This window comes from Ovis canadensis, chromosome Y, assembly GCF_042477335.2.
Source record: "Ovis canadensis isolate MfBH-ARS-UI-01 breed Bighorn chromosome Y, ARS-UI_OviCan_v2, whole genome shotgun sequence".
NCBI classification, from domain to species: domain Eukaryota; kingdom Metazoa; phylum Chordata; class Mammalia; order Artiodactyla; family Bovidae; genus Ovis; species Ovis canadensis.
In genome coordinates, this window is record NC_091271.1 from 10,057,152 (window position 1) to 10,125,000 (window position 67,849).

A 67,849-nucleotide genomic window follows, 5' to 3' on the forward strand; every position below is an offset into this window, starting at 1 on the left:
AGAGACAGGACTGTAGTGAAGAAGAGGTTCTAACTAGAGAAGCTTGAGGCAGAGGAAGTGGCCTGGCCAGGCCAAAGTCACTCCAGTTTAAGTCAGCTGCACATCTCTGAATTGTCATTCCGTGGCCAACAAGTCCACCCTCAGGCTCCTCTTAAATTGGGACCCACCTGCTATTCTTGATGAAGTCCCCTTTCCAAAAAGGTCTGTGAGTCTCCTTTGTGCAAGGCGGTTCCCCCGCTGACCCATCATTTGATTCCATTTTGATCATCACACTTGTTATGTGTTTTAAATTTCTTTCACACCTTTTTCATCTGCCACCCTCATTCTGAGAATACTGACCACTGTGCCGGATTATGGAGAAGAGTCTTTTATTTATTTTAACTGGAGGGTAATTATTTTACAATACCATGACAGGTTTTGCTCTACATTGGCCAACATGTGTCCCCCCAAATGCTGAACCCATCACCCACCGACCTGCCCTACCTGTCTTTCTGGGTTGTCCCACAGCGTGTCTTTGGTTGCCTTACTTCATGCATCAAACTCGCACTGGTCATCTGTTTTACATAAGCTAATGTAAATGTCTTAGGGCTATTTTCTCATATTAACCCACCATCACCGTCTCCCACTGAGTCGAAAGTCTGTTCTTTATATGTCTGTGTCTTACTTGCTGCCCTGCATGTTGGATGTTCGGTATCACTTACAAGGTCCTCAACTCCATGTATTTGTGTTAACGTACAGTGTTTGTTTTTCTCTTTCTGACTTAACTACACTCAGTGTAATAGGCACCACATTCATTCCATCTCATTAGAACTGACCTGGATTTGTTCCTTTTTAGAGCTGAGTAACATACCATTGTGTATCTGTACTCCAGCTTCCTTATCCCTTCATGTACCCATGGACATGTAGGTTGCTTCCATGTCCTAGCTGTTGTAAATACTTCTATGGTGAAGACTGGGATGCGTGTTTTTTACTGTGTGCTTAGAGGAAATCTAAAAGTTCACAAACACTCTCTCCTGGGAACTGACTTGAAAGATTCAAGCTGTCTTTAGTGTTTTTAGAGAAGGTAGGTTTACATATTTCTTTCTCTCTCTGTTTTGAAAGGAACCCCCGCCCCCTAGATGTTGAGAAACTTATGATGGCGTGTCCCCATTTACCTAAAATAGAAAACCAAAGAAGCTGCTTCATGTGAAGATCAATGGCCAGCATAATTCTCTTGGATGGGAAATTAATGAAGAGTGGTCTGGTGCTGAAATGGATTGAGCGGGAGACACAAATAAACCTGAAATAATTGTGAAAGATAAATAAAAAGCACCTACTGCTGTGTCTGCGCATTGTTTGTGCAGGATTTCAGGACAAACACTTCAGCTGCATGTAGGATTCTCAGTTTACTGCTTGTGAATTACCAGTCCATGGAGATTTGTAGAGGGGGTTAAGTCATATGTTTTGGTTGTGTCAGGGGATGCAGTTCTTCCTGTGGGGAGGGGGTTGGGGAGGATGGAGAAAGAAGATGAAGGGCCCATTAACTGTGTGTGTGGAAGTTTTACAAGAGAAATGTGGATGTTCATGGAGAGGGTCTGGTGAACAAGGACCAGAGATTGAAACAGTGGAACACAATTTTGTTGGAAGGTGGTGCCCCAGGTATCTTCTCTGTCGCATATCATCAGACATTTTAAGAGCACAGGACAAAGAAAAGGCCTTCACATTCAACTCACTGTGAACCTAGAAGGCCATATGTATATGAGCGTGTATATGAGTGCACAGTCAGCTTTGCTGAGAGTCCACTTCCCAGAGCTAGGGTTCCAGGTAACATCTTAGGGCATCAGGTATAAGGTATATGGAGGGGGGCTGTGGCCTAGGGAGAAAGTGAGGGGTGGGAAGGCAGTGAGGATATTAGTTTCTGGTAAAAGTGACCAGGGGAAAAGATAAATTGCAAGGAATCAGATAAAGGAAAACTAATCCCGTCATAGATGTTTGAGGTCATGTGAACTCTGTTGTTTTTTCCAGGAACTCAGTTTAGGTACACAGTGTGCAGGGGTAGAAGTGAGGGGAGTGAGGATGTTAGTGCCAACCTACCCAGCCATGTGCTCTGTGTCCCATGCTGCTGCTGCCATGGCTCGGGTAAATATTCCTTTTTCAAGGAAAGCTTAAGCTATTTGCCCAAGGGCCTCTATCAGGCCAAGGTGTAGAAATAACATTTTTCTCACGAGCCCTCTGGTGACAGTTTCCCTTCCTTGCTGAATGGCTCAGCACAGAATGTTTTCAACCACAATGGACCTGTCTTTCATCTAGGGCTTTGTCGCTACTCTTCAAGGGCCAATGGGAACACCTGAAGCATATGGTGCTCACTGAAGGACTGCTCAGCACTTAGGGTGGTCCTTCTGAAGTAGATGACTGCTTTCCAGAATTGTGTCCACGTCTGGATTGGGCAAAGGACAGACTGGCACAAGTAGGGTAGGGAGAGTTCAACATCTGTACTCCAAGTGTTGCCCTCTCATTCCCGATAGAATGGCTCCAACATGAGCATGCCTGAGGGTGATGTCCCACATGAAGTTCTGTCCCACATGAAGTTCTCACTCTAAAGCTTTTCTCCCTGAAGCAGCATCTCTTTGAGGGCAAAGGGTAAATGTTGAATGTCAAAGTTCATGGGTTTATGGAGGTCCCCTTCAACATGCCCTGAATGAGATTCCTGCTCAGGGCCAGCTTTTCCATGTGAATATCTACACCCCAGCTTTGCTCCTACAGAGATGCATCTACAGCTCTAGAAGGCAAGGCTTGACCTCTGGGTGATTTCTGAACAAGCAGCCTAGGAGACACTGGAAGTATGTCTTCTTACTTTCTTAATCTGTAAACTTCAAAGGATCCTTGGGGCTCTGGCAGGCTGGTACCTGTCTTTCTTAGTGCTAGTTCAAAACAAAACAAAGCAGAAACGGTGTAATAACTCTACAGCAGGTGTGAGACAGCATATTGTTGCATGGATTTCGGGACCTTAGACTGGGTCATGGCATTTATCCACTTTCAGAAGTTTTAAGCATTGCAAAGAAGATAGAGACAAGAAAAGTTTAGGACAGTGTCCCCCAACACCTAATGTTTCCTACCAGTGCTTCAGGACCAGGGGTGACTTTAGCTCTAACCTGTCCTGGAGTGAAGTGCAGAGATAGTCATGGATCGGTTAGTAAATCTGAACTGTGGATGGTTGACTGGATAGTCATTCTCTGGAAACTTGCCATGACTTGTGTCCCAGACTCTTTAAGGCTTTCACTTGGGCCCTAAAGTCTAGGTGCTATTAGATTTGACTGCACACTCAGATGTGTTGTGTAAGGTTTTCTTCCACTGCATATCAATGCATGTGAGACTTGGCGGATTAGTGATGAATTCATGAGCATTCTGGCTCAATCAGTCTGAGCTGCTTTTGCTTCCTGTGCCCTGGATGTGTTCATGTTTTCTAAGTTTAGAATGAAGACTGGGTGTGTCCATTGTGTTTGCCCATGATTGTGAGTTGATATTTCTTCCTGTGAGTCTGCCTGTGCCTCCTGTATTCTTTCATGTTGCACCCATGCTTGTGCCATTATGCCCAGCTCTGCTGCTATATCTGTCTTGCACGTTCCTGTTCAACATACATGCATTGTATTACTCGTATTTACTCCTTTTTTCAAGTTTGTGTATCTTTGTTAGACTGCATGTGAATTTGACCTATTCTTCATTCCTGGATCAAATGCTTCCAACATCTTGAATTGTGACTTTTTTAAAGACTGCCTTGATATTTGCACACATCAAGAAATGCTTTATCACAGGAACAGTTAACAATGATCCACATGTGGAAACAAGAATACCCATACACTTACAGTAATGCCTGATGGGCAAGAATATCACTCGTTGAAGTGGGAATATTAATTAGGATCACAGAGGGCAAAGATGTTGCAGGAATGCATCTGTCAGGAAATTTTTTATCTGTCAGGAAAGATTTGGGGTTGACTTGTTAAGTGTTCTAAAAACACTACTGCAGGACTGAAATACATTGACTTTTACCCCTACTCATGTATTCTTGCCTTGATCATTAAACTGACATTACCCACGCAGAATTTCTTCATGATTGTCAGTAAATCATCAGCCACGTGAGAGGAATTGGGGCTTGCCTTTCTGTAAAGAGAAAGTTGTTAAGGAATTCTTGTCCCAGGGAAAAGGCGTGCATGATCAATTTCAAGTTCAAAGTCCCTTGCTATTTCTGTTGTGTTTCTGGAAGGAAAGCACAGGGAATGGAACCACACCAACCTGATTGGCACTGTGAACCAGTCTAAGGCGACAGAATTAGAGAACACAGGCACAGGTCACTCAGCCGTCCACAGTGAGGACTTCCAACCCTGCCACATCCTTGCATGTCCATCCCCCTCATGAGCAGATCCCATTCACCTTCCAGAATATATCATAGAAGTAGAAGAGGACACTGACTTGCTCAACTAGCGAGTGAAAAATTAACCGGGGCCAAAAAGAGAATGGTGCTTACCAAAGTCCATTATACTGAATAAATAAACCAATAGTTCTGCAGGTCTGCAGGTTTCTTTTCAGAATTCTTTGTGTCTGTGTGTGTGTGTGTGCGTGCACACAGGCACATACACACATGTGCGCTTGCCAAAATGAGTGTGTGAACTCTCTGAACTGGTTTGGCTGAGGGATGGAAGAATGGACACTGAAAACATGAAAGAGCTTGTGTAAGGAACAGAGATCTTGGGGCAGCAGAAACATTGATGCCCTGGAGAAAAGCCCAGGGATGTCACTCACAGAGCAAGCCGTACATGTAAACAGGCATGTAAGTGTAAACATGTATCAGAAAGGAGAGGCAGAAAGGAGAGGCAGGCCAAAGGCACCTAGGGGCAGTCACAGAGGATGCGAAGAAGCAGAGGCAGAGAGGGCCAGATTCCCAGACACAGAAGAGGGGCTACACACGCCCCAAGACACCCAGCTACAAAGGGTTTTCTGTTCTCAAGTGAAGGAGCATTCTTTCCATGACAAGACCAGCGATATGAACACGGCTTGCTGTTTTCTGTAAGGTTTGGGGGACTGATGGTCTGTAGCATAAGCAGCTGCTACATTCAGAGTTTGCCAGTTTGAAATATCACTCCTTAAAAGGGTGTCTTCGGTTGATCCTCTCACCCCTCCCAGTCCTACAGGCCTGGGCTGATGGGATAGGCTGGGGTGTGTTCTCACCTGGAGGCTGGATGAGAACAGAACTACTTTGAAAGGGCCTCTGCACAATAAGTGGGCAGACTTCAATTCCTCTGGCACTGGTGAGCTATGGCTCTTAGTGGGACACTCTTCTTAGCATCTCTGTATTTAGAGATGTTTCATCTGAAAATCTCTCTCTACACAGAGTATTTGTGTCACATTTTGACATGTGCCCAAATGTGTTCTTTTGAAGCATGGAACTCTATTTCACGTAAGAATACACACATTAAGTTTTCTTGAATGAAATATGGAATTCTCTGTATTTCACCTGTGAAAATCTCAACACAAAGCTTCCAAAACTAAAATGAAATTCTTTATATTTATATAAAAATGTATACACATGTTATTTTCCTACATGAAGGTTGGAATTCTATGTATTTCACATATGAAAAACTGGGTGCTGACTCTTCCACATGAAATCTGGAATTTCGTTTATTTTGCTTATGAACACCAGGCCACTGATTTTAGTACAAAACATATGGCATTTTGGTGATTTTATGTATGTAATTTGAGGCAATGATTTTCCTCTGTTGAGTATGGATTTCCTTATATTTCACATAAGAAAATCTTGGCAGAGACTTAATCCATGAGATAATGCACTTTTTTAATATTTCATTTAGGAAAATCTGGGTCTTGATTTTCCTACATGAAGTCTGCAGTTGTCTGCATTTAATGAATGAAAATCTGGGCACTGATTTTCCTACCTGAAATTTGGATTTCTCTACTTTGGCATTTGAACATCTAGGCACAGAGCTTTTTCCTATGAAATATGACATTCTTCTATTTCACATTGCATTGGGGATAAACAAGGTAACATGAAATATGGAATTTTTCAGATTTCTCATTTGAAAATCTGTGTGCTGACTTCATGAAGTACAGAATACTGTATATTTAACAATGGAAAGAATTGGCATCGATTTTCCTACAATAAATATAGAATTATCTATTTCATACATAAAGTGATTTTCACGCTTAAGGTATGAATTCACTATAAATTAAAATATGAAGTCAATGCTAGTTCAAGGTGATGAACAGGCAAGTCAAAATCCTTGAGGATGTGACCACACCTAATAGTTGAACCCTTCCTGTTCTGAAACTCAGAGACTTGATAAAAATTCTTCTTTTATTCAAAATGGGGGATGGAAATACTAAATAAGAGACATACCCCTAAGACTTGGAACTTATCTCCTTAGCCACACTGACTCTTCAGAGGAGTTGCTCTAAAAAGCCACATGTAAGAACAATCAGTTTGTGGACACCTGAGAGCTGTGGTCAGCAGGCCTGGTGTGAATTCACAAGTGAGCTCAAAGCCAGGTCAAGAGGGTATTCTAGATCCTGGCTGCTACCATTCAAATGCCAATTAGACATTCAAGGATTATGTGACCTTGGAAAAGCTGTTTGACCTGGCCAGATCTCAGTGTGCTCGTCTATAACATGGGTGTGAGGACATCTGTGAAACTCCAGTGGTTGAGACCTTGCCTTCCAATGTGGGGGATACGGCTTTGATTTCCTAGTCAGGGAGATAAGATTCCACAAGCCTTATAGTCAAAAAACGAAAACGTTTCCAAAGAAGGAAAATAAAGCAATATTGCAACAAATTAAATAAAGACTTTAAAAATTGTACACATTAAACAAGAATGTTACTGGTAAGAAGCCCAATGAGATATTAGACTTTCATTCAAAAGACATTAGATTTTCATTCAAAAACCTGCTTTCATTCTACAACTATGTAGCAATTACTGTTCTAGGCCCCAGTAGGAGGCAGAAGGGATTTCCCAGAGACTTGCAATTCTGGTGGTGATTTTCACTCCTGGGGTTCTACAGACTTGAATCTGCAACTCACTGCAGAGCACTCTCATCCGACAGCAAGGAGATCTGCAAGCTTCACTTGCCCAGATTAAACAGTGAGCATAAAAGCACTTGGCAAATAAAAGAGAAGTAGAGAGGAGGGCTGGGGTGGCAGATGGGACACTTTGGGAATCTGGGAGTAGCAGATGCAAACTATGATGTATAAAACAAACAACAAGGTCCTTCTGTATAGCACAGGGAACTACAATCAATATCCTGTGATAAACCATAATGGAAAGGAATATGAAAAAGTATGTGTGTATATAACTGAATCATTTTCTTATATAGTCGAAGTTAATACAACATGGTACATCAGCTATACTTCAATAAAATAAATTTTAAAAGACAGAAGACAGAACCTAAATGGAGAGTGTGCTCACAAGTGAACATGGAGCAGGTAAGCCTGCCCACCACATCCCTAACAAGGACCATGCCAAGAGAACAGGCAAGTTGGAGATGGATTCTGCCACTCCCTGGTCCCCTTTAATTCCTGGAAAGATCCAAGGTTGGCCCTCCCCTATGCAACCGCTGGCACTCACATTGCTAGTGTACTTGGTGTTGTCTGCAGCGACATCAGCTGAACAAATAGTGATGGGCGTTCTGACCGAAGAAGCAAGGATGCTCATGGATACTGAGCTGGTGACCAGGGGTGATGAATAGGTGCTGGTCACCAGGGTGATTGTGGAGATGAATGGGTTCTGTGTGATCTCTTTGTGCTGGTCACCAGAAAAAGCAAAGTTTCTTGGTCACCCACCACCTGGGGAAGGCTGTCCCAGCTGGAAGTTATGGTGGGAGCAGGGCCCAATCCACACTCTTCAAGTTTCTCTGTTTTCAAGGGACAAAGGTTGTCACATTGGCCAAATTTGAGCAAGGCTCCACGGAGCCATTACTCAGTAAAGTCCTCCACCTGGGTCTTTAAGTTTCCAACAGCTCAAGACTGCCTGTTAGGATGACCTCCCTACCCCTTTAAAGTCCCCACCTAAGAAAACTCAATGCTGCCAATAGAATTGACTATTTGCTCCAGTCAACACTTAAGGATAGGGCCCATTGCCCAGTCTCTATGGTAGGGCAGAAGCCTACCTTTAAGAGGTACCAGAGTTAGCAAACCCAGATATTTCACATGGACCAACACCCCCTTCCCACTTTGTGTAAAAGTGTCACTTTCCGACTCTATAGAGTTCCCATGATTCCCCCTGCCTATTCCCAAATTCTCCCTTTAAAACCCCAGTCCCCTGTGTATACATTTGGGGTTGATGTCAGTTCATGCTGGACATCTTGCCCTACTGCGATAGTAAATAGCAGATTAAAATCTATCCTAACTACCTCAACTCATTTTGGACAGTTTTGTTTATGTTTAACAGCACAGTCTGAGAGTTAGGAACCGTACCATCAGTGAGCTCCTTCTTGACAGCTCCCGAGTTCCCCTGGAAGGCTCATTATACTTAAGTGTTATGAATTCAGGAGCCTGGAACTGCCCATCCCAACCTGAAAGATCCCAGACCCCGTTCGGTCATAGCAAAACTGCGGACAGCAGGATCAATCCGGCTGTATTCCCGTGCTCTGTGTTCAATCTTTGGGTCTTCCTCCACCCCAAGCTTTGAAGAGTTTCACTGGGGGCCAGTTCCATATCTGGCTACTCTTTCATTTCACAACGTGCTGCAACTCTTACCAGTTCTCCTCCTGATGGTGCACTCAGTATGTGAGAGTTTCAATCCGAGAGCCCAATAATGAAGGATCTCAATGCAAGGTTCCCCATGAAATAAGACCAGTATCAGTCCTCAAGAGAGCCAGACAAACTAGTCCCCATCAGATCAGCACTTTGTTCCGCTTTTGTACACCCACAAAGAGACTCCAGCTGGGAGATGTCATTCGGCACTTTGGCAATGGTTCTTGACACTGGCTCTTCTTGCACTGGGTGGTGGGTGCTAATCCCTTAGTATTAAGGTATCCTTTATCATCCACTTCGCACACTCTACTCTTCAAAAATAATGCCCAGGAGTTTGTCAACATGCACAAAGATACTTATACAAAGATATTTATTGTAGCAATGCTTACAACAGATAAAAACTGGAAGCAACCGAAATATCTATCTGTAGGCAAATATTTTATTAAGTAAACTATTGAATATTACACACCAGTCCAAAAGATAAAGAGAGTTATATGCACTCAAATGGATTGACCTCCAAAACATGCTGATGGTGGGGGGAAAAACGCAAGAATAGTAAAATTTTTACGTTTTCAAAGAGAAAAACAGTAATAACTTTATGAAGTCATTTATGTATGTATATATGCATACATGTATATATGTGTGTGTGTGTGTAGGTAAATAAATATATATGCATACATGAATTAGAAAAAGATCTCATGGTTAACAATACCTCTGAGAAAGGGTGCAGAAAGAAACAAAGAATCAATAAAGACAACAGATTTTTATGTGTCTAGGCATCCATTTCACCCCATTTTAAGAAGATGTGTATATACTGTATCAAATGAAATTGAAAAAGAAAAAATGCAAGCTGCAAAATAATTTTTAAACATAATGCCAAAAGGAATGTGTCAGGCCTCCAGGATACAGTGGACACGTAAACAAGGGGAACTAAGCAAATTAAACACGGACTATTTTTCTTCTGTCCATGTGGCAAAAAAGGGGAGGGTACCATGAAGAACAGAGCGGGGAGGCTTGGCACCTTTCACAGCCTGTCTCTTCTGATATCTTGTCCCCTGGGAAGACTGAGGCTGCTGCTGCCGCCCCTGTATCTTCTGCACATGCCACTTTTAGGAGGGCTTTGGAAACCTACTTGATGAGTTCCACATAACCTGCTGCTTGGCCAGGGCAGTCTCCTTCAGTAAAAGTGGCCTCAGCCTTTTCACCGGGCTTCCCATGGTGCTGGTGGCAGCACCAGCGGCTGGGCCATGACCATGCAGGTAGTGATGGTGGTGGCCGTGACCCCAGCCGCGGGATTTTGGGAGGATGAACGGGTGAGGACCAGCATTTCAGGGGGCGACTGGCTGCCCGCTGTTGTGGATGGTGGAGCGTTACTACGACTGAAGCCAATACATGAAAAAACAAAACAGAAAGTAGACGGGACTCAGACTGACCTGCAAGGTCACTGTGCCACTGAGTTCTGTGTAACCATCCCAGGCTGCCATGCCAAAGACTTCTCCGTGAATGAGCCATTCTCACTTTATATCCTTAGGCCACTTCTGCAGCATGTTCTGCCTTAAAACATCAGCTTCCTTGGGTCAGGTGCTTGCTCACATTTGAGATACTTGCCAAAACCTCTGAGGTTCTGAGGCCAACTGACCCAGCCCCTGGCCTGGAGTTGCCCACCTTCTAGCTGATGACCCAGTGGATGAACAGAATCATTGCAAGTACCTTGTTTTACAAGGTTAGAGTTCAGTAAGCACTGAGAAGGACTAACCAAAGTCCATCTGGACATTAACAGGAATGCTTTCCTTGGCCAGGAAACCTACAGAGCATGTACCCCAAGGAAATTGACAGCCTCCCAATACCCAAAGCACTGAATAACACTTCATCACTGAGAAAGGAGGGTATTGTTTTCATCTCTTCTAATTCCTTCCAGAATAGTCTCAGCATGGTCCTGGCACCTTGACACCTAACACTCAAGGCAACTCACACCAGGAACAGAACAATCCCCAGCAAAATGATATTTATGGAGAATTTAGAAGAGTTGCTTTTGTTTTGACTGCAGTTATCCACATTGCATCTTTTATTCTGAGCAAAAGTACTGTATTAACCTACTGTCTAGTAGTCAAGTTTATGTCCAAAATTGAAATCATTCTTTTTTTGTTTTTCAAAAGAGCTGCTGCTTCAGATAAAAAATATATTACGGCAGTAATTGCATGATCAGGTCTTGGGAATGCCAAAAATAATAAATACAAGTGACTAGAGTTTGAAAAACACTGCCCTTCAGAGTGTATATACTGTGAGGAAATGGGTTGTGAGTGTGGAGAGCAGGATTTCAACAGGCAACAGGGCAAATTTGGAGAACAGTTTTAGCCAAGACATGCCCGGGAATAGGCAGAATTTTGGTGAATGAGGACAGACAGTGAGCAGGGCTGGCCAGAATGCAAGTTAGAGCCAGAATCATTGAGCAGTGGAGAAGGGGTGACCACAAGAATATTCATCTGTGAGGGGAAGAAGGCCAGTTCTGACTGCAGGGGCTCCAGTAACTGGAGAGATGAACACGCATCCCTAGAGAGGATCCTCTTGTGTTCACACATTTTTAAAAAGGACTGAAAGTGAAGTCACTAAGTCATGCCCAGCTCTTTTCCAACCTCATGGACTGTAGCCTGCCAGGCTCCTCTGTCCATGGGATTTCCTAGGCAAGAATGCTGGAGTGGGTTGCTATTTCCTTCCCCAGGGGATCTTCCTGACCCAGGAAAGAAACATGGGCCTCCAGGACTGCACGCACATCCTTTACTATCTGAGCCACCAAGGAAGCCCTTAACACCTCTTTTAGGGCCCAGCATGTTTCTGCTGCATGACTCCATGCCTGTCATCTTTAGATTTCTATCACACAGAAAAGACAGGAGTTCTTGATTACTCTAGGGGAAAGTGTCAGTTAACTGTGGGACCGTGACAACCAAGGAGTGTGAAAGGGAAAATGTGCTGACAGGCTGATTTTTCTGCCTGGGGCTGGGGTTGTCTTGGTCGTTACACAACTGACTCGCCCTCTTGCTCCTCTGGGGAAGAATTCAGCCAACGTCCTGGGCAGGAACACAGATCTGGGGGCTGGGAGCAGATCTCTACCTAGAGTGAGGAGCCCCCATCCTTGCTTAGGACAAGCTTTTGGATATCAGTCACAGCCACTGCCCCTTCCACTTGCAGGGGCAGAAGTGGCTTTGAGCTTGGCCCTTCTGAAAGGCAGAGCTCCCACAGGCAAGGCTTCTAACCTGCAAAAGCAACTTTAGTGCCTCTCATTTCGGTCATGTGATTAAATAATATTCTGTCTTTGTTGTTATGCTAGCCCCATAGCTCCATAGGCAAAGGGCAACCATGAAAAGATCCTTTTCCTCCCTCATCTTGCAAAAGCAAATAGCTGGCTTTCTGGCATGTTTACCACTCTGATAGAGTCCCACTGGAACTCTTTTCCAATTAAAACAAATAAACAAACAACAACAGAAACAGAAGTATGCAATCTGAAAACATTCCAGGCTTGACACACCCTTGGGCAGTTTTAATTTAAACACTAAAATATTTTATTTTATTTTTTTTATTTTTTATTTTTTTTAGTTAAAAGGAAGTTTTTATTAACAGGACGTTTCTTAATTCATATAAGATCCACCTTTAATATTAAAAAATATGCTACACAGTCTGAGAGCCTTAATTCTAACCCACGAACACCAGTATTCCAGTCCTCTCAAATGCTTATTTTAACAGGTAAAAGCCATTAACTACCAGCTACTTTACTAAAAGTAACTACACTGGAAAATAAAAATTTATACAATTATTAGAATTAAAAATGTTAGGATAACATTTTGTTTAGAAATCTTTTTATCATTAGGCTATTCTGACACTTTCCAGAACAAGTATAATTTTCAGAAATTATACAAGGTAATTTATTAAATATCAATATTTAGCAATGTTTTGTTTAGTTGAAATGTTATTCGAATTGTAAAAAATATAAAAATGATAAAAAACCTTATTGGCTTTAATGTGCTTTTACAAATAGCCTCAAGCTAAACAGTATTTTAAGTAGAAAAACACTAGTTTTTAAATTGGTATACGATTTTTGTGGTTTATGTACCTATATTAACTGGTTTCTTTTGTAGGAAAACTGACTAAGTTTGTAGCATTAAGTACTGTGAAAAATATTTTAATTTCTGAAGGATACTTGCAAACTTCTTGTCCTAGAGTTTTATTGGGTTTCCCTGTAAACCAAGTTATTCAGCATCTTTTCTCCACTTAATTTTCCTACTATACTATTCCTTCTTAATCTCTTTTATATTTCTAATTAAATAAATAAGCTTTCCTTACCTACGCCGTTCACCCTTCAAATTTCCCTGGGTCCACCGGGGCTGGACCCCTGCAAGTGGCGCTCGCAACAGGCTATTCGAAGGCAGGTTCTTCGGAGCAAATGCTCCCCCCGGAGCACTCTCTGTTGCTCCCCGTGGAGTGATTAAGTCACTCCCCCCAGAGTACTTTCGGTTACTCCCCCAGTGTTGAGTTTTCGGGATGACTAGGACCCCACTCAGGGGGCTGAAGACCCCCCTGTAGTATAGACAGGGTGAGTAGTAGTGGGAAGTGTTGAAGGGTTTAAGAGAAACCTGGTTTTGTAGAGGTTGAGCGAAACCTGCTTTCTTTGGGTTGAAAAGAAAACCCACCTAGCCAAAGGTAAAACCCTTGACGAGGCAGATTTTTCTATAAGGCTTAATTTTGTGACATGGGTGACAGTGAATCAAAAGAAAGACAGCTTTTTATAGGAGTAATCTTGAAGTTGCTAACTAAATGAGGAATTAAAGTTAAGAAATCCAATATTCATTCTTTTTTTTTTTTTTGTACAAGAACAGTGTCCTTGGTTTCCAGAAGAGGGCACTGTTAACTTAGATACTTGGGAGAGCATAGGGAAACAATTAAAAACTTACCATGCTGAACATGGCTCAGAAAAGGTGCCTACTGAGGCCTTTTCCTTATGGAACATAATTAGGGACACTCTAGACCCTGCCCCTGAATCTGAAAAAGCACATCTTAAAGAGGAAAGTGCAGACGAAAAGGTATCTATCAAAGAGGAGGGTGAGGAAAAGGAGGCTATACCTAGCCATCGGCAGTTGAACAAAATGCTAGCTGCAATGACTGCTCAGGAAAAGGCAGAAGACAGAGATGAGAAAAAAAGATCAGGTTTTTGATGACGAAGATTTCGAAGAAAAAGTAACTCAATACCATTCTGATGAGGATTGGCCTTTGTTAAATAAAGATGCTCCAAGGAGTTTAAGGGAAACATCCCCTATCAGACTAACCGCTCCTAGAAATTCAACAGAAACTTCCCAATTAGGCCTTCTGCCCTCAGTAGCTCAAGAGAAACATCTCCTATTAAGCCATATGCCCCTAGGAGCTTAAGGGAGATATCTTCAGTTAACACATCCATAAGATCTAAACATCAGACAGTTTGTAGATCTTTGAAATACGAAGACAAAGTTATGGCATATTTTGGCCCTCTTCTGCCCACCCCCCTCCCTCTAGGGGCAAAGGGGCCCCCACTAGAAGTTCCCAGGAGAAGTGTCCTTTGTAGAGCTAATGATAATTTTGATCCTCACCTGGAAGCTTGCTTTCCTGTAATATTTGATAGCAAGCAAGGGGAAAGGGCAGGAGCCATCCAGTGGGAACCCATTCAAATGAAAATGATAAAAGAATCAAAACATGCTTGTGCTTTGTATGGGCCTATGGCCCCATACACTTTACAATTATTAGAAATTTTAGCAGCCAGCTGGATGACACCCTATGATTGGAAGGCAGTTGTTAAAGCTTGCTTATCTGGAGCACAATTCATACTTTGGAGAACTGAATATGAGGACCTAGCCCAAGAAAAGGCTGATAGCAACCTAATATAGGGTCCAAATATATGGTCCTAATATATGGTCCAAAACATATTGTAAAAAATATATTGATAGGGAATAATGAATATGCCTTACTTACAGAACAAACGAAACTAGATAAAATGACCCTGCAACAAGTAGCCGCCTGTGCTACTGCGACTTGGTGATCATTGCCTGAAGGAAATGAATCAACCTCCTCCTCCTTCTCTAATATCAAACAAAAACCTGAAGAGCCATATGAGGATTTTCTCTCATGGCTCACAGAGGCGGTAAACAGAGTAATTTCTAATTCTGAGGCAGCTAATATAGTGACAAAACAACTGGCATTTGAAAACGCTAACTCTACCTGCCAGGCTATTTTATGTCCTGTAAAGAAAACTGGAACTCTAAAAGATTATATCAGGCAATGTGCAGACATAGGACCCTCAATGATGTAGGGCGTTGCCATAGCCGCAGCAATGAAAGGAAATTCTTATCAGCAGACAGTACAATCCTTCTTTACAAATAAAAATGACCCAGCACAGAGCAATTTCAGTAACCAACGTAGAGATACCTTCCCCAAAGCCTGTTTTTCCTGTCGCCCAGAAGGACATGTCTTCCGTACCTGTCCTCAAAAAAATAAAATAAAATAAAATAAAAAAACAAACAAACAAAAAAACAAAAAAACAAAAACAAAAAACCAAACAAACAACAACAAAAAAAACCCAGCCAGCTCTTATCAGTCAAATACTGCCCCATCGGCTGTTTCCACTCTGCAAAATTTTCCCGTCCCCAAATCTCCTTGTCCTCATTGTCAAAAAGGATATCATTGGGCAAAAGAATGCAGGTCATAATTCCATAGAAAAGGAGCCTTTTGGGGCCTTAACCACAATTGGGGCAGCCTCACTGAACCCATTCATTCCCTTCATCCAGTCACAGAACTCATCAGAGCAACCCCAGGCAGCGCAGGACTAGACCTCAGTTCCATCACCTCAACAATATTAACACCAGCTAGCCCCCCTATAAAAGTCCCTACAGGAGTTAAAGGCCCATTACCAGCAGGTTTGATGGGAATTATATTAGGCAGAAGTTCCTTAGCTATGCAAGGTTTCACAATTATCCCTCGAGTAACTGACTCAGATTATACAGGAGAAATTCAGATAATGATTTCACCCCCAACTAAAACCTTCCAAATCCATCAGGGACAAAGAATAGCACAGCTTTTACTTTTGCCTTGCGGCACTGCCATAGGGCACACTACTACTCAGAGTGAAAGGCAGGAGAAAGGATTTGGGTCTAGTGATATGTTTTTTTGGATAACAGAAATTACTCAGAAACGTCCTATGAAAACTATTCTGATTAATGGCAAGTCTATTGTGAGGTTATTAGACACAGGAGTGGATGTTTCTTGCACTTCAGGAAAAGACTGGCCCAGCTCTTGACCCACACATACTACTGAAAATGACTTGGTGGGGATAGGAAGAGCCCCACAGTAGCTAAAAGTGCAAACATTTTAGATTGGCAATTTCAGGATACCTGTGGACCTTTGCAACCTTATGCCATTCCTTCACTCCCCTTTACCTTGTAGCGGAGGGACATGCTGCCTGAAATGGGAGTGTTACTTTTCAGCCCTGATGATAAAGTGTCTTCTCAAATGCTGCAAATGGGCTATGATCCATCGAAAGCATTAGGCAAACAACAGACAGGAATAATTGAGCCAATTTGCCCAACTCCTCAACAGTTACATACTGGATTGAATTATCCAAATTTATGATGGAGTCCATTGTTTTTTGCTGCTGACCCCATTACATGGAAATCTCAAGATCCAGTGTGGGTAGAACAATGGCCTCTGCCTAAAGAAAGATTACTGGCAGCTAAAGTGTTAATCTTTGAACAACTAGAATTGGGACATATTGAGCCCTCCAATAGCCCCTGGAACACTCCTATTTTTGTTATTAAGAAAAAATCTGGCAAATGGCGGCTTTTACAGGATTTAAGAGCAATTAGCGCCATCATGGAAGACATGGGAGCCTTACAACCTGGGCTCCCTTCCCCAGTAGCCATTCCAGAGGGATATAATATAATTGTGCTTGATTTACAAGATTGTTTTTTCAATATTGCCCTAAGCCCTGAGGATAAAAAGCTATTTGCCTTTAGTCTGCCATCAGAAAATCGTAAACAGCCTTACTTCCGGTTTCAGTGGAAGGTTTTGCCTCAGGGAATGAAAAATAGCCCCACCCTATGCCAGAAATTTGTTAATCCTGCTCTAGAAGATACTAGGATTAAATATGAACAGGTATATATGATTGAATATACGGATGATATTTTAATAGCTCATCCTGATAGAGCTCATTTGCAATCTGTCCTCCAAGATTTGACCCAGGCATTGACAGATGAAGGTCTTAAAATTGCCTCAGAAAAAATTCAAATCAATCTGCCTGTAACTTACTTAGGAAGAGTCATAAATTCAGAAGTAGTGACTCAGGCCCCACTACAATTGAGAAAAGACCATCTTATTATTTTAAATGATTATCAAAAACTCTTAGGTGAAAGAAATTGGATTAGGCCATATTCAAAATTAACCACTGCCAAATTGAAACATCTTTTTAACATTTTACGTGGGGATCCCGATCCAACCTCTAAAAGACAATTAACTGCTGAGGCTCAAGAGGCCCTAGGCAAAGTAGAAGCAGCCTTATCAAATAGTTATGTAAAAAGGATTGATTTGACGGTGACTTGGCAGTTCCTCTGTCTAGCTACTCCAACGGCACCTATGGGAGTTCTGTGGCAAAGCGGCCCTCTAGAATGGGTCCATCTTCCAGCCCAAGCTAAAAGAGTTGTGGCTTCTTATCCCAGTCTAATTGCCACATTAATACTAAAAGGAAGGAAGCAGAACATTGAATTGTTTGGTAAAGAGCCATCAGATATTGTAATTCCATATAATAAGGAGCAGCTTGATGCTCTTCCAGTGTTTGATGAAGACTGGCAGATTGCTATAGGGAATTACTGTTGTCAAATTTCACATCATTTACTCTCGCGTGTTTTGCTAAACTTCATGTCCAAACATCCAGTTATTTTTCCTGTTAGATGTAAACAGTTCCCTATTCCAGATGCTCAAATAGCCTTCACTGATGGGTCACCAAACAGCAAAGCCTCCATAGTTATAAGAAATCATCAGAAAGCTTTGGAAACACAAGAAACTTCAGCTCAAAGAGCTGAAATCACAGCTCTTATAGAGGCCTTTTTATGTTTGCAGAGGAGGAATTTAACCTTTACTCTGACTCTCAGTATGTGGTCAGGCTGTTTCCACACATTGAGACTGCAGTTCCAGCCAAAAGCAAAACTGCTATCTTTCTTTTGTTAACTAGATTACAGCAGCAAATTTGGGAAAGAAATCGACCACTTTTTATCGGCCACATTCGGGCTCATCCAGGTTAGCCTGGCCCTTTAAATCCTTTCAATGAATTGGCAGATTCACTAACCAGGATTTCAGTGGCTTCTGTTTTCCAAGAAGCCCGAGTTTCTCACTCACTTCATCATCAGAATGCCAATGCCTTACGATACCAGTTTCAAATTCCTCGAGAATCTGCCCAAGAGATTGTTTGTTCTTGTTCACATTGTCCTACTACCATGAATACTTTGCCTCTGGGAGTTAACCCTTGTGGTCTCAAACATAATGCACTCTGGCAAATGGATGTAACTCATTACTCTTCATTTGGAAAATTATCTTCTGTTCATGTTGACTGTGGATACCTTTTCTCATGTTATTATTGTAACTGCTCATACAGGGGAAGCATTTAAAGATGTAATACAACATCTTTTTACATGTTTTTCATATCTGGGCCTGCCAAAATCTTTAAAAACTGATAATGGCCCTGCTTACACTTCTAAATCTTTTCAGCAATTTTGTACAGAGTTTCAAATTAAACATAACTCCCTCATCCCATATAATCCGCAGGGACAAGCCATTGTGTTAAGAGCACATCAAACACTAAAGATCCATATTCAAAAACTAAAAGAAGGGGAAATTAAATATAGTTCCGCCCATCAGATTTTGCAACATGCTCTTTTCGTAATAACTTAAATGCTGACTCATCCAGAAACACTGCACTGCTTTGCCATGCTTTGGTGCATGGAGCAATTGAATGCAAAACCATTAGTAAAATGGAGGGACCTCCTCTCCGGACAATGGAAAGGTCCCGACCCTTTATTAACCAGTAGTCGAGGGTATGCTTGTACTTTTCCACAGGCTCTCCAATTTGGGTTCCAGAAAGACTGATTCGCCATGTCTCAGCTCCCCAGATACCAGATTCCCCCACCGTGATCCCCGTGATCTCTAAAAAGGAAGAAGCCTCCTTTACCCCCGCTCCCTCTGCCAACATGGGACATGCTGCTGACCCCGGGACAGCAGACATCAGAGATTCCAGATGAGCAAGGAACGGAGCCACCCACCAGACAGATGTCACAACTTCATATACGGGATATTGCTCCCCCTAATTCTTTGCCTCGAAGGAAACCACCAGGACCTCCAGACCCGTCAACTCAAATAGACTCCGTACCCACCTGGGGACAGATTAAGGCACTCTGTCACCAGGCACAGGGGATAGTTTCCCTACAGGGGTCTTCAGTCTCTCCTGAAAAGGTGTTTATCGCCATGCTTGCTTTGCTATCTTGCCAGGTAAGCACCTCTCCCATTCCAACCAAATATTGGGCGTTTCTCCTGGATCCTCCAACTTTCCAAGTTGTTACTTGGGACAGTGACCCCATACAGGGTAATACAGACCAACCTCTCCTTTTGGGAGGATCTTATACTTTCTATATAAAAGACCAATACCCTATTAATTTCAATTATACCTTTAAGGGACTAGCAGATGATTTTCCTGTTTGCCTTACTTTTCCTTCTGGCCATACAGAAAACTTTGTTACCAAGAAAGGATGTGTTGGAACCCCTAAAAGAGCAGTCATGACAGACTCCCCAACCTCTAAATTTGCATCTAAAGGGGATCGATCTGTTTGGATATCACAAGCTCCTATGCCTGGGGTCCTTGACCCCTATCAGTCCTTGTTTCTCAAAGCTCCACCAGAATATCCAAATTGTGACGATGTTGCTCCCTCAGATGTCATATGGAAAACTACAGATGCTCATATAGGATATGTGACTTGGAAATCTTGTGCTTATAATTCGAGAATTGATCACAGAATACCGGGAGGAAGAAATTATACAATTCAGGAGTGGAGCAACCCAAATCCAGGTTAGGACCCAGTGTCCGACGATGACTTTATCATAGTTGGACAATTGGAAAGAATATTCAGTTTCTTGGCCATTAGCCGCCACTAGATGGCATCATAATCAATTCGTTCTCCCTATGCTGTCTTATACGGGAAAAGGCAAAACCTTTTGGCAGCCAGAAATTTGGAGAGCCCTTGCCGCTACTGCCTCTATTACTTTAACCCTACCGGAAAATAACTCTATTTACTCTATTTTAGCTTGTCTACCCTCTCCTTTTGTTTTTCCCTTTTCTAATGACTCTGGAAGACTTAATATACGACTGAATTGTACAGGTGGACCCAAAGTAGTGTCTTATGAACAATTTATGCTTTCACCTTGTTTAACTCCTTGATATAATGTTTGTTCTTTTGTGATTTTAAAACGTCCACCCTATCTCATGGTGCCTGTAACCGTAACCATGTTTTGGTATGATAACCATGGCCTTGCTGTATTGCAACAGCTATAAGATTTAATGCGCACACGACAGTTTGTGGGCTTACTTATTTTGGGAATAGCAGCTTTGATAATTGCAATTACTTCTGGTACTGTGACAGCAATATCATTGACTCAACAAGTGCACACTGCCCAGTATGTTGATACTGTGTCCAAAAAATGTTGCTTTAACGCTGGCAACACAGGAAGTTATAGATAGGAAACTAGAAATGAGGGTTGATGGCCCAGAAGAAGCAATAATGCATATTGGGACTGAATTACAGAGTCTAAAAGTAAAAATGGCTCTTTCATGTCATCCTGACTACCGGTGGATATGTGTTACATCCCTGAAAGTAAATGAGGCAGATTTTGAATGGGAAAGAATCCAAAATCATATTTTGGGTGTTTGGAACAGCTCAGATATTAGTTTAGACTTAGGGAAACTTCATAATTCAGACACAGACCTTGGCACACTCCTGATTAGATTTTACTGCCACAGGAGAAGCCAATGACTTTTTCCACACCTTCTCTAACTTCATTTCTGGAAATTTCTGTCTACTGTTTTAAGCTATGTTGCTATGGGTGCTCTAATCTTGCTCCTCATAATCATTCTTCCTTGTATTGTCAGGATTCTTTGGCAGAACATTCGGAATCTTGTAACTGAACTGCACCTGACTGTTTTAAAAAAAATAAAAAAGAGGGTGATGCTGGGAGCCAGCATGGGAGAGCCCACCCACGACAAGGTCATGTGGAGAGGCCTGATGGGCAAGGCGAGTCAGGACTCAGTGGTTCCCCATGGATTTTCCTGAACATCTACCCCCAAAAAACCAGACTCTGCCTGCCTTATTGTACTGTGCTTTTCCACTCTTCTGACACTCTCTGGAAAAAGTTAACTTAGGGCTGCAGTCTTCTGTATTTGAAAGGAATGTTTCAGCTCAAACCCTCTCTGATGCCTCTCTAACTTGCCTAACAGGTTCCCCTGGACTTTTTTTTACAACTTGTGAATTGTTTACAGCCCCCCCACCCCCACCGTGAGAGGCATGAAGCTTAAAGCATCTTAAAGATACAGAACTTTTTCTAAAGAGCTAAAAATCATATCAGTGGTGGGTTTTCACTGTTGAGTCAATGACTGCTGTCAGGTCTCCATACTCTTTATCTTTTAGGCCCCTTAAGGATATTAATCAATGTAATTGGGATATAGAAATAGGAATATAGTAGTTTTGATGTTAGCAACACTAGAATTTTGAGTTAATTAATTTTATTTGTTATAAATCACTCTACTCCTTTTACTGGTTATAAATTATTGTACCTTTGCTATGTAAGAATGTAACTTTATTTAGTGCTTTCTGAGAGTGGCATCAGACTTTGGGAAGAACAACAAAAATAAGTCTTCTGGTTGACAAACCCTTGAGAAGAGGCTGCAAAATGCTAATTTGCTATCTGGTCAGATGATGGAAATCACCTAACACTTGTGTATACAAATAGGTATGCAGAGAGAAAAGCCTGGTTTTGACAAGAGTCAGGCCTGCTGATGCTGCATAACTTTGTATTACCCATTGATCTCTATGTACAATCAAAAGTATAAAAAGCCTTCTGAACAATAAAGGATGGACTGATTTGTCAGACTAGTCTCTCGAACTAGTTTCTTGAAAATCTGGCTTCCCCTGTGTCTCTCTCCCTCTCTCTTTCTCTCTCTCCCTTCCTCTCCTTTTCTGGCTGAATTACCATCTGGAGTGGGGAGGCTCACCACATATACTAACTTGCCCTGGCTTTTAAGTCCCGTGATAGAGGGAGCCCAAGGCGGGGCACTCTGTGCTATTCTAATGAGTGCCGGTGGCCTAACGTAGATGGTGCAGACTTGTTGTCCTGAAGTTTTATTGGCTTTCCTCATAAACCAAGTTATTCAGCATCTTTTCTCCACTAAACTTTCCTACTATACTATTTCTTCTTAATTTCTTTTATATTTCTAATTAAATAAATAAGTTTTCCTTGCCTATGCCGTTCATCCTTCGAATTTCCCTTGATCCACTGTGGCTGGACCCTGGCAGATACTGATGATTTACTGGGGACAGCGGTGGCGAGGGGAGGAAAGGCCATGTAAAGTTTCATTTCTCCTAAAACTTTGGGAGTATATATCACTCCAGACAGTGATTGCAGCCATGAAATTAAAAGATGCTAACTCCTCGGAAGGAAAGCTATGATCAACCTAGACAGCCTATTTAAAAGCAGAGACATTACTTTGCCAGCTAAGGGCCATCTAGTCAAAGCTATGGTTTTTCCAGTAGTCATGTATGGATGTGAGAGTTGGACTGCGAAGAAGGCTGAGAGCCGAAGAATTGATACTTTTGTTTTTTTTTTTTTTTAGTTTTTTATTTTTTAAATTTTAAAATCTTTAATTCTTACATGCATTCCCAAACATGAACCCCCCTCCCACCTCCCTCCCCATAACATCTTTCTGGGTCATCCCCATGCACCAGCCCCAAGCATGCTGCATCCTGCGTCAGACATAGACTGGCGATTCAAGAATTGATACTTTTGAACTGTGGTGTTGGAGAAGACTTTTGAGAGTGCCTTGGACTGCAAGAAGATCCAATCAGTCCATTTTGAAGGATATCAGCCCTGGATTTCTTTGGAAGGAATGATACTGAAGCTGAAACTCCAGTATTTTGGCCACCTCATTCGAATAGTTGACTTATTGGAAAAAACTCTGATGCTGGGAGGGATTGGGGGCAGGAGGAGAAGGGGACGACCAAGGATGAGATGGCTAGATGGCATCAGTGACTCGATGGATGTGAAATCTGAGTGAACTCTGGGAGTTGGTGATGGACAGGGAGGCCTGGCATGCTGCGATTCATGCATCTTTATCACAGATAAAGGAAGAAAATTCCAGTAAAACATGCAGTTCTCCTTCACTGAGTACAAAAGAGCCTTGGACTGTGTGGGTCACAACATACTGAAAAATGCTTAAGGAAACACCAACACCGAAACACCAACACCAAATCACCTTATCCGCAGCCTGAGAAATCTGTATGCAGGTGAAGAAGCAACAGTTAGAATTGGACTTGGAAAAATGGGCTGGATCCAAATTGGTGGAAAGGAGTATCTCAAGGCTATATATTGCCACCTTACTTATTTAATTTATATGCAGAGTACATCATACGAAAGACCAGCTTCAATGAAGTGCTACCCGGAATCAAGATAGCTGGGAGAAATATCAACCACAGATATGCCTATGAGATGTGCATATGACAATCTCAGATATAAGGATGATACCACCTTTTGTGAGAAAGTGAGGAGGAACTGAAAAGTCTGTATTGATGAAAGTGAAAATGGACAGTGAAAATGTTGGCTTAGAGCTCTGCCGGGGTCCAGCCCCTGTGGATCCAGGGTGATTCGAAGGTGGGGACAGAGTTGGCGTCTTTGGAAAAATACATATTTAATCACAGATATAGAGAGATTAGAAATGGATAGTGTAGTAGGAAGATTAGTGGAGAAAAAGAGGCTGAATAACTTGGATTACATGGAATAGCATCCATGCTCTAGATGAGAATTCAACCAGAAAAATGGGAGCAAGAAAGAAGCGACATGGGGGAATCAGTCTTTCCAGAAACTGATCCGATTTCTTTATTTTTGGGTTTGCTTATATACCTTTTGTTACACATAGGGATGAATACAGAGTCACATGGGGGTCAGCAGTCCTGATCTTTATCAAAATCAGGTGCTTCACATAAATGTATAAAAAAGGTACATCATCTTCTGGCCATGAGTGAGACCTGCTGACATTTTATGATCCTTTCTTTCTGATAACCAAAAAACTTATTTCTTCCAAGGGTGTGTTTTCTTAAACCAGGCACCTCCCTCCAAGTGAAGTTACATTCCTATAGGGTGAGGGTGTAGTGAGTTACAATCAAGAAGGCAATTTATTTAACCCAAGGTTAACATGATTAGTCTTAAAGGTTAATACTTATTTCTCCTATGTGCTTAAAGGTTAATACTTATTTCTCCTATATGTTAGTTATATTCATTATAAGGGTAGGGAACATGGAGATTTAGCAGCAAACATCAGCCCAACAAATGAAAATCCTTTCACCAATGTTCCTCTTAAGATCTATTTGGTCTTAAGATAGTGATAAAGTTACGTTTTTACATATCAAGGATACAGTGATTTATAACAAAGCACAGTGATCTAATATAAAAGAGAAAATCCATTAACTCAAAAAGTCGAGTATTGCTAACATCAAAAACTACTGTATTTCCTTTTCTATATTCCAAATACATTGATTAATATATTCCCAGGTACTTAGGGATATGGAGGCCTGGCAGCAATCATTGACTCAAGAAGAAGAAAAGCCCTATGCTTTTCTAATTAAGACTCTCAAAATACTCCAAAATTCTCTGTGCTGTTTATGGTTAAGAGGTAGTAAACAATCATGTGCATAGTGCAGGAATATGGATAATCCTGTCACACAGCTAGTCTGTCAGCAGAGAGCTTTGACCTGAAACATCCTTGTCCCACCCAGAGCAGGGAATTAGTAGCAATTACTGACACAACAAATGAAAAACCCTTCACCAATATAATTCCTAACCAACCCACTATACTAATAATTTTTAACTCTCCAAAATAATTTGCCTTTAGTAAGTCTAAAACATCTCGTGCTTCTCAGATTGGGAGGCTATAAACAATCGCACGTGGCCGGGCGAACCTATACAGGTGGGCTAGATAACCTTCAGAGGAGTCTGTAAGCTGAAACACTCTTGTCACGCCCATGAATTTTTATTGCCTTGGAGCTGCATGCTTACTCCTTCTCCAAGAGAAACGGTTATCGGGCAGAGCCCCCCGTAAAGTCAGAGGTGTAGGTGAGAGCATAAAACAGACTCTGGTTTTGGGGTAGATGCTCAGAAACAGGGGGTTTCCTGAGGCTTGATTACGCCTTTGCACATGCCAAGCCTCCCTCTTCATGACCTATGCCATGGGCAGAGTTCCTCACGCTGGCTCCCGGCAGAACTCAACATTCAAAAAACGAAGGTCATGGTATCCAGTCCCATCACTTCATGCTGAATAGAAAGGTACACAGTGGAAACACTGACAGACTTTACTTTCCTCAACTCCAAAATCACACCAGATGCTGAATGCAGCCATGGAATTCAAGGACACTTGCTCCTTGGAAGAAAAGCTATGACAAACCTGGAGAGCACATTAAAAAGCAGAGACATTAATCTACCGACAAAGGTCCATGCGGTCAAAGCTATGGCTTTTCCCATAGCCATGGATGGGTGTGAGAACTGAACCATAAAGAAATTGAAAGCCAAAGACTTGATGCTTTTGAATTGTGGTGTTGGCCAAGACTCTTGAAAGTCTCCTGGATCTCCGGAACATCAGCCAGTCAATCCTAAAGAAAATCAGTCCTGAATACTCATTGGGTGGACTGATGCTGAAGCTCCAACAGTGTGGCTGCGTGATGTGAAGAACTGATGCACTGGAAAAGATGCTAACCTTGGGAAAGACTGAAGGCAGGAGTAGAAAGGGATGACAGAGGATGAGATGGTTGCATGGTATCACTGATTCAATGCACACGAGTTTGTGCAAGCTGGTGGGGAGCTGTTGATGAATAGAGAAGCTTGTGGTGCTATAGTCCATGGGGCCGCAAAGAGTCGGACACGACTGTGCGACTCAACTGAACTGAACTGAATAATGCTTATGAGATCCAACCACTATAGCTGAGTCCTGGCTCCAGCGCTATGAAGTATCCAAAGTGTTGGAACAAATCTGATATAGCAAGTCTCTCACAAGTTCCACAGAACTCGCTAAATATCCTAAATTTCTAACTGGTGACACTGCACTTGGTCTAGTATAGTACACTGGGGCATTAACAGTAAAAGTTCAGAGGCCAGTGGCTACATTTCTTTATTAAATTAGGAAATATGTCCCCGAGGCCTGAAGACATGTCTGAAGCATCTGCCACCACCTCAGAAAGCCAGATCATAGCTCAGAAATCTCCCCTTCATTCTCCTTTCCAGTTCTGCCCAGCATATCACCCACCTGTAGCATTCTGTTCCTGGCCTGGGAAAGATTCTCTGTTTTGCAGGCTTCACTGAATACCACGAGTGCCCATCCATTGTCCATATTTTGAGCTGCCTGCTGACTGACTGGAAACATTTGAGGAATGGAAATGAGAGGATGAAGACAGGCCTGCACTGAAATGTATTAAGTTCCATAGAGGGAACCTGCACTTCCTCTTTGCTAAGCTGTGTGTTATTAGTGATTTGAATCCTACTGACCTGATCATCTGAGAGATGAGGATTTTCTTTCTGAAACTGGCACTAAAGGCTTCTATATGATTTCACTGTGGGTGCCCCTCTTCTCCATGGCATAAGCATTTCTATCTTGGAGCATGTATTAAACCATAATGTGATACGCATGATAAGCAAACTACTAAAAGACTGACAAGACAAAATATATATTCTACATATACCACCTAGCCAATCAGCTCATTACAAAATTTTCAAAATAGTAAGTGGTCCTCGAGTAAGACCTGATGACAACTTTGTCACACTTTGTCCTAAATTCACCTGGCAATTGGGAGAGCTATAAGTGCCTGCTAATTTTCTTTACACAGAAGGAAAAAACTGCTCATACATTTCTGAGTGTATGTGGTTTTGAACTGAGTCATTCTCTCAGAGAGTCTGTTACCTTCCATAGACTTGAGAGATAACTTGCTACTGTAACAAAATAACTATGCACCGAACTTCCTTAAGCCAAGCAATAATGAAACATTGGAGTTTAAAGCAGAGTTATGCTTTATTGCAGATCCATGCAAAGATATATGTGGCTTATGCCTTTAAAAATCGCAATCTGCCTACAGAAACAAAAGACCTATATATAGAAAACTATAAAACACTGATGATTGACAAAAATAGATGGAGATATAGGCCAGATTCATGGAATGGAAGTATCAATATAGTGAAAATGAATGTGCTACCCACAGCAATCTATAGCTTGAATGCAATCCCTATTAAGATAACAAGGGTAATTTTCAAAGAACTAGAACCTATAATTTCACCATTTGTATGGGAATCCAAAAAAAAAAAAACTTCAATAGCCAAAGCAATCTTGATAAGGAAGAATGGAACTACAGAAGTCAGCCTGCCTGACTTCACGCTGTATTACAAAGCAATAGTCATCAATACAGTATGGTACTGGTACAAAGACAGAAACATAGATATATGGAACAAAATAGAAAGCACACAGATAAATCCATGCCCTATGGACACCTTATCTTTGACAAAGGAGGCAAGAATATACAATGGAGAACAGACAATCTTCAACAAGCGGTGCTAGGAAAACTGGTCAACCACTCCTAAAAGAATGTAACTAGAACACTTTCTAACACCATACACAATAAACTCAAAATGGATTGAAAATCTAACCGTAAGACCACAAACTATAACACTCCTAGAGGAAAACAAAGGCAAAACACTCTCTGATGTCAATCACAGCAGGATCCTCTATGACCCACCTCCTAGAATAATGGGAATAAAGGAACACTAAAAAAAAAAGGGGGGGGGGGAATCTAATTAATCTTAAAAGCTTTTGGACAACAAAGGAAACTATAAGCAAAGTGAAAAGACAGCATTCAGGATAGGAGAAAAATAATGGCAAATGAAGCAACAGACAAAGAATTAGTCTCAAAAATATACAAGCAACACCTGCCGCTCAACTCCAGAAAAGTAAGCGACCCAAGCAAAAAAAATCGGGCAAAAACTAAACAGACATTTCTCCAAAAAGACATAGAGATGGCTAACAAACACATGAAAAGGTGATCAATATCACTCATTATCAGAGAAATGCAAATCAAAACCACAATGAGGAACCATCTATATTTATTGTCACAATCATCTATTTATTTTGTATTACCAAACATTATTTATTACTACAATGAGGTACCATATATTTATTGTCTACAAACAATAAATGCTGGAGAAGGTGTGGAGAAAAAGGAACCCACTCAGTGTGAATTCAAGCTAGTACAGCCACTGTGAAGAACTGCCGGGAGCCAGCTTGGGAGTTCCCACCCATGACAAGGTCATGCAGAGAGAGCTGACGGGGCAAGGCAAGTCAGGTTTCAAGGGGTTCTCTGCCTGAGCATCTACCCAAAAACAAAATCTGTCTGTTTACTGTCTGCTACACTGTATTCTTCTGACGTTACAGGGGGCTATCCCTGACCACCTTTCTCTGGAAAAAGTTAACTTAGAGCTCCTACTGGTCTCCTGCATATGAAAGGAGTGTCTCAGTTCAAATCCCTCTGATGGCTCTCTAACTTGCCTGACAGAGACTTTTACAACTTGTGATAGTTTACAGCCCCCCAGTTGTGACAGGTACGAAGCTTAAAACATCTTAAAGATATAGAGCCTTTTTAAGGAGCTAAAAATTATATTGGTGATGGGTTTCACTGTTGAGTCAATGACTGCTTCCAGGCCTCCATATTCTTTATCTTTTAGCTACCTGGAGGATATTAATCAATGTAATTGGGATATAGAAAAAGGAATATAGTAGTTTTGATGTTAGCAACATTAGACTTTTGAGTTAGTGAACTTTCTCTTTATTATAAATCACTGTACTCCTCTTTCCTTGTTATGAATTGTTGTGTCCTTGCTATGTAAGAATGTAACCTTAATTAGTGCTTTCTGAGAGTGGCATCAGACTTTGGGAAGAACAACACTTTTAAGGCAAATAAGTTTTCTGGTTGATGGACCCTTATCAGAAAAGGGCCATAAAATGCTAAAGGCCTCCTGGCCAGAAGATTATGTAAATTACCTAAGACTTCTGTATACAGATAGGTACGCAGAGAGAAAACGTGGTCTTGATAAGAGCTAGGGCTGCTGATGCTGCATAACTTTGTATTATCTATTGATCTCTTTGTACAACCAAAAGTATAAAAAGTTTTCTGGACAATAAATGATGGGCCAGTTCCTAGGAAGACTGGTTTCCCCATGTCTTCTTTTCTTTCATACTCTATTTTCTGGCTGATTCCCATCTGGGGCATAGAGGCTAGCCATGTCTACAAATTTGCCTGGGGTTGTAAGATCCACGTGAGAGGAAGCACAAGGCAGGGCACCCTCCGCTATTCAAGCATGCGCCTGTGGCCCTTTGTAGACGGTTCAAGTCCCTTGTCTTGGGGCTTTATCGGCTTTATATGCAAACCAAGGAATACAGCCTCTTTCCTTCTCTAAATTTCCCACTATATTATTCTCTCCTAATCTCTTTATATTTCTGATTAAATAGTCCTTTCCCAGACGCTGCCTCTCTCCCAGCTTCAAATTCACTGGATCCACTGGGGCTGGACCCCGGCACGGAACAACATAAAGATTCCTTAAAAATCTGGAAATAGAATTGCCATACGATCCAGAAATCCCTCTGCTGGGCATACACACCGAGGAAACCAGAATTACAAGACATGTGTCCCCCAGTGTTCATCACAGCACTGTTTACAATAGATAGGACACGGAAGCAACCTAGATGTCCATCAGCTGGTGAATGGACATGAAAGTTGCGGTACATATAGACAGTGGAATATTACTCACCTATTAAAAAGAATGCATTTGAATCACTTCAAATGAGGAGGATGAAACTGGAGCCTATTATGCCAAGCAAAGTAAGTTAGAAAGAAAAATTAATGCATATATATATATATATATATATATATATATATATATATATATATGGAATTTAGAAAGATGGTAACAATGACCCTATATGCGAGACAGCAAAACAGAAACAAGATGTAACGAACAGACTTTGGGTGGGACTCTGTAGGAGAAGGCAAGGGTGAGATGCTATAAGAGAATAGCATTGAAAGATGTATATTATCGTATATGAAATAGATTGCCAGTCCAGGTTCCATGCATGAGACACGGTGCTCAGGGCTGGTGCACGGGGATGACCGTGAGGGATGAAATGGGGAGGGAGGTGGGAGGGAGGGTCAGGATGGGAACGCATGTACACCCATGGCTAATTCATGTGATCCTATGGCAAAAATCACCACAATAATGTAAAGTAATTAACCTCCAATTAAAATAAAATTTTTAAGAAGTAAAAAATAGAAAGATTAGAAAATATTTTAACAGAGTGATAATAAAAACACAGCATGTCAGAATTCGTGAGATGCATGTCTATAAGTGCTTATAATTTTAAACGCTTGTATTAAAAAAGAATGCAAGCCTAAGTCTATGGCGGGGGAGGAATCGCAAACTCCCTCAAAGTTTTCAGCAAAGGCCATATATAGGAAATGTGAGGGAGGGATGTGATTAGCTGTTGCAAACTCGTTGCTGGCAGACGTTGTTTTCTGGAGGTAAGGTGGTGGTCAGCCAACTGTATTCCTGTAATCCTCTGGAAGAGGAAATGGCAACCCAGTAGAGTATTCTTACCTGGAGAATTCCTGGGAGCCTGGTGAGCTGCCATTTATGGGGTCTCACAGAGGCAGACACGACTGACATAACTTAGCAGCAGCAGCAATCCTCAAACGAAACAAATATTATTCCCTATTCCCTGAAAGGAGATTCCCAAGATTGATTTTCACCCTCCAAGGTCCTGGTTGCGAGGAGAGGGTTTCTGTGTAGCCTGATTATCCTGTCTGGGAGCATTCATCTAGCACCCAGTCTTGTTACTTCCAGAAGTGTCCAGTCCCAGCTGGAATAGGTAGATCTCAGTTCTCTGTACCCTCCTCTTGCCAGATCCCCCATACCCTGCCCAGCCACCTTCAATGAGGGAGCCAGGAACCCAGCATGAAGCTGGCCTTCAGCCTCCTCAGTCTACCCAAATGGAGAGCTGGGTCCTGTACACTGTGACCCATGGAGATTGCCACAACTCTTTGGACATGGAGTTGGGGATGGGACATGTTGGCCATTGCTTTGAAACCTGGGCCAGGTCTGTGAGTGGCTCCAGAAAGGGCTCTGGGACTCTGTAAGACACAACCTGTCCCCAAGGTTGCCTGAGCTCCACAGTTCATTACCCAACCCAACCCAAGGCCCAAGATTCTGCTGTATGTATGTCAAAGTGAATCAATTTTAAGTGTATGTACATCCCATCAGTTTTGGATTTCCTTCCGATTCAGGTCACCACAGAGCAAAGTCAAATCCCATTGTTCTTTTACTTTTCTCAGAACTTAGTTTTGTTTTGTTTTAATTTAACTGGGAGTTAATTCCTATACAATATTGTACTGGCTTCTGCCATGCATCAACATTAATAAGCCAAAAGTATATAGTGGTTCCACCCATCCTGGAACCAATCCCATATCCCTTCCTATGCTATTCTTCTGGGTTGTTCCAGAGCACTTGCTTTGCATGCACTGCTTTATGCATATGAAAACCTGAAAGGTGATTTTTCTCTATTTCCCATGTGAGAATATGGGTGCAGATGTTTCTACGTAAAACTGGAAACCTGTATTTCATGTTTGAAAAACTACTGGTATAATTTCCTTTATCATATATGGAATCTTGTCTATTTCACATAGGGATATCTGGGCACATGTCTTGCTACATGATGGGGAATTCTATATATTTCAGATATGAAAATTTGAGCATACACTTCCCTGCTTGAATTCTGAAATTGTATACATTTCCTATATGAAAATCTCAATGCTATTTTACTGACATGAAGTATGTAATTAAGATCTGGGGAACCAATATGGAATTAGAATTATCTCTTTTTCATAAATGAAATTCTGGACACCATTGTTTCTTTGTGAAATACTTAATTACCTATTTCTCACATATAAAACAAGGACTGTCCACTGTGATATATGGAGTTCTTTATATTGCCTGTATCAAAATCTAGGCATTATTCTCCTTCATGAAAGTTGGACTTCTCTATATTTCACATCAGAAATCAGAATGAACATTTTCCTGTGAGAAATAAAGACATCTATGTATTTCAGGCGAACCACTGGGTCTTCAGTCGCTGAAACGCCTGTTTCCATTTGTGTCTCTGTGCATCACATGCATATGTGCACATGTGTGTACTTGTGTCATCTGTTTGTGTGTGTGTGTGTGTGTGTGTCTGGGAGAAGCTCTGTTCCTGTGGGAAGTGAATCCCCATGTGCACAGCCTTAGCCACTCAGGAGTCTGCTCTAAGCCTCAGGCCAGGGCAGGTGGGTGGAGGGTGGGGTTGGAAAGGCCAAGAGCTCACACAATAGGGTGGTTTGGCATGGGGCTGCGGTGGGGGCCCCAGACAGCAAACCGAGGAAAGTGCTTTGCTTCTTGCTCAGAGCATGGCTGCATTACTGACACTGCTCAAGCCTAAGGCACAACTTTAGGGATGGACTCTGCAAAAGGTGCACATCTGTGAGGCTGGTGTAAGCACGCCCCTCCCCCACCCTCCCCCCAAATCCCACCCCTGCCAGTGGCTTGCACATTGGATCCAAGGTGAGCACCTCTGTAACTGAGGTAACCAGGAAGTCTGTGTCAGCTGTGTGGATCCCTGAGTACATGGAGTCACCGGCTGCCCCAGAGGCAATTCTAAAACACTTGAGGATGTGACCACACCTAATAGTTGAACCCTTCCTCTTCTGAAACTCAGAGACTTGATAAAAATTCTCCTTTTATTCAAAATGAGAGGATAGATATATTAAATAAGAGACATAAGCCCAAGACTTGGATTTTATCTCTTTAGCCACACTGACTCTTCAGCGGGGTTGCTTTAAAAAGCCACAGGTAAGAACAATCAGTCTGTGGACACCCAAGAGCTATAGTCAGCAGGCCTGGTGTGAATTCACAAGTGAGCTTAAAGTCAGGTCAAGAGGGTATTCTAGATCCAGGCTACTACCATTCAAATGCCGATTAGACATCCACTGATTATGTGACCCTGGAAAAGCTATTTGACCTGGCCAGATCTCAGCGTGCTCATCTATAAAATAGGTGTGAGGATGTCCCTGGAAGTCCAGTGGTTGAGACCTTGCCTTCCAATGTGGGGGGTACAGCTTTGATTCCCTACACAAGGAGATAAGATTCCACACGGTTTGTAGTAAAAAACCCAAAACATTTTCAAAGAAGGGAAATACAGCAATATTACAACACATTCAAAAAGACTTTAAAAATTGTACACATTAAAAAAAAAAGTTACTGATAAGAAGCCCAATGAGACATGAGGCAGCAACCTGCTTTCATTCTACAACTATGTAGCAATTACTGTTCTAGGTCCCAGCAGGGAGCAGAAGGGACTCCCCAGAGACCTGCAATTCTGGTGGGGCTTTTGAGTCCCTCAGCTCTATGATATGAACCTGCATATCACTCCAGAGCACTCTCATCTGACAGCAAGGAGATCTGCAATTTTACTTGCTCAGGCTCAACGGTGAGCAAAAAAGCACTTGGCAAATTAAGAGAGAAGTAGAGAGGTTGGCTGGGGTGTGGGCAGATGGGACACACTGGGAATCTGAGATTAGCAGATGTTAACTATTATACATAGAGTAAACAACAAGCTCCTCTTTATTTTATTTTTTTTTTAATTTTTAGTTTTTTATTTTTTAAATTTTAAAATCTTTAATTCTTACATGCATTCCCAAACATGAACCCCCCTCCCACCTCCCTCCCCAGAACATCCCTCTGGGTCATCCCCATGCACCCAAGCTCCTCTTTAATAGCACAGGGAACTACAATCAGTATCCTGTGATGAACATAATGGAAAGGAATATGAAAAAGTGTTTGTGTATACAACTGAATCATTTTCTTTTACAGTAGGAATTAATACATTGTATATCATCTATACTTCAATAAAATAAATTTTAAAAGACAGAAGACAGAACCTTAATGGAGAGTTTTCCCACAAGTGAACACAGAGCAGGCAAGGCTGCCTGCCACATCCCTAACAAGGACCATGCCATGAGGACAGGCGAGTCCAGGAGGGACTCCACCACATCCTGGTCCCCTTTAATTTCTGGAAAGATCCAAGGCTGGCCCTCCACTATCCTGCCACTGACCTCACTTGGCTAGTGTATTTGGTAGTGTCTGCAGCCACATCAGAGGAAGCAGTGGTGATGGGCAGGACTGAATGAAGATGCAAGGGTGCTCGAGGACCCTGAGCTGGTGACGAGGGGCGACGACTAGGTGCTGGTCACCAGGGTGATGGTGGAGGTGGATGGGTTCTGTGTGATCCCTTTCTGCTGGACAGCTGTGAAAGCAAATGTTTCTTGGTCACCCCACTGCCTGGGGAAGGCTGTCCCAGCTCAAAGCTCTGGTGGGGCCAATCCACACTCTCAAGTTTTTCTGCTTTCAAGAGACAGTGATTCTCCCATTGGCCAAACTTGAGCAAAGTTCCAAGGAGCCCTTTCTTAGCAAGGCCTCCACGTAGGTCTTTAAGGACTAATACAGTTTACAGCAGCTCAAGGCTGCATGCCTAGGATGACCCACAACCCTTAAAAGTCCCACCTAAGAAAACTCAAGGCTGCCAATAGAATTGACTATTTGCTCCAGTCAATACCTAAGAATAGGGCCCTTTGCCCTGTCTCTATGAGAGGGCAGAAGCCTACCTTTAAGAGGTAACTGAGTTAGCAACCTCAGATATTTCATATGAACCAACATCCCCTTCCCACTTTGTGTAAAATTGTCATTTTCTGACTCTATAGAATTCCCATGATTCCCCCTCCGTATTCCCTAAACTTCTTTTAAAACCCCAGTCCCCTGTGTACACACTGAAATTGACTTCAGGTCATGCAGGACGTTTTGCCCTACTTCAATAGTAAATAGCAGATTAAAATCTATCCTAACTACTTCAACTAGTTCTGGCCAGTTTTGTTTATATTTAACAGGACAATCTGGGAATCATGAACCATGCCATCAATGAGCTCCTTTTTGCCAGCTCTCAAGTTCCCCTGGAAGGCTCATTATACTTAAGGGCTGTGATTCGCAGTCTGGAACTCCCCATCCCAGCCTGAAAGATCCCAGACCCAGTTCTGGCCTAGCAACAGTTTGGATAGCAGAATCAATCTGGCTGTACTCCCGTACTCCGTGTCCAATCCTGTGGTCTTCCTCCACCCCAATCTTTGAAGAGTTTCACTGGGAGCCAGTTCAATATCTGGCTACTCTTGCATTTCACAACCTGCTGCAACTCTTACCAGTTCTCCTGCTGATAGTGCACAATCCAAGAGCCCAGTAATGAAGAATCTCAATGCAGGTTTCCCTATGAAACGAGACCAGTACCAGTCTTCATGAGAGCCAGACAAACTAGTCCCCATCAGATCAGCACTTTGTTTGGCTTACATCAGCCCAGAAAGAGACCCCTGCTGGGAGCTGTCATTCTGCACTTTGGCAATGGTTTGATGCTTGCTCTTCTTGCATTGCCTGGTGGGTGCTAATCCCTAGTTATTAAGGTATCCTTTACCATCCACTTCTCATACTGTACTCTTTCAAAAATTATGCCTAGTGGTTCACGGCCATGCACAAGGAAACTTACAGAAAGGTATTCATTGCAGGGCTAGTTACAACTGATAAAAACTGGAAGCAACCTAAATGTCTATCTGTAGGTGAATACTTTTTTAGCTAAACTGTGGGAAATTGTACACCAGTGCAAAAGAAAAAGGGAGAGCTATATGCACTGACATAGATTGACCTCCAAGACATGCTGAAAGGTAGGGGTAGAAAAAGGCAAGGAATTTACCATTTTGATGTTTTCAAATAGAAAAAATAAAACAACTAGCCTTTATGAAGTCATATATGTATATGTATATGTATATGTATATGTATATGTATATACATAGATAAATATATATGCATACATGAATTAGAAAAAAGACCTTATGGTTAATAAAACCTTTGAGAAAGTGTGGGGAATGAAATAGAAAGTCAATAAAGACAACAGATTTTTGTTGTCTAGAGATCCATTTCACCCCGTTCTAAGAAGACGTGTACATACTGTTTAAAAAATGAACAGGAAAAAAGAAAAGTTCAAAACAAAGCTGCAAAATAATTTTTAAAAATAATACCAAATGATATGTGTTCAGGCCTCCAGGATACAGTGGGCAGGCAACCACAGGAACTAAACCAAGGAAACAAGAACTATTTTTCTCCTGTCCATGTGGCAAAGAAGGACAGGGTGCCATGGAGAACAGAGTGGGTAGGCTCGGTACCTTTCACAGCCTGTCTGTTCTGATATCTCGTCCCCTGGGAAGACTGAGGCTGCTGCTGGCTCTGCTGCTGCTGCTGCAGACACTGCATCTTCTCCATGTGCCACTTTTGGGAGGGCATTTGAAACTTCCCTGATGAGTTCCACACAACCTGCTGCATGGCCGGGGCAGTCTCCTTTAGGCAAAAGTGGCCTCTGCTTTTTCACTGGGTTTCCTGTGGTGCTGGTGGTAGTGATGGCAGCCGTGCAGGTGGTGACAGTGGTGGCCGTTACCCCAGCCCTGGGAGTTTGGGAGGATGAGCGGCTGAGGACCAGCATTTCTGGGGGAGACTGGCTGCCCGCTGTTGTGGATGGTGGAGCTTTACCTGCAACTGAAGCCAACACATGAAAAAACAAAACAGAAATTAGACGAGACTCAGGCTGACCTTCAGGGTCTCCAGGCCAGTGAGTTCTAGGTCACCATCCCAGGATACCATGCCAAGGACCTCCCTGATAATTAGCACATTCTCACTGTATATGTGTAGGCCAATTCTGCAGCATGTTCTAGCTTAAAACATCAGCCTCCTTGGGTTACACGCTTCCTCACATTTGAGATACTTGCCAAGGCCTCTGACTGACTGAGGCCAACATGACCCAGACCCAGTCCCTGGCCTGGAGTTTCCCACCTGCTAGTTGACAACCCAGTAGATGAACAGATTCTTGCAAGTACCTTGTTTTACAAAGTTAGAATTCACTAAGCAATTTAAGAAAGACAGCCAAAGTCCATCGGGACATTAACAGGAACGCTTTCTTTGGCCAGGAAACCTACAGGAATCAGACAGCCTTCCAATGGCCAAAGCACTGAATAACAATGAATCACCTAGAATGGAGAGTATTGTCTTTCATCTCTTCTAATTCCTTCCAGAATAGTCTCAGCACGGCCTGGCGCCTTGACACGTAACACTCAAGGGAACTCCACACCAAGGATAGAACGATCCCCAGCACAATGGTATTTATGGAGAATCTAGAAGCATTGCTTTTGTTTTGACTGCAGTTATCTGTCGTGCATCTTTTATGCAGAGCACAAAATACTGTTTTACCTAAAGACTTGTAGTCAAGTTTAATTCCAAAATTGAAATCAATTTTTCTTTAAAGAGCTGCTGCTTCAGATAAAACATATATTAGGGAAGTAATTGTACCAGCAGGTTGGGAATGAGAAAAAAAAAATGAATACGAGTGACTAGAGTTTGCATAACACTGTCTTTCAGAATGTATCTACCTGAAGGAACTGGGCTATGAGTGTGGACGGCAGGCTCCCCCATCCCTGGGATTCTCCAGGTAAGAACACTGGAATGTGTTGCCATTTCCTTCTGCAATGCATGAAAGTGAAAAGTGAAAATGAAATCGCTCAGTCATATCCAACTCTTAGTGACCCCATGGACTGCAGGCTACCAGTCTCCTCTGTCCATGGGGTTTTCCAGACAAGAGCACTGGAGTGGGATGCCATTGCCTTCTCCCCCATGTGTAGTGACCTCCATATCATGACAACAGTCAAAAATCACACCCCTATAATTTTTCACACTCACTCATTCTTCTTCAAGGACTAGAGTCTCCTAGTCTAGGGTCACCCTCCCTTAGTGAGCCAGGAGGAGGCAGAGCTGTCAGAGATGTCTCTTTATAAACTAAAGTGAAGATAAGTTGGCCATAGGTGTGTAGATTTATCTCTGGGCTTTCTATTTTGTTCCACTGATCTATATTTCTGTCTTTGTGCCATTCACACCAGTCAGAATGGCTGCGATCCAAAAGGCTACAAACAATAAATGCTGGAGAAGGTGTGGAGAAAAGGGATCCCTCTTACACTGTTGGTGGGAATGCAAAGTATTACAGCCACTATGGAGAACCGTGTGGAGATTCCTTTAGAAACTGGAAATAGAACTGCCTTATGACCCAGAAATCCCGCTGCTGGGCATACACACCGAGGAAACCAGAATTGAAAGAGACATGCGTACCCCAGTGTTCATTGCAGCGCTGTTTATAATAGCCAGGACATGGAAGCAACCTAGATGTCCATCAGCAGATGAATGGATAAGAAAGCTGTGGTACATATGCAGTGGAGTATTACTCAGCCATTAAAAAGAATACATTTGAATCAGTTCTAACGAGGTGAATGAAACTGGAGCCGATTATACAGAGTGAAGTAAGCCAGAAAGAAAAACACCAATACAATATACTTGTTATGTAAAGATGACCAGGACATCGAAAAGAGTGTCTAACAGGCTTTTTGATGGTGAAGTGCTCCTGGGCAGGGTTCTCAGACCCGAACAAGGCAGGTTGAGAAAGTTTGTGCCCGGACCATGTTGGAGGCAGCTTATATACATTCGTTGGGAGGGATGGTCAGGTTAATGGATGGGAGTTGGGATAGGTCGCCACGCTGAGGCGTCTTGGGCTGATAGGTCCTTCTGTGTGGCTGGGGTGGGGCGGGTTTAGCTGGTGAAGTGTGCTGAAGTTGGTCCTCAGGATCTGGGAGGCTCCTTCCATTGGGGACTTCCCCTGTGGGCAGGAGGGAGAGGAGGGGCAGCCCATCATGGCCCCTGGGGTCGGGCCTTACATTTAGACCCTTTTGATAGGATAAGGGGTGCCATTATTGCTCCTGGCTACTTCCTGCTGAACTGGGGTGCTGCTGGGCTGAGTGTCATGGCCAGATCCTGGTGACCTTTAGGGGGCCTCAGGGTCTCTGGACGGGAGTTTGGAGTACGTGGCCACCATCAACATCTGTCCAATAGCCATATGGGTCATCTCTCTGACCCTCCAGAGGATGATCTGAAAAGCACAAGGTCCTGTTGACAGGATGAGGAATAAGGCTGTGAGAGGTCCAAGAAGCGGGAGAAGCCATTTTGCCCAAGACCACTTCCATCATCCCAAGAAATGGAAACGGCCTGACTCGGCCTGTCTAAGTCTGATGTTCTCTATCAGCTCTAGGACCTTGCTCTGAACTATCCCTGAGACATTAACAAAAAAACAAGAGTCTGCCCTTAGGAACTGACAGGTTCCCCTTTTTCAGCCGTTAGCAGGTCTAGGGCCCTTCGATTTTGGAGAGCCACTGCTGCCAGAGAGGTTATCTGGGTCTATAATGCCACTAGGGAAATTGCCACCTTGTCCAGGTCTCGATTGAGGTCTGCGGACAGCTTCTAGTCGGAGTGTGTGGCTGATCCCAATCCTCCTGCTCCCAGTCATAAGGCTGTGAATAGACCTCCCCTGAGGAGCAGGGGAGTTGCAGCCAATGTCCTCCGGTGGCAGCGGGTTTGGCTGGATCTGGTCTTCCATTGCCTGCGGTGTCAGAATGGTCAGGTAGGGAGTAAGGAAGACTGGGGTGTAAGGCTGAGTCCAGTTGGGCGGGAAACATTGTAATAAGGTGGTTTGATTACAGAGAAAGAATATCCCAGGTTTTCCGCATATCGGAGGGTTTGGGGATAGAGGGTCTCGTCTTAAGCCATCACAGACCACTGTGGTTAATGAGGTGTCGTTGGCCAGGATACAAGAGGCATTGGCTGGAAGGTACAGTATCTCAGTGGTCATGAGCCCCATTGGCAAGGTTACTTCAGTGGCATTTCAAGTGAGATTTGGGGCCTGTATCCATTTGCTGGGGATCAGTTGAGCAAGGAATGGTTGGGGTCTCAAGGGAAGATAGAGCCATCATGAGAGGTTTGGTGAGGTTTCAGTCAGGGTCTGATAGGTGTCATTGAGGCTGGTGAAAATTTGGGGTGAAAAATCTAGGGGTTTGAGTGCCTGATGAACCTGGTCTAGGAGATTGTTGCGATCATGGTGTGGATCAGAGGCTTCAGTTGCCAACATTATGAGGTCCTCTTGGGCCTTATGTTGGATTTGTTCCTGTCTCTGTCATTCTGTAGTGAGTTTGCATGGTTAGAGCTCTTTGTCCCTAGCTTTTTAGCAGTTAGAGGCTGAGCTTGATTTGGCCATTTCAAGGCTCTTGGCCGTCCAATAACACCCCCATGGGAGCATGGCTGGGCAGGTCAGACATGACGGTCTCGGTGGACATAAGTGTAGGCTGTGAACCCAGTGCCCCAGAAGTCTTGTTTGGTGCAGCCCTGGGGGCAGGGCATAGGTTGCCCCACCCATATTATCATGGCCAGGAGGAATAGTGGCAAGAGCATGTTAAGCTATAATATTAGGAGAGTGATAAAAGTGAAGAAGCCAATTTGAAATTCTGTAAAAGGAGGAAGGTCCCTGCAAGTGTAGATGTGAAATTGCCTGAAAGAAAGAGTCACAGTCGGTGACTGGGGTAGCCAGCCCAAGGTCCTGTTAGTAGGGCCAAGATAAAGTCTTCAAGGCAGGCCAGGGTGAGAGACACATGGCCAGGCCAGGCTGTCCCAATGGAGTAGCATCCCAGGAATAGTGGACAGATAATAAGGTAAGCAAGGGCCAGTAAAAGTCAACGTATGAGCGGCCAGTCCTGGGGGGCTGTGACAGGCAGTCTAAAGGCAAAGAGTATAGCCAGAGTTGAGATTGGCAATAGCCACAGCAGATGAAGCCAGACAAGCATTGGATGAGGCGTGTCAGTCACAGGCGGGAGGCAAGGGTGTCTTAGTAATGGTGATCTTGGTAGGTCCCAAGATTTTAGAGGTGTGTAAGTCTCTAGGGGTTTGGCAGAAGGTAGCTGTGTAGTGGAGCCCGCTTGAGCCATGTGATGTGATACCATGGCTCGTGTCCCCACAGTTTGGCTGCTGTAGGGGTGGTGAGGACCGCCGTGAAAGGTCCAGTCCACCGGGGTTGAAGGGATTGAGGCATCAGCGTTTTTAGGAGAACCTGATCTCCTGGTGCCAAAGCCGGGGATGGGATTGCCTGGGCATGGTCTCTGACAGGTTGAGGGAGGACATGGTCAGCGTGTTTTCTAAGTAGGGATCTCAGGAGAGTGAAATAGGACAAGTAAGTCTCTAGAAGGGGGTTGGGGGATCCAGAAGTTTAGTCAGCAGATATGGCCTACTGTACAGCAGTTCAAAAGGTGTCAGACCAGTCTTGACATGAGGAGTTGCCCGTATGTGGGTCAGGGCTGCTGGAAAGAGATCTACCCAGGAGAGACAAAGTTCTGCCATTAACCTGGTCAGATGAGCCTTCAGGATGCTGTTAGCCCATTTTACCTTGCCTGATGACTGAGGCCAGCATATACCAGAAGGTCTGATGTCTAGGCATGTGAGTAAAGTCTATCTGCCAATCCTGTCCCTGCAGGTGTCCCCTCAGCTGGTGAGTTTCTTGTGGGGGCCTGAGTCCTCCTTGAGGAAAGGTTTTGGCACACATTAGGCAGCGATGATGGACTGCCTGAATGGTAGGTCAGAGGTGTAATGGGGGAAAGAGAGGGCTAAGGAAAGTCAAAAGTGTGTGGGGCCCAATGTGTAAAGTCGTGGATCAGGGTGATATGGACATTGTCTGTCTTTCAGGAAAGACTAGTTTGTCATGGAGCGTGATCCATCCTGAGGGGTGTTTGAAAGTGCCCTCCTGTGAGAAGAGGGCCTCCATTTTGGCCTTTGAGTAGTTAGGTGTAAGGGAGGTCTTAAGAAATAGCATAGGCAGAGGCCCCTGTTGTAAGGCTATCTGTCTGGCCATCTGGTCAGCCTCATTGTTGTCTAGGGAAACCGTGTCATGAGTCATCTGATGTCCTTTGTAGTGCAGGATGGTTACCTGGGTGGGCTGTGAGATGGCCTCCAGGAGGTTGGCAATTAGGGGGGCATTAGAAATGGGTGATCCCTTGGTGGTGAGGAATTTCCTCTTTCTTTTTTGCATTTGCATATAGAGAAGCTGCTGCTGCCAGGGCACGTAGGCAGGGGGACCATCTCTGAGCGGTGGGGTCTAACTGTTTGGAGATAAACGTCACTGGCAGCATTTCAGGGCCCACAGGCTGTATGAGGGCTCTAAAAATTATGCTCCCTTTTTCATCAGTGTATAGGTGATAGGGGAGGTTGGGATTGGGCAGGAACAGTGGGGAAGATGACAACAAAGCTGAGCGGAGGTTGTAGAATGCGCTTTTGACCTCTGTTTTTGAAGAGAGTGGTCCAGTAGGGGTGTCTTTTGCGGCTTTGTAGAGGGGTTTAGCCAGTGAAGCATAGTTGGGGACCCAGTGCCAGAAGAATCCTGCTAACACCAAAAAGGATAAGATTTGTTCCCCAGTGGAAGGGGGCAGAGGTCTCAGAGAAGGCTGAGTCTGTCAGTAGTCAAAGCTTTAGTTGTTGGGATAATCTTTAGACCTAGGTAAGTTACAGAGGTCTGGGTGAGTTGGGCCTTTTGTTGAGATGCTCAGTATCCTTTAGAGCTCAGGAAGTTAAGAATAGTGGTACGTGTCTGAGAGAGAGCTTGTGAGGGGCTGCAGAGCAGAAGGTCATCCCCATACTGTAAGAGGACACTGGGGGCCAAAGGGCATGTAGCGCGATCCTGGGCCAGAGCCTGGCCAGAAAAATGGGGGTTGTCTCTAAACCCTTGGGGAAGGACTATCCATGTTAGCTGGGAGGACTGTCAGGTTTCTGGGTCGGTCCATGTGAAAGCAAAGAGGAATTGGCTGTCTGGGTGCAAGGGAATAGTGAAAAAGGCATCTTTGAGGTCTATGACAGTAAAGTGAGTCATACTGCTAGGGATGTCACAAAGTAAGGTATAGGGATTGGGGACAATCGGATGGGCAGGGATCATGGCCTCGTTTATCAGTCGAAGGTCCTAGACCAGTTGGTAGCCACCAGCAGCTTTCTGTACTGGGAGAATCGGGGTAATGTAGGGTGAGGTCGTGGGGGCTAGGAGGCCCTGGCCTAAGAGATGGGCTATGATTGGTTTAAGACCACATAGGTGAGTCTGAGAGATGGGGAATTGAGGGTTATTTGGTAAGTGGGAAGGATCAGATAGTTTAATCAGGATGGGGGTGTGATGGGTTGTGACCAGAGGGATTTCAGTATCCTAGATGTTACGGTCAACAACTGGAGCCTCAGGGGAGCAGAGGAGGAATAGCGACAAGGTGAGAGATTGGGAAAATGAGAGAGGTAGGTGAATGGTGGCCCTAAGCTTAGCTAAAATGTCCCGCCCCAGCAGGGGAGTGGGACATGAAGGGATTATCAGAAAAGAGTGTGTGAACAAGAAGTGGTCAAACTGACAGGGCTGTGGCCCAGTCTGCGAGGGTCGTGAAGATGTGTCATCTATACCCACCACTGAGACCTGCGAAGGATGCAAGGTGCCCCTGAAGGAGGGAAGGATCGAGTAAGTAGCCCCTGTATCTATCAAGAAATTGATAGACTTACCCACCACTTAAAGCATTACCCTGGGCTCGGCTTGGGTTATGGGGGTCCCAGAATCTGAGCGCCATCAATCTTCATCAAAGGAGAGAAGTTCCAAGGTGCCGTGCAGGGAGGAAATGTCCTTTTGGGAGCCCAGACCTCGGCCCAATAAGGCTGGGGCCTCAGTCACCTGGTGACAATCACTTGCCCAATGTCCCGGTTGTTTGCAATGAGGGCATGGCTTTGTCGGGAGCTGGGGGTTTGGGCATTGGCAGGCCCAGTGGCCCTCATGACTGCATTTGAAGCAGGTTCCTGGTGGTGGCTTCTGAGGAGCCAGCTTGTGTCCCGTGGCCAGCCACAGGCTGCTACTACTGCCTGGGTGTTTCTTCCAAGAAGGTTAGCCAGGAGGTTAGCCTGTAGTTCGGCTGTTTGTTTAAGCTTTGCCTTGCGGCTGGCTTCAGTGGCTTCCTCTTGGGTGTTATAAACCTTAAAGGCCATTTTACCAGGTCTCAGAGTGGGGTCTGAGGCCCATCCTCAACCTTGGAGAGTTTATTCTGATGTTTGCAGCTGGTTGGAATATAAAACGGTTGGCTAGGGTTGTAACCCCCTCCAGAGAATCTGGGGCAATCCAGGTATAGGTGGTGAGAGCCTCTGTCAGCCTGTTATGAAAGACTGCTGGGTACTCATCAGGGCCCTGGGTTATTTCATCTAGTTCAAGTAGGTTAATTACCTTGAGGGAGGTGGTTTCCATTCCCTCCAATAGGCATTTTGCCATGTATTGAATGTTGGCTCTTCCACTTTGTCCCTACTGATAGTCCCAGTCTGGGTCTACTTCTGGAATAGCAGCCGCTCCAGGTGGCTAGGCTGGGTCTGCTGGGTTAGGTAAATATTTTTGGCCAGCCACCACTTTTGTCACAGCCCAAATGGGCTTTCTCTCCTCTAGGGTAGTGGTGGACCCCAGAATGGCAAGTATGTCCTGCCAGATGAGGGCATAAGACTGAGACAGATGGTGAAGTTTTTGTTGTGGTTAGAGGGGTTGGCCAAATAGGAGCCTAGCCATTGTTTAATATGGGCAAGATATTGGAGTGAAAAAGGCATATGGACATGGGTGAGACCCTTCAGGCCAGCTGCCTGGTGGAGAGGAAACAGGGGAGCTGGTGGTAGATTGGGAGCGGTCTGGGAACTTGTGTGTGAGCTGATTGGTGAGTTAGAAAGGGGTGGGCATGGAGGAAGGGGTGGATGTAGAGGTGGAGCTGAGGGAGCAGCGGGAGGCATAGTCACAGGAGGGCTGGGCTGTGAGGATGATGGGGAAGGGCTGGATATAGAGGAAGTTGGTGAGGACGATAGAGGGGGAGTTGGTGTGGGGGAGTTTGGTGAGGCAGGGCACAAAGGAAGTGGTGGATATAGAGGCAGAGCCAAGGGAGCAGCGGGAGGCATAGTCACAGGAGGGCTGGGCTGTGAGGATGATGGGGGAGGAGTGGATATGGAGGAAGTTGGTGAGGACGATAGAGGGGGAGTTGGTGTAGGGCTAGGAAAGGCGGTGGTTAGGAAAATTTCAGAAGAGGAACAGTGGGTATATAGGGTGGGATGGGAGCGCAACAGCCAGAAAGCCTGTACATAGAATACCTCAGACCATTTTCCTGTCTTCTGGCAGTAAGTACCTAAATCACAGAGGATGTTAAAATCGAAAGTTCTGGTTGGCAGCCATTGTGAGCCATTATCTAAAGAATATTGGGGCCATGTCTCAGAACAAAGTAAGGTTAAGCATTTGGAGTGAATTTTTCCAGAGATATGTAGAGTCCTGAGGTTGGTGAGTAAACATTTTAGCAGTGTAAATCAGGGTTGGTCAGCCCTGGAGCAACCATCCCCATGGCGAATATGAAATGAATGTCCCAGACCAATCATTAGCAGGGCTTGGAGTGGTCCGGTCAGGCATCCCTGAACAGGCCATCAACGCAGCGAGGAGAGGGCCACTCAGCCAAGTCGGACATCTCCGAAATGACTGACTCCAAGGAATAGCAGGCCTGGCCTGCAGAGGAGGGATACAGACGCGTTCGCAATTTAAAACGACCGAGAAACCCTAGGCATAATCACCATGGGAGCAACAACCCCCAGAACCAGACCGATGGAACTTACTCCATATCCTGCCAGACGGTTGAATGGTCCCAAAGGGGTGACGGGGTGACCTAGTCCAGCGTGGGCCAGACCTGAGGAGGCCGCAAATCCTGTTCGTCAAGGGATGGCACCTTGCCTCAAGCTCCACATTGGGCACCAAATGTTAGGTAAAGACGACCAGGACACTGAAAAGAGTGTCTAACAGGCTTTTTAATGGTGAAGCGCTCCTGGGCGGGGTTCCCAAACTGGAACGGGGCAGGTTGAGGAAGTCTGTGTCCAGACCATGTTGGAGGTGGCTTATATACGTTCATTGCGAGGGATGGTCAGGTTAATGGATGGGGGTTCAGATAGGTCACCAGATAGGTCAGGCTGATAGGTCCTTCTACGTGGCTGGGGTGGGGCGACTTTAGCTGGCAAAGTGTGCTGTCATTGGTCCCTGGGATCTGGGAGGCTCCTTCCATTAGGGACTTCCCCTGCCAGCGGGAGGGAGTGGAGGGGCAGCCCCTCTGGCCCCCGGGGTCTGGCCTTACAATACTAACACATATATATGGAATTTAGAAAGATGGTAACAACAGCCCTGTATGCGAGACAGCAAAAGAGACACAGATGTATAGAACAGACTTTTGGACTCTGTGGGAGAGAGAGAGAGTGGGATGATTTGGGAGAAAGGCACTGAAACGTATAATATCATGTAAGAAATAAATCACTTATCTAGGTTTGATGCAGGATATAGGATGCTTGGGGCTGGTACGGGGAGGGCAAGAGAGATGGTATGGGAGGGAGGTGGGAGGGGGTTCAGGATTGGGAACTCATGTACACCTGTGGTGGATTCATGTTGATGTAAGGCAAAACCAATACAGTATTGTAAAGTAAAACAAAGTAAAAAACAAACAAACAAAAAACAGTGAGAGAGAGAGAAATCTAAGTAAATTTTAACATAAAAATGGAAATATTTGAAATTATTCTGGGATTCAGAAGCAGTTTCAAAACTCCACCATTCATATGTAAAGAGATAAACTTGGGCTGCAAAGAAACACCATTTCAAACTTCCAAGAAAAGCTGAAAGATGGGATAAGAAATGTGTATAAAATAACATGATAAGTTTTCTGACCTGAAATCTAAGACTTGTGAGCACTAAGAAATTGGAATGCCCTGAACATGTTATTTAAAGTGCATATAACTGTTCAGCTCAGTTCAGTTCGGTCCAGTCGCTCACTTGTGTCTGACTCTTTGCAACCCCATGACTCGCAGCATGCCAGGCCTCCCTGTCCATCATCAACTCCCTAGTTCACTCAGATTCACGTTCATAGAGTCAGTGATGTCATCCAGCCATCTCATCCTCTGTCATACCCTTCTCCTCCTGCCCCGAAACTCTCCCAGCATCAGGGTCTTTTCCAGTGAGTCAACTCTTCACATGAGGTGGTCAAAGTACTGGAGTTTCAGCTTTAGCATCATTCCTTCCAAAGATATCCCACAGCTGATCTCCTTCAGAATGGACTGGTGGGATCTGTTTGGAGTCAAAGGGACTCTCAAGAGTCTTCTCCAACACCACAGTTCAAAAGCATCAATTCTTTAGCGCTCAGCCTTCTTCACAGTCCAACTCTCACATCCATACATGACTACTGGAAAATCCATAGCCTTGACTAGACGGACCTTATTTGGCAAAGTAATGTCTCTACTTTTGAATATGCTATCTAGTTTGGTCATAACTTTTCTTCCAAGGAGCAAGCGTCTTTTAATTTCATCGCTACAGTCACCATCTGCAGTGATTTTGGAGCCCCCCAAAATAGAGTCTGACACTGTTTGTACTGTTTCCCCATTTATTTCCCATGAAGTGATGGGACAGGATGCCATGATCTTCCTTTTCTGAATGTTGAGCTTTAAGCCAACTTTTTCACTCTCCTCTTTCACTTTCATCAAGAGGCTTTTTAGGTCCTCTTCACTTTCTGCCATAAGGGTGGTGTCATCTGCATAGCTGAGGTTATTGATACTTCTCCCAGCAATCTTGATTCCAGCTTGTGTTTCTTCCATTCCAGCATTTCTCATGATGTACTCTGCATAGAAGTTAAATAAGCAGGGTGACAATAAACAGCTTTGATGTAGTCCTTTTCCTATTTGGAACCAGTCTGTTGTTCCATGTCGAGTTCCAACTTTTGCTTCCTGGCCTGCATACAGATTTCTCAAGAGGCAGGTCAGGTGGTCTGGTATTCCCATCTCTTTCAGAATTTTCCACAGTTTGTTGTGATCCACACAATCAAAGGCTTTGGCTTGGTCAATAAAGAAGAAATACATGTTTTTCTGGAATTCTCTTGCCTTTTTCATGACCTAGCTTATTTTGAAGCAAATATTTAATAATTCTCCTATGTCTTAATATTAAAAATACATTTCAAATATTTCAAATACAAGAAAAAAAAACCCCCAAAACAAACAAACAAAAAAACTAAAGTGAAGTGGAGTCACTCAGTCGTGTCCAACTCTTTGTGGCCCCATAGACTATACAATCCGTGGAATTCTCAAGGCCAGAATACTGGTGGGGGTGGACTTTTGAGGGGGTGGACTTTCCCTTCTCCAGGGGATTTTCTGAGGCCTGGGATCAAACCCAGGTCTCCCCCATTGAAGACAGATTCTATAGCAGCTGACTCACCAGACATAGATAATATTTTGTGCTCTGCGTAAAAGATGCAATATGCATAATTGAATTCAAAACAAAAGTCAGGTGTCTTAGGGGCTGTGCATAACCCCTCTTCTGTGCCTGGGAATCTGGCCCACTCTGTTTCTCTGATCCTTGGCATCCTTCTGGACTTCCCCCAGGTGCTTTTTGCCTGCCTCACCTTTCTGCTTAGGGATCCATGTTTACACTTACATGCCTGTTTACACGTACAGCTTGCTCCATTGGTGAGATCCCTGGGCCATTTGCCAGGATGTCAGTGCTTCTGCTGCCCCAAGATCTTTGTACCTTACACAAGCTCTTTCATGTGTTCAGTGTCCATTCTTCCATCTCCCAGCCAGGCCAGTTCAGAGAGCTCACATGCACATTTTTTCCAGTGCACACACACACACACACACATACACACACACAAACACACACACACACACAATTCTGAAACACATGGGGAAACATTGGTTTACTTGTCCAGTATTATGGATTTTGGAAGCACCCCTGTTTTTTGTCCCAGTTAATTTTTTTCACTCGCTACCTGATCAAGTCAGCCCTCTTCTACTTCTGTGATATATCCTGGATGGTGAATGGTACTTGCTCATAAGGGTGATTGACGTGCAAAGAGGTTAGCAGGGTTCAAAGTCCTCACTGTGGACCGTTGAGTGACATATGCCTGTGTTCTCTACTTCTGTCACCTTGGACTGGTTCACAGTGCCAATCAGGTTGGTGTGATTCCATCCCCTGTGCTTTCCTCCCAGAAACGACACAGAAATAGCAAGGGACTTTGAACTTGAAACTGATCACACACCCCTTTCCCCTGGAACCAGAATTCCTTAACAACTTTCTCTTTACAGAAAGGCAAGACCCAATTCCTATCACTTGGGTGATAATTTACTGACAATCATGAAAAAATTCTGCATGGGTAATATCAGTTTAATGATCAATGCAAGAATACATTTGTAGGGGTAAAAGTTAGTGTATTTCAATCCTGCAGCAGTGTTCATAGAACACTTAACCAGTCAATCCCAAATCTCTCCTAATAGATAAAAAATTTCCTGACCAATGCATTCCTGCAACATCTTTGCCCTCTGTGATACTAATTAATATTCTCACTTCAGCAAGTGATATTCTTGCCCAATGGGGATTACTGAGATGGCTGGATGGCATCATGGACTCGATGGACATGAGTCTGAGTGAACTCTGGGAGATGGTGATCGACAGGGAGGCCTGGCCAGCTGTGATTCATGTGGTCACAAAGAGTCGGACATGACTGAGCAACTGAACTGAACTGAACTGAACTGATGGGTATTCTTGTTTCCACATGTGGATCACTGTTACCTATTCCTGCTGTAAACATTCCTTGCTGTGCACAAATTTCATGGAACTCTTTTAAAAAGTCCAATTCAAGTTGTTGGAAGCACTTGATCCAGAAATTCACATGCAATCTAACAAAGATCAACAAACTTTAAAAAAAAATGAGTGTAATTAGGGTGAGGTGAGGAAATGGGATACCTTGTGAAAAAAAAAAAAAAAGAGTGAATATGAGCAACACAATGCATGTATGTTGAATAGGGACGGGCAGGATCTCAGACAGCTATGGCAGCAGGGCTGTGCCTAATGGAAAAGCATGTGTGCATCATGAAAGAAGACAGGAGGCATAGGCAGATCCACAGGAGGAAACATCAACTCACATTCATGGGCAAACACAATGGAGACATCCAGTCTTCATTCTATACAGAGAAAACATGAACACATCCAGGGAACAGGAAGCAAATGCAGCTCAGGGAGATTGAGCCAGAATGCTCAGAAATTCATCACTAATCTGCCAAGTTTCACATGCATTGATATTCAGTGGAAAAATACCTTACACAACACAGTCAAGTGTGCACTCAAATCTAATAGCACCTAGACATTAGGGCCCAAGTGAAAGCCATAAAGAGACTGGGACACAAGTCATGGCAAGTTTCCAGATAATGACCATTCAGTCAACCATCCACAGTTCAGTTTGCTAACCAATTCATGACTCTATCTTCAGTCTTCACTCAACGACAGGTTAGAGCTAAAGCCACCACCCCTGGTCCTGAAGCACTTGTAGGAAATATTAGCCATTCGGGGACATTGTCCTAAACTGTTTTTGTCTTTAACTTCTTTGCAATGCCTTGCTAAAACTTCTCAATGTGGATAAATGTCGTGCAATCCCTAGAATAAGCCCAGTCCTGAAAGTTATGCCCCAATATGCCATCTCGCACCTGCTACAGAGTTATTACACCATAGTTTCAGCTTTATTTTGTTTTGAACTAGCGCTGAGAATGACAGGTACCAGCCTGACAGGGCCTCAAGGTTTCTTTTAAGTTTATAGATTAGAAACGTAAGAAAACATGTTTCCAGTGTCTCCTGGGCTGGTTGTTCAGAAATCACCCAGAGAAGGCCAAGCCTTGCCTTCTAGAGCTGCAGATGCTTCTCTGTAGAAGGGACAATCTGGGGTGTAGATATTAAAATGAAAAGCTGGCCCAGAGCAGATCTCATTCAGGGCATGTAGAAGGGAAATCCATAAATCCATGAACTTTCACATTCAATATTTACCCTTTGCCCTCAAAAGAGATGCTGCTTCAAGGAGAAAAGTTGTAGAGTGAGAACTTCATATGGGACAGAACTTCATGTGAGACATCACATTCAGGCACATCCATGTTGGAACCATGGTATCTGGGATGAGAAGCCAACACTGGAGGGACAGATGTTGAACTCTCCCTACCCTACTTGTGCCAGTCTGTCCTTTGCCCAATCCAGAGGTGGATGCAATACTGGAAAGCAGTCATCTACTTCAGAAGGACCACCCTAAGTGCTGACCAGACCTTCAGTGAGCTCCATATGCTCCAGGTGTTCCCATTGGCCCTTGAACAGAGTAGTGATATAGCCCTAGATAAAGGACAGGCCCGTTGTGGTTGAAAACATTCTGTGCTGAGCCATTCAGCAAGGAAGAGACACTGTCACCAGAGGGCTCGTGAGAAAAATGTTATTTCTACACCTTGGCCAGATAGACAGCCTTGGGCAAAGAGCTTAAGCCTTCCTTGAAAAAGAGATGTTAACCACTGCGCCATAGCAGCAGCAACAGCAGCAGCATGGGACACAGAGCACAAGGCTGGGTAGGTTGGCCGTAACATCCTCATTCCTCTCACTTTCGCCCCGGCACACTTTGTACCTAAACTGAGTTCCTGGAAAAAATATAACAAAGTTCACATGAGCTCAAACAGCTATGATGGGATGTGTTTTCCTTCGTTTATCTGTTTCCTGGCAATTTATCTTTTCCCTGGTCATTTTTGTCAGAAACTAATATCTCACGGCCTTCCCACCCCTCACTTTCTCCCTAGGCCACAGCTGCCTTCCATATACCTTATTCCCCTACCCCCTAAAATGTTACCTGGAAATCTAGCTCTAGAAAGCGGATCTCAGCAAAGCTGACCATGTACTCATATACACACTCTTATACATATGGCCTAGGTTCATAGTGAGTTGAATGTTAAGGCTTTCTCCTTGTTATGTACTCTTAAAGTCTGATGATACACAACAGAGAAGATATCTGGGGCACCACCTTTCAAAAAAATTGCATTCCACTCTGTCAATCTCTGGCCATTGTTCACCAGACCCTTTCCATGAATATCCACATTTACCTTGTAAAACTGCCGGAAACACAATTGATGAGCCCCTCATCATCTTTCTCCATCCTCCCCAACTCCCACCCCACAGGAAGAACTGCATCCCCTGACACAAACCTCAACATATGACTTAACCCCTGTATAAATCTCCATGGACTGGTAATTCCCACGTGGTAAACTGAGAATCCTACGTGCAGCTAGAGTGTTTGTTCTGAGGACCTGCCCAAAAAATATGCAGACACATGCTAGATGCTTTTTATTTAGCTTTTGAAATTATTTCTGGTTTATTTGTGTCTCCCTGTTGATCCATTTCACCACCAGAACACTCTTCATTACTTTCCTGTCCTATGCTGGTGATTGATCTTCACATTAAGCAGCTTCTTTGGTTTACTATTTTAGGTAAGGAGGAAACTCCATCATATGTTTCTCAAAATCAGGGTCAGGGGGTTCCTTTCCAAACAGAGACAGACACAGATATGTAAACCTACCCTCTGTGAAAACATTAAAGATAGCTTTAATCTTTCAAGTTAGTTTCCAGAGGAGAGAGTCTGTGAACTTTTACATTTTCTCTAAGCACATACTAAAAAACACACGTCCCAGTCTTCGCTGTAAAACTACTTATAATAGCTAGGATATGGAAGCTACCTATATGTCCATTGGCAGATGAAGGGATAAGGAAGTTGGATTACAGATACATAAGGGTATGTTACTCAGCTCTGAAAATGAACACATCGTGGCCATTTCTAATGAAATGGAATGAACGTGGAGCCTATTATACTGAGTGTAGTAAGTCAGAAAGAGAAGAACAAACACTGTATGTTAACACAAATATATGGAGTTGAGGACCTTGTAGGCGGTACTGAACATCCAACATGTAGGGCAGCAAATAAGACACGGACATATAAAGAACAGACTTTGGTCTCAGTGGGATATGGTGATGGTGGGTTAATTTGAGAAAATAGCCCTAAAACATTTATATTACCTCATGTAAAACAGATGACCAGTGCAAGTTTGATGCATGAAGCAAGGCAACCAAAGTCATGTTGTGGCACAACCCAGAAAGACAAGAAAGGGAGGGCAGTGGGTGGTGGGTTTAGCATTTGTGGGGATATGTGTATAATATGGGTGATTAATGTTGGCCCATGTAGAGCAAAACCTGTCATGGTATTGTAAAGTAATAATCTTACAGTTAAAATAAATAAAAGACTATTCTCCATAATCCTGAACCGTGGTCAGTATTCTCAGAATGAGGGTACCAGGTGAAAAGATGCAAAAGATATTTAAAAAAAAGTGTGATGATCAAAATGGAATCAAATGATGGGTCAGTGGGGGAACCCATCTTGCACAAAGGAGACTCACAGACCTTTTTGGAAAGGGGACTTCATGAGGAATAGTAGGTGGGCCACAATTTAAAAGGAGCCTGAGGGAGGACTTGTTGGCCATGGAATGACAGTTCAGAGATGTGCAACTGACTTAGATGTAAATTGGAGTGACTTTGACTTGGACAGGCCACTTCATCTAACTCAAGCTTCTCTAGTTATAACCTGATTTTCACTACAGTTCTCTACCCTTGCTGTCTCTTTCTGATTCTCTCATGCCCTGGTGTAACTCTATTCCACAGAGTCTCACTTTATCCACAAGTGAAATAAATGACCCAAGTTCCTGGACAACATTTATGCCAATGCTTAGCCCCTGGGCGCCTCACCTATTGTCCTCCCGGTACCTCTCATGGTAGATCCTTCCTTGTCACATAGTACTGCAAAGGATTGGGCCACAGGTCCTTTTATAAGGATCTGCCAGGGAAATGAGCAAGGTCAGCACAAGGCTGGCCAGACCATGAGACCTTCCGTGCACCGCCAAACTCCAACATAAATCACCAGTTCTGGCTCAGTGGCCACACTGGACCGCAATTCAGCAATCCAGTCAGATCCAGTGAAGTTGTGGTCAAAGAACAAGTTGAAGAAGTTAACGCTGCTGTTGTGGTGCCTGAAGCTGTATGCCTTACATTCAATCCCGGGTACCACTGAACTGGAGTGGAATGAGATGCTCAGTACCCTGCAGGAAAAGGCATATGGGAGAAAGACCTAAATTGCTTTTCAATTCAACCTATACTTTTCCGCCCCCACCCCCCAAATCCAGGGAGCTGCCTCTTACCAGTGACATTAATCAGATATTCCTTAGTAATCATTTCATTCTGGAAATACCTATTCCTCTGAAAGGACAATGTGATCTTGCAATGATGAGTGGGATGCCTGAATTCCTCCACCTGCCAGGACAAAGTGTCAGGGGGTGGGTGGTTGCCTGAGTGTGAACCCTGTTTACAAATGAGCTGTCCTTTCCTGTTTTCACAGATAGACCATGTTCTCTTCCCTCCCCAGTCACCTCCCTTCCACAATCATCAGTGTCCCCTGCCTGACCGTCAAGTTGGTCATGAAGTGAATCATGTCTGCATATTGGTTGCTCACCATAACTGACATTTGTGGTGGTTCATAAATGGCTGTAGGTCAAGGAGCCTCTAGATGCTAGAGGGAAAAGTGCTGGAAGAACAAAGCTAGCCTAAAAAGTAAGGACATCACATCTAATATAAGTATGCAACAGCAAGGACATCACACCTAATATCAGGGACGATATGCAGGACAGTAACCATTACTCATCATCTCAAACGGTAAATTTTGTACCAGAACTGACAGATCTGTAAACTGCTCCTGCAATAGACCATGTTAAAAAAAATTCACAAGAACCACACCACAACTTCGACCCAGAAGCCATGGATTCCCTGGATGACAGTGCTTCCCTGTTGTAGATGCTGCTTCAGCCTTCTGACAGTTTTTATGTTTCAGGCGAGCACGCACCCTTTGGGCTTTCTTACTCATGGGATCCAGCTCCAGCTTCAGGGCCACCAGTGCCTCCAGTGCAGGCTGGTCACTCGCGGCTCTTGGCCTTGGATGCTCCTGGCCTTGTTCCTCCAAGGACACCTGCTCCTGCTCCTCGTACACCACCACCTCCACCTCCTCCATGACTGCTAACACCAGCAGCTGGAATTTCTGCCCGATTCCACCACCTCTCCCTCCTGCAGGGCCGCACCTTCCTCCACTACCTCCACATGGCGGACTCCTCGCCTGGTGCTCCACCTAGGGCCTTCATCACCTCTGCTGCCCCCTCCGGGCTGGTAGGCCCCAAGGCCCCTCCCTCGTGAATACTCAGGCTCACAACTAAGATCCAGAATCCTGGGGTACTGCCGCTGTCCTCTGGCCCCATCTCATTCTCCATGCTGTTCTCGCCGTAGCCCCGAGCTGCAAACAAGCTGGACACGTGAGCACAGCAGGCAGCCCTTTCAGTCCACCCCCCGCCTTCAGTTTACATGGTACTAAGAGGTTACTTGCCCACAGCCAATGAGCAGGGAAAGGGAGACCCGCATGCACAGAACCCAGCGCCACCATGCACACCTAGTATGGCAGTGGGATGGGGCTGAACTCTCCACCCTGACCTCCAGACCTCATCAAGGAACCAATCAAATGGAGTCTAAAGACGTTGGCTCCTGGGACACGCCCCTTAGAATTCTGGGCCTTCTGGCAGCTGGTGACCCAGCGGCCAAACACATCCTAGCGCCAAGTGGGCAGGTCCACGCAAGCCCTTTGCTTGACAAACAGTGCAGCAGTGCCTGACCAGCGATTGGGAGAGCCAGGCCACTTGGCTTGAAATTGCCTCTGGGGCAGCCTGCAATTCCATGTGCTCAGGGATCTACACAGGTGAGATAGGGTTCCTGGGTACCTCAGGGACAGAGGTACTTACCTCGGATACAAAGTGAATGCCACGGGCAGGGGGTGGGGATGAGGAGGGAGGGGGCAGGGTGCTGGTGGGCTTAGAACGATGTCACCGCCGTGCACCTGCTGCAGAATCATCCCCAAACTTGTGCCTTATGCTTGAATAGTGGTAGGAAAGCAGGCATGCTCAGGGGAAGAAGCAGAGCACTTTCTTCTTCTTGCTTTCTGGGCCGCACAACGCAGCCCCATGCCAAACCACCCTGGAGCCCCTGGCCTATGGTCTGGAGCTCCTGGCTTTTACCCCCGGCCTTCCGCTTAGAACAGGCACCCGGGTGGCTAAGGTTGTGCGCATGTGGATGCATTTCACAGAGGAACAGAGCTCCTCCTAGACACACACACACACACACAAATACACACACACACACACAGGTGACACAAGTACACGTGTATACACACGTGTGCAATGAACAGAGATACAAATGCAAACAGGTGATTCAGAGACTGAAGATCTAGTGGTTTGCATGAAATGCATAGATTTCATTTCTCACAGGAAAATGTTCATTCTGATTTCAGATGTGAAATATAAAGAAGTCCAACTTTCATGAAGGAGAATGATGCCTAGAATTTGATAAAGGCAATATAGAGAACTCCATATTTCATGGTGGACAGTCCTTGTTTTATACATCAGAAATACAAAGAATTAAGTATTTTGACAAGAAACAGTGGTGCCCAAAATTTCACTTATGAAGTAGAGATAATTCCAATTCCACATTTGTTCCCCAGGTATTAATTACATACTTCATGTCTGTAAACTATCATTGAGATTTTCATATAGGAAATGTATACACTTTCAGAATTCAAGCAGGGAAGTGTATGCTCAAATTTTCATATCTGAAATATATAGAATTCCCCATTCATATAGGAAAATGTGTCCACAGATATCCATATGTGAAACAGACAAGATTCCATACATGACGAAGCAAAGTATACAAGTAGATTTTCAAACGTGAAATACAGGTTTCCTATTTAAGACAGAAATATCTGCACCCATGTTTTCACATGGGAAATAGAGAAAATTACATATTTCATGCAAAAAAAATCATCTCTCAGGTTTTCATCTGCATGAAGAAGGGCATGCAAAGGAAGTGCTCTAGAACAACCCAGAAGAATAGCATAAAAAGGGATTTGAGAGAAGCTCCAGGATGGATGGAACCCTTATATACTTATGGCTTATTAATGTTGATGCATGGCAGAAACCGTCACAATATTGTATAAGAATTAACCCCCAGTTATAAAAAAACAAAACAAAACTTTCTTTTGAGAAAAATAAAAGAACAAGGGGACTTGACTCTGCTCTGTGGTGACCTAAATGGGGTGGAAATCCAAAATTGATGGGATGTACGTACACCTAAAATTGATTCATTTTGACATTAGTAGAGCAAAAACTAAAGCAACACTGTAATACAACTTTAGCCCAGAAATAATTGTTGGAAATTCATTACATGTCAACTGTAATTCCAGCAGTGAATAAATAAATGGTAGCCCCATTTGCAATATATGTCCTTGGGGGCATTCAGTCAGTTTAGTTGCTCAGTCATGTCTGGCTCTTTGTGACCCCATTAATTGCAGCACGCCAGGCCTCCCTGTTCATCACCATCTCCTGGAGTTCACCCAAACTCACATCCATTGAGTCAGTGATGCCATCAAGCCATCTCATCCAGTGTCATCCCCTTCTTCTCCTGCCCCCAATCCCTCCCAGCATCAGAGTCTTTACCAGTGAGTCAGTTCTTCACATAAGGTGGCCAAAGTAATGGAGTTTCAGCTTCAGCATCATTCCTTCCAAAGAACACCTGGGACTGATTTCCTTTAGAATGGAGTGGTTGGATCTCCAAGCAGTCCAAGGGACTCTCAAGAGTCTTCTCCAACTGCACAGTTCAAAGGCATCAATTGTTCAGTGCTCAGCTTTCTTCACAGTCCAACTTTCACATCCATACATGACCACTGGAAAAACCATATCCTTGACTAGATGGACCTTTGTTGGCAAAGTAGTATCTCTGCTTTTCAGTATGCTATCCAGCTTGGTCATAACTTTATGCTGAATTAAATATTTCAGTTAGAGGAAGACAAACATGTTTACATCACATGACATTGTTAAGTTGAAATCCCTATGTTATAGACAGTGTAGAATGTGGTCATCAGGCTAGTGGAAATGGCCCATGATGGCCCAAGTTACCAACTTTTACTCACAAGTTCAATGAGCTCACCAAGGAAGATAGTGTAATAGAGGCAGGATGGAAAACAGCTGCAGGTCTCAGCCCAAGACCATTAGGGAAGTTACAAAACCCAACACCACCAACAGAAAGCCTCTCAGCAGAATGCACTGAAAGATATAGTACAGCCTTCCCACAGAGCCCTCCAGGCCCTTGGGCCTTGGGCTGGTTAATGAACTGTGGAGCTTGGACAAGCTTCGGGACAGTCTGTGTCTTACAGAGCCCTGGAGCCCTTGGTGGATCCACTCACTGGCCTGGCCCAGGTTTCAAAGCAATGGCCAACTTGTCCCATCCCCACCTCCGTGTCTGAATGGTTGTGGCAGTCTCCATGGGTCACAGTGTACAGGACCCAGCTCCCCATTTGGATAGACTGAGAAGGCTGAGAGCCAACTTCATGCTGGGTACCTGGTTCCCTCATTGAAGGTGGCTGGGCAGTTTGTGGGGGCCTTGGTAAAAGGAGAGCACAGACAACTTAGAACTGCCTCTGCCAGCTGTGATGGGGCACTTCTGGAAGTAACAAGGTTGGGTGCTAGATGAATGCTCCCAGACAGGATAATCGGCCTACACAGGGACCCCCTCCTTGTAACCAGGACCTTAGAGGCTGAAAGTCAATCTTGGGAATCTCCTTTCAGGGCATAGGGAACAATATTTGTTTTCCCTTGAGGATTACAGGAACTCAGCTGACCACCACCTTATCTCAAGAACACAATATCTGACAGCAAGAGGTGTGCAACAGCTTATCATACCCCTCCCTCACATTTTCTATATGTGGCCTTTGTGGAAAGCTTTGAGGGAGTTTGTGGTTCTTTTTTCCCCCATTGGCTTAAGCTTTTATTATTTTTTAATACAAGCATTTAAAATTATAAGCATTTCTAGATATTCATCTTATGCATTCTGATATACTATTTTTATTATCACTCAATTAAAATATTTTCTAATCCTTATTTTTTACCTCTTTAAAAAATTTATTTAATTGGAGGTTAATTATTTTACATTATTGGGGTGGTTTTTGCTGTATGTTCACATGAATCAGCCATGGGTGTACATGTGTTCCCCATCCTGACCCTCCCTCCCACCTCCCTCCCCATCCCATCCCTCAGTTATCCCCGTGCACCAGCCCTGAGCACCCTGTCTCATGCATCAAACCTGGACTGGCCATCTATTTCATATATGATAATATACATGTTTCAGTGCTGTTCTCTCAAAGCATCACACCTTTGCCTTCTCCCACAGAGTCCCAAAGTCTGTTCTTTACATCTGTGTTTCTTTTTCTGTCTCTCATATAGGGTCATTGTTACCATCTTTCTTAATTCCATATATATGCATTAATTTTTCTTTCTGATCCACTTTGCTCTGCATGATAGGCCCCAGTTTCATCCACCTCATTAGAACTGATGCAAATGCATTCTTTTTAATAGCTGAGTAATATTCTATTGTGTATATATACCACAACTTTCAGCTCTATTCTTCTGCCTATGGACATCTAAGTTGCTTCCATGTCCTATCTATTGTAAACAGTGCTGCAATGAACATTGAGGCACACGTGTCTTTTAATTCTGGTTTCTTCGGTGTGTATCCCCAGAGAGGGATTGCTGGGTCATATGGCACTTCTATTTTCCGGTTTTCAAGGAATCTTTATGTTGTTCTCCATAGTGGCTGCACTAGTTTGCATTCACACCAACAGTGTGAGAGGATTCCTTTTTTTCCCTCCCTCTTCAGCATTTATTGTTTGTAGACAATAAATAGATGGTACCTCATTGTGGTAGTAAATAGAGATTTGGTAATAAACATTAAATAAATAGAAATTTGTGGTAAAAATAGATGTTTGTGACAATAAGTAGGTGGTACTTCATTGTGGTTTTGATTTGCAATTCTCTGATACTGAATGGTGTTGATCATCTTTTCATGTATTTATTAGCCATCTGTACGTCTTCTTTGGAAAAATGTCTGTTTAGTCCTTTCACCCTTTTTTTTTTTATTGCATCACTTACTTTTCTGGAATTGAGCTGCAGGAGTTGCTTTATATTTTACAGATTAACTTGTCAGTTGCTTCATTTGCTATTATTTTCTCTCATTCTGAATGCTGTCTTTTCACCTTGCTTATAGTTTCCTTCATTGTGCAAAAGTTTTTAAGTTTAATTAGGTCCCATTTGTTTTATTTTCACTTTTATTCTCATTCTTCTGGGAGATAGGTCATAGAAGATCCTGCTGTGATTTACATCAGAGTCTTTTGCCTATGTTTTCCTGTAGGAGTGTTATAATTTGCGATCTAATATTCAATTCATTTTGAATTTATTTTTTGTGTATGGTGTTAGAAAGTGTTCTAGTGTTATTCTTTTATGAGTGGTTGACCAGTTTTTCCAGCACCACTTGTTGAAGAGATGTCTTTTCTCCATTGTATATTCTTGCCTCATTTGACAAAGTTGAGATGTCCATAGGTGCATGGATTTATCTCTGGGCTTTCTATTTTGTTCCATTGATATATGTTTCTGTCTTTGTGCCAGTACCATACTGTATTGATGACTATTGCTTTGTAGTAGAGCATGAAGTCAGGCAGGCTGATTCCTCCAGTTCCATTCTTCTTTCTCAAGATTGCTTTGGCTATTCGAGGTATTTTGGATTTCCATACTTTATATGTAGTCAAACTCCATAAATATAACTTCATTCTGGGTTTTTTTGGAAATAGGGCCTCTACATAGGTAGTTGGATTAATATGACTGGCACTCTATAAGAAAAGATCAGTTGCAAACAACACAGAGACATTACTATGTGAAGATAAAGGCAAACAAGGGCCAGTCACAATCCAAAAGAGACGTCAGAAGAAGACAAATATGCTGACCCTTTGATTACTGACTTGATCCCCAGGAGTTGGAGAAAACATTTATTGAAGCTACGTGGTATGGGGCACTTTGTTATGGCAACCCTAGAAAACCAGTACACACACTTTCTCTTGAAAAGAAGCTGTCCATTCCAAAAGAGGCGTCCTTTTCTTACACATATTTTCAGGGGATGGAAAATGGCAAAGAGCTCACTTTCCCATCAACTGGTAATCCTCACAGATTCCTCATGCTCCCTAAGAGCTTTCACTGTCTCTTTAGAGATTCAGCTGGGCTAGAATGTAATCCTATTTCATGGGTGAAGTTGACCTAGGAAAATTAGAATAAGCATAATTCACAGGCAGTGGTAGAAGAAAATAAACACATCAGGAAGGCAGTCTGACCTCGTTAAAAAGATACAGTCCTGTCCTTTTATCCTTCCCATACATCTCTTTTTAAATCCTAGGAGGCAGATGGTAGTGACCAAGGCATTGATGCCCATTGCTGTAGTGAAATCACAAAGTTGTGATGTCATGGTCACCATGACATCATGATAAGGAGGGAGGTCTAGGCCTCCCTAAACCTCCCTTCACCAAGACTCTAGGCTGCAGTAGCCATGAGGCAGCCTAGAGGATCTCAAGCCCTCTCAAACCATTGGAGCTGCCTGGGCCTGCTCCACACAGTTGGCCAGGTGGGCATGTTGGTGTCACCTTGTCCACAGCAGAGTTTGTTGTCTATGGCCACCACGCCTCTCTCCAGTCCTCTGGATTCCTGAGACCCCAAAGAGGCCACCATTCTAGCTTCCTAACTACATATCTGAAAGAAAAAAATAAACCAGGAATACAATCCAGTCCAGACTGAAGGGTCCCAACCCATGGAGAGGTACAGGGTCCTCAACCCCAACAAGGGCCATTGTAAGCACCAAAACCACTGCTGTGGGCAAGCTCACCATTAACACCTTCAGCCATGCCAGGGACATGTCCCCAGGACTGATAAAGACTATAGACTTCAAGTCATCTACTAACTAGAGAAACTGTGCCAGGAAGACCTCTCCACCATCCACCTTAGTCACACCTGGAAGACTCTGTACTGCAGCATATCAGGCCCAAGGCATACTCAACTGAGAATATTTGGAGGTAACAGTACATATACAGTAGGCCTTGGAGAATAGGGACACCAAAAGTGAAGCCATTTAGAAGCCTTTAGTGCCAATTTCGGAGAGAAAATGATCATCTCGATGATGAGGTCAATAGGATTCACATCACTAACAGCACAGCATAGCTGAAAAGAAGTACAGGTTCCCGCTATGGAACTTAATACATTTCACTGTAGGCCTGTTTCCAGCCTCTCATTTCCATTCCTCAAATGTTTCCAGTCATTCAGCAGGCACCTCAAAATATGAACAATGCATGGGCACTTGTGGAATTCAGTGAAGGCTGCAAGAACAGAGTATCTTTCCCAGGCCAGGGATAGAGAATGCTACTGGTGGATGATATGATGTAGTAAGTTGGAAAGGAGAATGAAGGGGAGATTTCTGAGCTACGATCTCTGACTCCCTGAGGTGGTGGGAGCTGCTTCAGACATGCCTGCAGGCCTTGGGGACATATGGCATCCGAACTTTTACAATATAAATGCCTCAGCATACTAGAGTAGACCAAGTGCAGAGTCACCACTTAGTAATTCAAGACCTGTTTGGGGGGTGCTGTGGAACTTGTTGGAGAAGGCAATGGCACCCCAATCTAGTACTCTTGCCTGGAAAATCCCATGGACAGAGGAGCCTGGTAGGCTGCAGTCCATAAGGTCGCACAGAGTAGGACACAACTTAGCGACTTCACTTTCACGTTTCACTTTCATGCATTGGAGAAGGAAATGGGAATCCACTCCAATGTTCTTGCCTGGAGAATCCCAGGGACGGGGGAGCCTGGTGGGCTGCTGTCTATGGGATCGCACAGAGTCAGACATGACATAGCGACTTCAGTTTCACTTTTCACTTTCATGCATTGGAGATGGAAATGGCAACCCCTCCAATGTTCTTGCCTGGAGAATCCCAGGGACGGGGGAGCCTGGTGGGCTGCCATCTCTGGGGTAGCACAGAGTCAGAAAACAACTGAAGCGACTTAGCAGCAGCAGAGCAGCAGCAGCAGCAGTGGAACTTGTGGAGACTTTATATCAGACTTGTTCCCACACTTGATCTACTTCATAGCCATATAGTGGACGGTTCTCATGAGCATCATTCCATTCAGTTCAGTTGAGTCACTCAGTCGTGTGCGACTCTTTGTGATCCATTGACTACAGCATGCCAAGCTTGCTTATTCATCACCAGCTCCCCCTAGCTTGTTCATACTCGTGTGCATTGAAACAGTGATAACATCCAACCATCTCATTTTGTGTCATCCCCTTGTCCTTCTGCCTCAGTCTTTTCCAGTGTTAGCATCTTTTCCAGTGAGTCAGTTCTCCGTATCAGGTAGCCACACTGTTGGAGCTTCAGCATCAGTCCTTCCAATGAATATTCAGGGCTGATTTCTTTAGGATTGACTGCGTGATCTTCTGGCAATCCAGGAGACTCTCAAGAGTCTTCTCCAACAGCACAGTTCAAAAACATTAGTTCTTTGCCATTCAGGTTTCTTTATGGTCCAGTTCTCACACCCATCCATGACTACAGGAAAAGCCATAGCTTTGACTGGATGGACCTTTGTCAGTAGATTAATGTCTCTGCTTTTTAATATGTTGTCTAGGTTTGTCATAGCTTTTCTTCCAAGGAGCAAGCGACTTTGAATTCCATGGCTGCATTCAGCATCTGGAGTGACTTTGGAGTTGAGGAAAGTAAAATCTCTCAGTGTTTCCACTGTTTGCCTTTCTATTCAGCATGAAATGATGGGGCCAGATGCCATGACATTCAATTTTTGAATGTTGAGTTCTAAGCCAGATTTTTCACTGTCCACTTTGATTTTCATCAGTACAGACTCTTCAGTTCCTTCTTGCTTTCTGACAAATGGCGGTGCCGTCCTCATATCTGAGGTTGTCATATGCACATCTGAGTTATGCATATCTGCCTATCTGAGGTTGATATTTCTTCCTGCTATCTTGGTTCCTGGTTGTGCTTCATTGAGTCTGGCCTTTCCTATGATGTACTCTGCATATAAGTTAAATAAGCAAATTGGCAATAGACAGCCTTGATTTACTCCTTTCCCCCAGTTAGGGATCAGTCCATTCTTCCACTTCCGATTCTAACTGTTGTTTCTTAACCTGCATAGAGCTTTCTCAGGCAGCAGATAAGGTGTTTTGGTGTTGGCAATTCCTTAAGAATTTTCCAGTTTGTTGTGATCCTTGAAGTCCAAGGCTCTAGCGTACTCAGTGAAGGGGAACTTCATGTTTCTCTGGAATTCTCTTGCTTTTTCTGTGATCCAGCAGATGTTGGCAATTTGCTTTCTGGAACCTCTGCCTTTTCTAAATCCCACATGAGCATCTAGAAGTTCTCAATTCACTTGCTGCTGAAGACTTGGAGACTTTGAGCATTCCTTTGCTAGTGTGAGAGATGAGTGCAATTGTTGGTAGTCTGAAACATCTGAGTTTCTTTGGGATAGGAATGAAAACTGATCTTTTCCAATACTGTGGCCACTGCTGAGTTTTCCAAGTTTGCTGGAGTATTGAGTACAGCACTTTCATAGCCTCATCATTTAGGATTTGACATAGTTCCACCACAATTCCATCACCTCCACTTGCTTTGTTCATAGTGGTGGTTCCTAAGGACCAATTGACTTCTTGCTCCAGAAAGTCTGGCTCTAGGTGAGTGAGCACACCATCATGGTTATCTCAGTCATTATCAATATTTCTGTGTATTCTTGGCACCTCTTCTTAGCATCTTCTTCCATTAGGTCCGTACCATTTTTGTCCTTTATTGTGCCCCTCTTTGCATGAAATGTTGCCTTGGTATGTCTAACTTTTTTGAGGAGATCACTAGTCTTTCTCAGTCTATGGTTTTCCTTTATTTCTTTGTATTGAATGCTTAGGAAGGCTATCTTCTCTCTCCTTGATATGCTTTGGAACTCTGCATTCTGGTGGATATATCTTCCCTTTTCTCTATTGCTTTTCATTCTCTCTTCACTCAGATATTGAGTGACAAAAAATTTCCCTTTTTACAATTCTTCTTGGGGATGTTTTTTATCACTGCCTCCTGTACAATGTTATGAACCTCTCTCTTTGTTCCAAACATATTTGGCATCTGGTGACCCAAGGAGTTCATCTTTCAGTGTCCTATCTTTTTGCCTTTTCATATGATTCCTGGGGTTCTCAAGGCAAGGATACTGAAGTGGTTTGCCATTCCCTTTTCCAGTAGGCCACATTTTGTCAGAACTTTCCACCATGGCCAGTCCCTTTTGAATGACTGTACATGGCCTGGCTCGTAGTTTCACTGAGTTAGACAAGGCTAGGATCAAGTTTTCAGTACGGTTAGTTTTCTGTAACTGTGGTTTCCATTCCATCTGTTTCCAGTGGATAAGGATGAGAGGTTTGTTGGAGCATCCTCATGATATTTTAATTACAAGATCATATAAATGCCTATGTGGGATTTTTCTTCCTTTATCTTTGAGTACATCTCTCTTACACAAAATGAAGATAGCAATAACTTGGAAGCCACATTTTTGTGTTAGGACTTTTCTCTCAGTTCTCCATCTGTAATGATTGTGCTGAATGACTTCCTGCCACTAAACATGGACCATTTTATAGTAACTCCTCCTACCATACCAGACGTGCACAAGTGAATGTAAAGGGAGATAAAATGCAGACGTCCAGACATGCCAAGCTTCTGAGGACTGTTGTAAATAAAGAAAGACCATGGGAAAGTGGGCTGTGAGTTTGCTGATTGACTTAACAGTGTGGGGGAAACTCTGAGGAGAAATCAGCAACCCGTATACATAGTTCATTTGTCATAGATATCAAGAAGATCCTATTTCTCCCAGTTAATTCTTGTTAAGTCTTCCCCCTCACTGCCTTCATATGACGATCCTGCTTGCTCTCAAACGGAAACCACAGATTTCAACTTGTTGCTTAGAATCTTGACATGATCACTTTTGACCTTACTGGCTGTCTCTTTTTGTTTTACTATAGCTATCAGTCAGTCTAGCCTATTGCTTCTGACACATTCACATATGTCACTGTGGAACTCATGCTTTCATCTTGCTAACATCAGCTTCTGAGCACCCAGATACCTCAAGAAGTACTTCTGATGTGTTTCTCATGAAGACAATCGTGACCAACCTCATGACTTCTTATCAATCTTATTACGGTATGAAATAGGCAAATATGTGAACAGCATGTAAAAACTTCACTAACACTCGGGAACTCTTTCAGAAAATGGACTTTCAGCCTTCTTGATACATTTTTGGACAGGGTCTATTAGCTTGGAAAAATGAATATGTGGGAGATTCACATTCTTGCTATGGAAATAATTGTGGAATACAATGGAATCGAAAACTTCTTTTACTTGTGACATTAAAGTAGGCACGACAGCATGGCAAAAACAGGAAACAGAGCAACATACATTTGGGAGATGAGTTCTTGTGGCTCTCTAATGCTTTGAGAGATCTGTTCGAGTTGTAAAGTAGCCTGCTGCTCCTAGATAAGGAAGATATATGGGGTTCTTAAGGTTATCATTGCATCTCAATTGCAGATCGTTCCATTGCACTCCCTATTGCTCTAGACACAGGAAACATTACATTAGAGGTTATTATTCCCAGATCCGAAAAGAAATGTACCAATGGACCAGAGCCCCTAAAGCCAAAACAAGGTAGAAATCCTTATTTCAGGTAACAGGAAAGAAATTCCAAAATGTTTATAGAGGAAATGAAGCAAAAGTCTCTCTGCATAGGAATATTTTTTTTTCTTTCTCTTCAAGGAAAAGAAACAGACATCAGTCCATAAGAAAGGAACAGAGATAATTTAGAGAAAAGGCTTCATCCATCAATGTGAACTGAATGTAACACTTTCAAAAATGGGACAATTTTGTATCTTTATATCTTAATGTAAATTAGATGTGTGTGTGTGTGTGTGTGTGCAGACGCACACATGCTTGTTCAGTCATGTTTGACTGTGCAACCCCATGGAATGTAGGCTGCTTGGCTACTCTGTCCTTGGGATTTTCCAGGCAAGAAAACAGGAGTGGTTCACTATTTCCTACTGTATTAAGTTAGATATTTAGAACTAAAGAGAACCTTAACCCATGTATTTTCCTGCATCTCTTTCAAGACAAAGTAACCTGTACAATCTCTTTGCTACAGAGAGTCTTTCTGAAATTCCAGAGGTACGCTTGTGAATGAGACAGTTTTATGATCTTGTGGACTGGGATGAGTCAAAGCATAGAGGGACAGATTGAAAAAAAGCTTAAACTCTAGAAATCTGGCTTACCTCTCAATTCATTGAGTCCCATTAAAAAAACCCCAAAAAACAAAAACAAACAAACAAACAAAAACAGAAAAACCCATTCTTTCCCATCATCCAATACCTGAAGCAGGAGAAATAGGCAGATAGATGGAGTAGGGTGCAGAGAAGAGGAATGTGAATCTCTGTGTCCAACACAATTAATTTTTATATTTTCACATTTCATTTTTCTAGACTTAATATCCCAAAACTTCCACACAAAGATAATGATGCTGTAGATCTTGTATTGCCTTGGGGATGGTAGTATCAGCCCATGAGCTAGTGGCACTGATTTCCCCTTAGGGCTCCAGGCATAAGCCAATATGTCTAGGGTTAATGTTCTTTGTTGTAGATTCTAGAGACCAGGTATTGGCAAGTCCCAAATGAATACAGAACCCATAGGTGTGCTGAACCAACTGAAGATTAAGAAGTTCTTAGAACTTACTTTTCCTGGACGTGGTCTGCAATAAGATCAATATGTATGAGGCACAGTGATAG

The 67,849-nt window shown here is 43.5% G+C and overlaps 3 protein-coding genes across 3 annotated transcripts in view; 1 reads left to right on the forward strand and 2 right to left on the reverse strand.

Annotated features, from left to right (window-relative positions):
- Nucleotides 1-2,349, forward strand: part of LOC138431293 (testis-specific Y-encoded protein 3-like) — a 4,545-nt gene extending 2,196 nt beyond the window's left edge. Inside the window, exons 7-8 of the mRNA XM_070289523.1 lie at nt 2,005-2,118; nt 2,290-2,349. Coding sequence (XP_070145624.1) covers nt 2,005-2,118; nt 2,290-2,349 — 174 coding nt within the window. The remainder of the gene's footprint in view (nt 1-2,004; nt 2,119-2,289) is intronic.
- Nucleotides 2,350-33,783: 31,434 nt separating this feature from the next.
- LOC138431344 (MYND-type zinc finger-containing chromatin reader ZMYND8-like) lies at nt 33,784-43,870 on the reverse strand. Its single transcript, XM_069573405.1, has 4 exons — nt 43,685-43,870; nt 36,421-36,787; nt 35,410-35,474; nt 33,784-34,466 (listed from the first exon to the last, which is right to left on the reverse strand). The coding sequence occupies exons 2-4, from the start codon at nt 36,732-36,734 to the stop codon at nt 34,399-34,401; spliced, it is 447 nt and encodes a 148-aa protein (XP_069429506.1). The 5' UTR covers nt 36,735-36,787; nt 43,685-43,870; the 3' UTR covers nt 33,784-34,398.
- Nucleotides 43,871-52,340: 8,470 nt separating this feature from the next.
- LOC138431490 (testis-specific Y-encoded protein 3-like) lies at nt 52,341-55,543 on the reverse strand. The gene is made up of 3 exons (XM_069573602.2): nt 54,940-55,543; nt 54,242-54,353; nt 52,341-54,142 (listed from the first exon to the last, which is right to left on the reverse strand). The coding sequence occupies exons 1-3, from the start codon at nt 55,102-55,104 to the stop codon at nt 54,135-54,137; spliced, it is 285 nt and encodes a 94-aa protein (XP_069429703.1). The 5' UTR covers nt 55,105-55,543; the 3' UTR covers nt 52,341-54,134.
- Between the last annotated feature and the right edge of the window lie 12,306 nt (nt 55,544-67,849).

Bases quoted from the DNA above. Each gene is read 5' to 3' on its own strand.
- LOC138431344 (XM_069573405.1), bottom strand. From the start codon at position 36,734: ATGCTGGTCCTCAGCCGCTCATCCTCCCAAACTCCCAGGGCTGGGGTA. The intron at 35,475-36,420 runs GTACCGAGCCTA...CTCGTTTCATAG, and splicing joins GAACAGACAGGCTGTGAAAG to GGAAACCTGCATTGAGATTC. The intron at 34,467-35,409 runs GTAAGAGTTGCA...TTGCTTTCACAG, and splicing joins CACTATCAGCAGGAGAACTG to CTGTCCAGCAGAAAGGGATC.
- LOC138431490 (XM_069573602.2), bottom strand. From the start codon at position 55,104: ATGGAGGAGGTGGAGGTGGTGGTGTACGAGGAGCAGGAGCAGGTGTCC. The intron at 54,354-54,939 runs GTGCGTGCTCGC...TTGTCCTGGCAG, and splicing joins TGAGTAAGAAAGCCCAAAGG to GTGGAGGAATTCAGGCATCC.